This window comes from Oenanthe melanoleuca, chromosome Z (genome assembly GCF_029582105.1).
Source record: "Oenanthe melanoleuca isolate GR-GAL-2019-014 chromosome Z, OMel1.0, whole genome shotgun sequence".
Lineage (NCBI taxonomy): Eukaryota > Metazoa > Chordata > Aves > Passeriformes > Muscicapidae > Oenanthe > Oenanthe melanoleuca.
Window position 1 is genome coordinate 18427164 of NC_079362.1, and position 56511 is coordinate 18483674.

At 46.5% G+C, this 56511-nt stretch overlaps 1 protein-coding gene across 1 annotated transcript; it reads left to right on the top strand.

The window, feature by feature from the left end:
* The first annotated feature begins 5233 nt into the window (after positions 1–5233).
* Positions 5234–42108, top strand: LOC130265600 (uncharacterized). The gene is made up of 26 exons (XM_056514781.1): positions 5234–5423; positions 6351–6388; positions 6827–6949; positions 8714–8836; positions 10589–10711; positions 12469–12591; positions 14352–14474; positions 16237–16359; positions 19527–19649; positions 21162–21284; positions 23021–23143; positions 24878–25000; positions 26728–26844; positions 28588–28710; positions 32457–32591; positions 32866–33192; positions 33618–33734; positions 34163–34259; positions 34545–34608; positions 35303–35351; positions 36118–36230; positions 36918–37035; positions 37871–37970; positions 38421–38617; positions 40456–40593; positions 41912–42108. Exons 1-26 carry the CDS (start codon positions 5348–5350, stop codon positions 41993–41995), a joined length of 3123 nt encoding a protein of 1040 aa, XP_056370756.1. The 5' UTR covers positions 5234–5347; the 3' UTR covers positions 41996–42108.
* The last annotated feature ends 14403 nt before the right edge of the window (positions 42109–56511 follow it).

Genomic DNA, 56511 nt, shown 5'->3' on the forward strand with positions numbered 1-56511 from the left:
AAGAGGTCCAAAACAGGATGGAGGGGATGAAGGAGGAGATGAGGGAGGAGATGAGGGAGGAGATGAGGGAGGAGATAAGAGAGGAGATAAGAAAGATCAGTGCAGCACCAGTGCGAGTCATAGGCCCCAAATCTAGAACCCAACGCCCCCCAGCTAGGGAGAGAGGGTACACCCCACGAGCTGACCTGTGGTTTTTCCTGCGAGACCATGGAGAAGACATGGAAAAATGGGATGGGAAGCCCACTTCTGTCCTGGCAGCATGGGTGCGTCAGCTCAGGGAGGGAAATGCTAACCGAGGGAACCGTGCTAAGATGAAGGTAGCCTCAACCTCCCATGGTAAAGGTGCAGGGTATCACAGAAGGGAGGATGATCTGTCAGATCCCCTGGAAGGAACCTCCACTATGTATGCCCAGGAAAGAAATAATAACCAGGGCTAGAGGGGCCCTGCCTCTAGCCAGGGAGAGGCATGGGATGACAGGATCTATTGGACAGTGTGGGTGCGATGGCCTGGCACATCAAAGCCACAGGAACATAGAGTACTAGTTGATACTGGTTCACAGTGCACCCTGATACCATCAGAACACGTGGGGAAGGTACCTGTTTCTATTGTTGGGGTGACGGGGGGATCACAGGAATACACTTTGCTGGAAGCTGAGATTAGCCTGACAGGGAAGGGATGGCAGAAACATCCTATTGTAACTGGCCCAGGGGCTCCACGTATTCTAGGCATAGACTTCCTCAGGAATGGCTACTACAAAGACCCAAAGGGGTTCAGGTGGGCTTTTGGAATAGCTGCTGTAGCAACAGAGAGCATTAAGCAGTTGAACACTTTGCCTGGACTATCAGAAAACCCATCTGCAGTGGGGCTCCTGAAAGTGACAGAGCAACAGGTACCAATTGCCACCATGACAGTGCACCGCCGGCAGTACCGGACAAATCGAGATGCTGTGATCCCCATCCACAAGATGATCCGTGAGCTGGAGAGCCAAGGGGTGGTGAGCAAAGCCCACTCACCCTTCAACAGCCCCATCTGGCCTGTGCGAAAATCTAATGGAGAATGGAGACTGACTGTGGACTATCGTGCCTTGAATGAAGTGACTCCACCGCTGAGCGCTGCCGTGCCAGACATGCTGGAGCTGCAGTACGAGCCATTTCCAAGGAACCGGTTAGAGCAATTATCTCTGCCTTTTGTGCAGAGGTGCCTACTGATAAAGGTCTTGATTTTATTACTTCTTTGCAGATGGTAATTGCATACTTGGCATGTTGCTTTTTACTGATGACGGAACTGCTCCTATCAGTAAACTAGGTTTTTGCATTATTAAGGGGATGTTCTTTAGGTCTGGATGGCTGGAATAGGTGGCTTCGATGGTTTTTAGGCAGTTAGGGTGTGCCGGTTCCCCTTGGTTTGGTGCCTCAGCCCCGGACACCATCTTGTGTGTGGTGCCTCAGCCCCGGACACCATCTTGTGTGTGGTGCCTCAGCCCTGGCCACCATCTTGTGTGTGGTGCCTCAGCCCCGGACACCATCTTGTGCCTCCATCAAGTCCAACTCTGAAGGAAATGAGTTGCTGTTTTGCTGGCAGGCAGGGCCAGCACCCAGACACCATTTAAGGAGTAAGTGTCATTTCCAGTTGTGCAAAGCAGCGAAGAAATACAAAAGGATAAGATAAGCAATGCACTGGATTATTACTGCAAAAGTTTGCCTGTAGGGATTAAGAAAGATACGTCACCAGTTACTGTAATATTTGACCATCATCCTGACACACACGTCCCCTGGGGTGTTCCTGGCACTGCAAAGGATTGGAGAGGTACTCCCAGTTACAGAGAATTATTATGTGGTTTGCTCACCTGCAGGAGAGTCCACCAGTGTTGCTGTGGGAATGCCCAGATTTTATACTGTTGAATAAACAAGCTACCGCAACTTCTGGTTTCATCCTACACTTGGCAAGGGCTCAGGGAGGAGCCAAGGGAATTTACTTTGACCATATAACTTCCAGCAAAATCAAATAGAGATATCTGATTTTGTGGCCTTGTCTGGCTTCTAAGTGTGAAAAGGTAAACACCTGTTTCTCTAACAAGATTCATATTTTGTTAATGGGTAAATATAAATATAATGCTTAGTTGGAAGATTTCTCTGGAAGTCAGCTTTGGCTTAGGGCTTGTTGTTGAGGCCTTAGTACTTCTCTGGAATTGTCCTTATGCAGGCAGTGATCCTGTCCCCTCAGCTGCAATGGAATCCTCAGCTCTTCCCACAGGGATTGCTCAAGCTCTGCTTGTGCTGAGCTCCTTGTGAGTGGAGTCATCAGTCTCTTGGATGTGCAGATATCACAGATGTCACAGTGTCCATAATTTTTGCGGGATCCACCAAGGTAAGTGGGAAGTTCTCTGCAGCTCTGACATGGAAATTGTCCAGCTGGGTGTCCTTCGCTGTGAGTCTGAAGCACAGCAGCTCTCTGGCCACATGGTGCTGCTGGCAGAGCTGGCTGTTGCTACTCAAGGCTCAGGAGGCACCTGAGCTGCCTTGCTGCACTGCAAAAACCATCTCAGTGCTCAGTGGCACCTCCCGACCCTCGTCTCAGTGAGAGTCCTGCTGGCAGGGTCAGAGCAGCGGCTCATCGGGATCTGCTGCCCGTGCTCTCCACTCGCCCTGGCCCCGGCAGTCCTGGCCCCGCAGCCATGCACACACAGGGAATGGGAACTGCTGCTGATGTTTCTGGAGCTGCGCTGCTGCTGCTGCTGGAGACACCTTGATGAATGAACTAGTGGGATTATGGGCCATATTGGCCTGTGAGAGCAAGGGCATGAAGGTGCAGATGGTCCTGTCAGTCCTATTTCTCCATATCTCTGGAAACCAAGGAATCTTTCTTGATCCTGTGAGGCACTGAGTTTGCAAAGTAATGGTTCCTTTGTTGTTCTTGTTTCCCTTTGGGCAGCATCCAGACTTGAAGCCAGCTGAGCCTCTCTCCATACTGGCGTCTCTGTTGCAGTGAATCAATAGAGGGAGTTCAGGAGCTGGGGACAACCATTTCAGGATGGTTCAAGTTCTCCAGTTCAAGTCCTGAGTGGGACTCAGAATAAAAACTGTACCAAACTACAACTCTATTGGGAGTTCTTTCTTTGTCATCCTGTGAATAAGCTCTACATTAACTTTCTGAATTGTCCAATTTTTTTTGTTTTGTTTTGTTTTGTTTTGTTTTGTTTTGTTTTGTTTTGTTTTTAAGATGGAAGGTCCCGTTTCTGGTGGTTTTAGTATGGTTTAAGAATTGGGGAAGGGTCTCCTTCTGAGACAAGATTTTTTTGCTTTTTTACTTCCTTCATATATATTCATAGAAGCGTAGACTATTGTTGTATGGTTACATAGCTCCTAGGTAACTTCCATACTTTTCCTACCCTGATAGGCAAAAAAGACAAAACACATTCCAAAGGCTCCTATCCTGTCTTAGCTCCTCTGGGAACCAATGTTAAAACATGTTCTCAAGAACACTTTCTCATAAAGTAGTTCTAGCATGTACATATAGTACAACTAGTAGCAAGAAAGTGGGGCTCCAGAAGAGCTGGAATCAAAGGGGGGAAATTTCCTAATTATTGCGCTTCTAATTGGGAATTCTTATGGAAAATTATGCAAATTTTCCAAATTTGTAAAACCACATTCACCCTTTGTGGGGCAGTCATTTTTCCATATCTGCCCCTGGAGTTCTCCAGTTAGGGACCAGAACTGATATCACCTCCTACACTAATATTGTCTCAAAAGTATTTTGTTTTGTTTCTCAATCATTTTGGGCATCACTTCCTCCACACTGCAGTACCTTTGGGATACGGCCCATTGCCCAATTTTTGCACAGCTGTGGTACTTGTACATGAGGCAGAAAGTGGAATTTCATTTCCAGATGCTAAATTCCGATGAGGAGTGGGGCAGCCAGAGCATCCTGTGCAGATACAGGCCTGCAGCTGTGACTCGAGAGCATTTTGGTTCCTGCCCAGTGCAGCAGGGGCATCTCCTGTGTGCCTGCTGCTCCTTCCCTGTGCCCATGGATAGTAGGTACAGGGTTCTGCAAGGGGAATGGGACGGAGGCTGGCAATGGAGTGCAGTGGAAAATGTTGGAAAAATGTTTGACTGTAACAAATTGTGAATTCCTTAAGCTTTACCAGACAGTGCTTAGTCCTGTATTCCGCCATTGCAGTGATTATTGTGTGATTTTCTTGATTGTTGATTATTGTGTGATTGTCTTGAGAATAAAGAGATTGGTTGTGTTAAGAAGGTAGCTGGAATGCATTCAAGGGGATGAAAGTAGTTTTAGGAGGCTCTTGACCACCAAAGGAGTATTTGAGGAATGGGATGTTCCCCAAACCACTGTGTCAGGGACCAGAGTCGTGTCTGCGGCCCTGCCATATTTGATCCATGTTTGAGCAGGTCGACAAGGCAATGAAGAAAATTGTATTGTTTAACAGGTGGGAACATGACCCTTGAAAGGGAAACAATGTATTGGTGAATCAGTGGGCATTTCACTTTTGGGAAAGGAACAATGCCTGATGGAGCCGTTGCTGGCATGGAGTCAGTATCATGAGCCATCGTGGCCTCATCTCACGCAATGGCCATGTGTGAGCTGAGCTGTGACTGGGAAAATTCCAGACCTCAGCAGGAGATAGAAAGCCTTGTTCAGGGGTGGAGGGGTGAGAAGGACATGATGCACACCAGTTTGATCCAGGAGATGTCCTGAAAGTTCACTGCATACCCAGCAGGTCCTGCCAGTTTGACTGCTCCCAAAGTGGAATAATGGCAGAGATGAACATACACAGGAGCCCTGGGCATGTCCAATAATTGTGCAAATATGTGGAGACATTTGTTAGGAAATATTTCAGCTGTTATGCCAACAGTGCCTTCTCTCCTAGTTCTGTGCAATGCTTTGGGCCATTTTCTTGCTCTGGTTTCCTTTGCTTTGGTCCTATCTGAGTGCTCAGTTCAGGTACAGGCTGTAGGTGCTTGGGGCACTCTTGGAGTTACTCTTGGATCTCTTGAACCAGAGGGTTTGGCCCGCCCAGGGAATTTGTGCTGCTTTGGGACAGGAAATCTTCCCATGCTATTTTGTGTTTGCTGTAGGGATGGTTGGGCTGCTTTGCATTAATTCAGGGAGCAATGCAGAACGTTTGCTTTGTGATGTCAGGGCAGGGTTGCCACGTTGTTGTGGTGACATCAGAAGCTGCCTTGGTGCACAAAGGGCCTCAGTGCCAGAGCCACCCTTGGGTGTGCTCAGCGCAGGAACATCCCACGGTTTGTCAGTGGGCAACAGCACAATGACAAGAGCCTTGTTTTCTTTTGTGTTCCAAACTTGCAAAACAGTGCAACAATAATGGAGGATATCGTTGCTGCAATTTGTGCAGTTTATGGCATTGGTTATTCCAGCTATTACCTGACTAACCTGGGACGTAAGTAGAGATTTTCCTTGGGTGTAACCTAACCTGGCTTTTGTATGTCTTCCTGCTCTGTCTTAGTGACTGGCTTGATTTGAAAACAAAGAGCATTAGGATGCCACTGGTTTGGTAAAACCCTATCAACACATTCCACTCAAAATGGGGTGTCTGTTGCCAGGGGAATGTGGGCAGCATTTGCAAGGGAACCTGTAGGGGTTGCATTCCCTCCATGGGAGAGTCTTTGGCAGCAGAGTCTGACATTTCCTCCGTTTGCTGGGCCAAGTAGGGCAATTTTGAAAACGCAGACTGGGAGACCTTCTCAGAAGGCCTTCTAAAATTTCTGCAATTCTTACAAGAATTCAGAGAAAGCTTCTTTTTCCTAAATTTTATCATGAAAAGATTTGACTGTCTAACTTGACCCTTTACTAAGTTCTAAGTGGAAACACTAAAATAGTGTTTCCCTTTACAATGAAAAACTGCAAAGCAGTGAGTTTTTGATCCTGAACCCTGGAGCTGCTGCTGTGCTATATCACTGCCAAAAGAACTTCCACAGCTCAGAGGGATTTTGGGGAAGATTTTTCTGGGCAACTCTTTTCAGCAAGTTAATGAGAATTAGTGCATGCAACTAATTGAAAAAAGAAGTACCAGAAGGGTGGATAAAAAAGCTGCTTTATGTGTAGGGCAGAAAAGAAGCATTGATTAAAGAACTATTTGCAATATATTGATTAAATTTGTATTAATTTGCTGGCAAAACACTCCAAAGCATAGAAACAGCTGAGAATATTGACCTGTTCTCTTGCTGCCAGTGTGAAAGAGCTGTGTCTCCTGGATGCCTGTTGTGAAACAGAAAATGCTCTCTGTTTGGGTTGACTTGTTTTGTGGGATTCATCAGTCCAGGCAGTTGTCTCAAAGAATCTGCTTCATTTTCTTTGCCCAATACAGGTCACCTGAAACATGTGCTCAGAACTGCCATAAAAGAGGTGAGTGAGAAAGGAATATTTAATGTTCCAGAAGTTTAAGAAATGAGGTAAAGGTAGTGAGCTTGGCCTGTGGCAGGAGAGTGTGGAGGATTGGCTGGGTAGGATAAAAGAAAATCAATTTCCATGTCTCAAGCATCAGTGGAAAAGCCATGGTTGGCTATGACCTAATTTTTTATTTCAGAGCTTTAAAGAACACAATGCTCAGATTTCAGAGAGAATGTTGCTTGCAGATTATACAAAATAGGGTGGAATATTGCATTCAGAGCCATATCCAGATCTGTCAAATTAAGCCATTATAATTTAGATGGAGATCCTTATAATTCCATTCCTATGACAGATCATGATTTCGCTGTAGGAGAGCAGGCTATAAAACTCAATAGAAATAAGGCTATAAATGATAGGTAATAACCTGACCTTCACGCTTCCCTCTGACCACAGAGTCAAGAAGCAGCAGAAGACTCTCCTCTGGCTCTCACAGCTACTAGAGAAGAGGCCAAATATAAGAAAAATGACCGCAGAACACCAGCTCTGGTCACACCACAGTCTGAATATTCCGAGGGGGTAAGTGCCAGTCCTTGCCAGCTCAGACTTTAGTACAAGACAGAGCTGCAAGTTCTTGAGCAGCCAACACTTGCTATTGGTGGCTGAGGATACTGAGTGCTGGAGTCCTGTCAGGATGTACCAATTCCCACCAGCCTGTGAGAGCTTGATAATGGGTTTTGATCTGGCATGATCTGGACCCAGCTTGCACGGCTTCTTATAGAGGCCAGCATGAAGATGAAGGATACTAACCCCGAGGAGGGATCATGTCAAAGACCTAGAGCTCATCCTTGTAGGATACATAGGGGACACTGTGGTCAGGAGAAGCCTTTCCCCCTCCACAAACTGGCCAAGGAGCTACAATCACAAAACGGTTGATCAGATCATGCAGGCTCTTTGGGATGCTTTGCCCTCATGAGCTTCTTGGGCGTGTTTGCCTTGGAGTATTTCAGACACACATTGTGAAGTTGCAGCTTGAAGTGAGAGATTTGGTGTCTTTCTTGACAGGTTGTTTTTTTTCCTCTTCAGGCAGAGCAGTCAGTAGGCGAGTGCAGTCTGAGTACACCCGTGTTTTGATAAGCTGCAAAGAGATGATTGTGCTGTCCATGAATCCCTGTGGGCCTAGGGATGTCCTGTGTGTCAAATGACAAAAACTGTGTAGTTCTGGACCCATTTCTGAGGCAAAACACAGAGACTACATGTGTCTCTTGACATTTTCTATTGTGTGGTGTGCCTTGATAACTCCGCTTGAAAATGCCATTAGGGCCTGCAGAGGGGGAAAAGCTGAAAGACTTGGACTGCTGTTTTGTGTTGCTAAGAAGAGGAAAGACATCGTGAAATTCTCAAAGTTTTATTATAAGTCACATGTGCAACATTGTGCCTGCTGTGCTGCCTGGGAGAAAAGGAGCCAGGGGTGCCAGACAAGAGCAACTGAACATTATGCAGTGTGTGCCCAGGTGGCCAAGAAGGCCAAGGGCATCCTGGCGTGTGTCAGCAATAGTGGGGCAGCAGGGGCAGGACAGTGAGCTGTGCCCTGTGCTGGGCACCGCTGCGGCCGCTGCTCGAGTGCTGTGTCCAGTTCTGGCCCCTCTGGAGCAGAAAAACATTGAGTGGTTGGAGCGTGTCTAGAAAAAGGCAAGGGAGCTGGGAATGGGTGGGAGCACAAGTCCAGCGAAAAATGTGCTAAGGGATCTTTTGTCTGGAGGAAAGGGAAGCTAATGATGGACATTCCAAGCACAATACCATAAATGCCTACATGACAGTCCGAAACATAAGGGCTCTTCCATGTGAAGCTTCCAGTCACTGCATCCAGATGCGTTCGACACTAGAGTAGGTGACGATTTGATTTTTTGTTTTTTTGGTATGCTGGTCTGCTAGGAGGAGAAACCCTGCTCATTTTGTCTTTATGCAGCAAGCAATGGTGCTTTTCCTCAAGATTTGCTTTTCCCGCACATTATGCGATACTGATAGTGTTTTAGTTTTCCAGGACTGCAGCAGCCACAGCTGATTATTCCCTGATTTTCCATTTCAAAGCTTTAAAAAACCCAGAGCTCAGTTTTCAGAGGGAACCTTGCTTGCTGGTAGTAGCCAGGGTGGAATATTGATTTCAGAGCCACATGACATTCTGTTGAATCAGCCTATTTTGTTTTAGTTGGACTGACTTAGAATCCCAGTGCTGTGACAGTTTATAATTTTGCCTTAGTAGATCAGGTTGTAGAGTTGAATAGAAATAAAGGTATAAATGATAGGTAATGGCCTGACCCTCATGGTTTTCTCCGTCCACAGGGCCCTGAACCAACAGAAGACTATCCACTGACGCCCTCAGCTCCTGGAGAAGATGACAAGGAAGAAGAAATTGGCCAGAAGTCTTCAACTGTGGTCACACCACAGTCTGAATATTCTGAGCAGGTAAGCACCAGTTCTGGCTGGCAATGCCCTTAGTACAAGACAGAGCTGCAAGTTCTTGAGCAGTCAGCACTTGATATTGGTGGCTGAGGATGCTGAGTGCTGGAGTTCGGTCAGGACCTAGCAATTCCCACCAGCCTGTGAGAGCTTGATAATGGGTTTTGATCTGGCATGATCTGGCCCCAGCTTGCACGGCTTCTTATAGAGGCCAGCATGAAGATGAAGGATACTAACCCCCGGGAGGGATCATGTCAGAGACCTGGAGCTCATCCTTGTAGGATACATAGGGGACACTGTGGTCAGGAGAAGCCTTTCCCCCTCCACAAACTGGCCAAGGAGCTACAATCACAAAACGGTTGATCAGATCATGCAGGCTCTTTGGGATGCTTTGCCCTCATGAGCTTCTTGGGCGTGTTTGCCTTGGAGTATTTCAGACACACATTGTGAAGTTGCAGCTTGAAGTGAGAGATTTGGTGTCTTTCTTGACAGGTTGTTTTTTTTCCTCTTCAGGCAGAGCAGTCAGTAGGCGAGTGCAGTCTGAGTACACCCGTGTTTTGATAAGCTGCAAAGAGATGATTGTGCTGTCCATGAATCCCTGTGGGCCTAGGGATGTCCTGTGTGTCAAATGACAAAAACTGTGTAGTTCTGGACCCATTTCTGAGGCAAAACACAGAGACTACATGTGTCTCTTGACATTTTCTATTGTGTGGTGTGCCTTGATAACTCCGCTTGAAAATGCCATTAGGGCCTGCAGAGGGGGAAAAGCTGAAAGACTTGGACTGCTGTTTTGTGTTGCTAAGAAGAGGAAAGACATCGTGAAATTCTCAAAGTTTTATTATAAGCCACATGTGCTACATTGTGCCTGCTGTGCTGCCTGGGAGAAAAGGAGCCAGGGGTGCCAGACAAGAGCAACTGAACATTATGCAGTGTGTGCCCAGGTGGCCAAGAAGGCCAAGGGCATCCTGGCGTGTGTCAGCAATAGTGGGGCAGCAGGGGCAGGACAGTGAGCTGTGCCCTGTGCTGGGCATCACTGCAGCCGCTGGTCGAGTGCTGTGTCCAGTTCTGGCCCCTCTGGAGCAGAAAAACATGCAGAGACTGGAGCTTTTCAAGAGAATGTCAAGGGAGCTGGGAATGGGTGGGAGCACAAGCCCAATGAGGATGAGTTGAGGGAACTTTAGTCTGGGGAAAGGAAATCTCATGGAGGAGTTTCTAGGCACACATCCATGAATGCCTATGTGAGAGTTGTCCCCACAAGTTCTGTTCCATTCCAAGCGTCCCCTCATTGCAACCAGGTGCTTTAGACACTCTACTAGGTGACACTTTGATCCTTTGGTTTCTTGGGTTGTTGGTTTGCCAGGAGGAGAAGCTGTGCTCATTTTGTCTTTGTATAGCAAGCAAAGGTGCTTTGGCTCAAGATTTCCTTTTCTGGCATAATATGAGATTCTGATAGTGTTTTAGTTATTCACACCTACAGATGGCTATTCCCTAATTTTCCATTTCAAGGCTTTAAGGCACTCAGAGCTCAGTTTTTTGAGAGAAGGTTGCTTGCTGATAGTTGCCAGGGTGGAATGTTGAATTCGAATCCACATGTAGTTCTGTTGAATCAGCCCTCATAATTTTGTCAGAGTGACATAGAATACTGTTGCTGTGACTGTTTATGAATTTTCTATAGTAGAGCAGGTTGTAGAGCAGAATATAAAAAAGGGTATACATGATAAGTAATGACCTCTTTGTCATGCTTCTCTCTGTCCACAGATTTCAGAACCAACAGAAATCTATCCACTGAGTCCCTCAGCTCCTGGAGAAGAGGCCAAAGAGGAGGAAACTGAGGGCAAGTCTTCAGCTGTGGAGACACCACAGACTGAATATTCTGAGGCGGTAAGTGCCAGTCCTTGCTGGTGCTGACTGTAGTACAAGACAGAGCTGCAAGTTCCCGAGCAGCCAGCACTTGCTGTTGGTGGCTGAGGATGCAGAGTGCTGGAGTCCTTCAGGAGCTCACAATTCCCGCCACTCTATGGGAGCTTGATAATGGGCTTTGATCTGTCATGGTTTGGTCCCAGCTTGCAGGGATTCAGATAGAGGACACCATGAAGCATGAATCATACCAAGCCCCCAGGAGGAATCATGTCAAAGACCTGGAGCTCCTCCTTGTTGGATGCACAGGGGACACTGAGGTCTGGAGGGACTTGTCCCACACCACAGACTGGTCAAGGAGCTACAGGCACAAAAATAATGATCTGATCACAGAGGCTCTTTGGGATGCTTTGTCCTCACGAACTTCTTGTGTATGTTTACCTTGGAGTATTTCAGAGACACATAGTGGATTTGTAGCTTGAAGTGAGATATTTGGTGCCTTTCTTGCCAGGTGGTTCTTTTGCCTCTTCAGGCAGAGCGGTCAGTAGCAGAGTGCAGTCTGAGTGCACCTGTGTTTTCATAAGCTGTAAAGAGATGATTGTGTTGTCCATGAATCTCTGTGAGCCTAGAGATTTCCCTTGTGGCAAAAGTCAAAATTTGCCATAGTTCTGGACCCATTTCTGAGGCAAAACCCAGAGGCTACATGTATCTCTTGACATTTTCTATTGTGTGGTCTGCCTTGATAACTCCGCTTGAAAATGACATTTGAACCTGGAGAGGGGGAATAGCTCAAAGACTTGGACTATTGTTTTGTGTAGCTAAGAAGAGGAAAGATATCATAAATATCTTGATGCTTTATTTCAAGTCAGATGTGCAAGTTCGTGCCTGGTGTGCTGCCTGGGAGAAAAGGAGCCAGGGTAGGCTGTTAAAAACAGCTGAACATAACAGCTGAACATGAGGCAGTGTGTGCCCAGGGGGCCAACAAGGCCAAGGGCATCCTGGCCTGTGTCAGCAATAGTGGGGCAGCAGGAGCAGGGCAGTGAGCTGTGCCCTGTGCTGGGCATCACTGCAGCCGCTGGTCAAGTGCTGTGTCCAGTTGTGAGTTTTTCTGAAGTAGAAAGTCATTGAGGGACTGGATTATGTCTAAAGAAGTGCAAGGGAGCGGGGAAGAGGTGGGAACACAAGCCCAATAAGGATGAGTTGAGGGAAGATTCACCAGGGAAAAAAAGTCTCTTGATGGACCATCCAGGCACACTTCCATAAATGCCTACATGACAGTCCTCCACATAAAGGGCCTTCCATGCCACATATTCCCTCATTACATCCAGATGCTTTAGACACTGGAGTACGTGACACTTTCACACTTTGTTTTTTTGGGTTGCTGGTTTACCAGAAGGAGAAGCCATGCTCATTTTCTCCTTATGCAGCATGCAGTGCTGCTTTCACTTAAAATTTCCATTTCCAGCATATTGTGAGATTCCGATAGTGTATTAGTTTTCCACATCTGCAGCAGCCACAGCTGGTTATTCCCTAATTTTCCATTTCAGAGCTTTAAAACACTCAGAGCTCAGTTTTCAGAGAGAAGGTTTCTTGCTGATAGTAGCCAGAGTGGAGTGTCGAAGCCACATGCAGTTCTGTTGAATCAGCCCATATAATTTATTTGGAGTGACTTAGAATCCCATTGCTGTGATAGTTTATTATATTTCCTTAGTAAATCAGGTTAGAAATGAGGTATACATGATAAGTAAGGGCCTCTTTGTCATGCTTCTCTCTGTCCACAGAGTCCAGAACCAACAGAACACTATCCACTGACTCCCTCAGCTCTTGGACAAGAGGCCAAAGAGGAGGAAAATGAGAGCAAGGCTTCAGCAGTGATGACACCACAGTCTGAATATTCTGAGGCGGTAAGTGCCAGTCCTTGCTGGCACTGTCTTTAGTACAAGACAGAGCTGAAAGTTCCCGAGCAGCCAGCACTTGCTTTTGGTGGCTGAGGGTGCTGAGTGCTGGAGTCCTGTCAGGATGTACCAATTCCCACCAGCCTGTGAGAGCTTGATAATTGCTTTGATCTGGCATGATTTGGTCCCAGCTTACAGGGATTCAGATAGAGGACACCATGAAGCATGACATATACCCAGCCCCAGGAGGGATCATGTCAAAGACCTGGAGCTCAGCCTTGTTGGATACGTAGAGGACACTGTGGTCTGGAGAGACCTGTCCCACTCCACACATTGACCAAGGAGCTACAGGCACAAAACATTTGATCAGATCACAGAGGCTCTTTGGGATGCTTTGTTCTCACAAGCTCCTTGGGTGAGTTTACCTGGGAGTATTTAAGAAGTACATTGTGGATTTGCAACCTGAAGAGAGGGATTTTGTGCCTTTATTGCCAGGTTGTTCTTTTTCCTCTTTATGCAGAACGGTCAGTAGCAGAGTGCAGACTGAATGCACCTGTGTTTTGTTAAGCTGCAAAGAGATGATTGTTTTGTCCATGAATCGATGTGGGCCTTGTGATGTCCTATGTTGTAAAAGCCAAAATTTGCTTATTTTTGGTCCCATTTCTGAGGCAAAACCCAGAGGCTACGCATATCTCTTTACACTATCTCTTGTGTGGTCTGACTTGATAACTCCATTGAAGAATGTCATTAGAGTCTGGAAAAGGGAAATTCTGAAAGACTTGGACTGCTATTTTGTGTATCTAAGAAGAGGAGAGACATCATGGATTCTCAATGATTTATTCTAAGTAAATGTTCAAGTTTGTGCCTGCGGTGCTACCTAGGAGAAAAGGAGCAAGCGTTGCTGGTCAACTGAAGCTGAACATGAGGCAGCATGTGCCCAAGTGTCCAAGAAGGCCAAGGGCATCCTGGCGTGTGTCAGCAATAGTGGGGCAGCAGGAGCAGGGCAGTGAGCTGTGCCCTGTGCTGGGCACCGCTGCAGCCACTGCTCGAGTGCTGTGTCCAGTTCTGGGCCCCTTCTAGAGCACAAAAACATGGAGAAGCTGGAGTGTGTCTAGAGAAAGTCAAGGGAGCTGGGAATGGGTGGGAGCACAAGCCCAATGAGGATGAGTTGAGGGAACTTTAGTCTGGGGAAAGGAAATCTCATGGAGGAGTTTCTAGGCACACATCCATGAATGCCTATGTGAGAGTTGTCCCCACAAGTGCTGTTCCATTCCAAGCGTCCCCTCATTGCAACCAGGTGCTTTAGACACTCTACTAGGTGACACTTTGATCCTTTGGTTTCTTGGGTTGTTGGTTTGCCAGGAGGAGAAGCTGTGCTCATTTTGTCTTTGTATAGCAAGCAAAGGTGCTTTGGCTCAAGATTTCCTTTTCTGGCATATTATGAGATTCTGATAGTGTATTAGTTTTCCACACCTGTAGCAGCCACAGATAGCTATTCCCTGATTTTCCATTTCAGAGCTTTAAGGCACTCAGAGCTCAGTTTTTTGAGAGAAGGTTGCTTGCTGATGGTAGCCGGGGTGGAATGTTGAATTCGAATCCACATGTAGTTCTGTTGAATCAGCCCTCATAATTTTGTCAGAGTGACTTAGAATCCCATTGCTGTGACCGTTTATGATATTACCTTATTAGAGCTGGTTGTAGAGCAGAATAAAAATAAGGGTCTAAATGATAGGCAATGGCCTTTTTGTCATGCTTCTCTCTGTCCACAGAGTCCAGAACCAAGAGAAGACTATCCACTGAGTCCCTCAGCTCCTGGAGAAGAGGCCAAAGAGGAGGAAATTGAGCGCATATCTTCAGCTGTGGAGACACTACAGTCTGCATATTCTGAGGCGGTAAGTGCCAGTCCTTGCTGGTGCTGTCTGTAGTACAAGACAGAGCTGCAAGATCTTGAGCAGCCAACACTTGCTATTGGTGGCTGAGGATACTGAGTGCTAGATTCCTGTCAGGACCTAGCAATTCTGACCAGCCCGTGAGAGCTTGATAATGGCCTTTGATCTGGCATGATTTGGCCCCAGCTTGCAGGGCTTCTTATAGAGGCCGGCATGAAGCATGAAGGATACCAAGCCCCCAGGAGGGATCATGTCAAAGACCTGGAGCTCAGCCTTGTTGGATATGTAGGGGACACTGTGGTCTGGAGGGACCTGTCCCACTCCACAGACTGGCCTAGGAGCTACAGGCACAAAAAAGGTTGATCTGACCACACAGGCTCTTTGGGGTGCTTTGTCCTCATGAGCTTCATGGGTGTGTTTACCTAGGAGTGTTTCAGAGACCTATTGTGGAGTTTCAGCTTGAAGTGAGATATTTGGTGCCTTTCTTGCCAGGTTGTTCTTTTGCCTCTTCAGGCACAGTGGTTAGTAACAGAGTGCAGTCTGAGTGCACCTCGTATTGATAAGCTGCAAAGGGTTAATTGTGTTGTCCATCAATCCCCATGGGCCTAGGGATGTCCTGTGTGCCAAATGACAAAATTGGCATAGTTCTGGACCCGTTTCTGAGGCAAAACCCAGAGGCTACATGTATCTCTTGACACTGTCTATTTTGGAGTTGCCTTGATAACTCTGTTTGATAATTCCATTTGCATGTGAGGTGGGGGGAAAGCTGAAAGACTTGGACTATTGTTTTGTGTATCTAAGAAGAGGAAAGACATCGTGGAATTCTCAAAGTTTTTTATAAGTCAGATGTGCAATTTTGTGCCTGGGTGCTTCCTGGGAGAAAAGGAGCCAGGGGTTGCTGGTCAACATCAGATGAACATGAGGCAGCGTGTGTCCAGGTGGCCAAGAAGGCCAAGGCCATCCTGGCCTGTTTCAGCAATAGTGGGGCAGCAGGAGCAGGGCAGTGAGCTGTGCCCTGTGCTGGGCACCGCTGCAGTCACACCTTGAGTGCTGTGTCCAGTTCTGGGACCCTCTGGAGCAGAAAAACATGGAGGTGTTGGAGCATGTCCAGAGAAGTGCAAGGGAGCTGGGAAGGGCTTTGTGCAAAAGCCCAAATTGTATGTGCTGAGGGAGCTGCAGTAATGGGGAAATAGAGGCTCATGATGGACCATCCAGGTACAATTCCATAAATGCCTACATGACAGTCCTCCCCACAAGAGCCGTTGAATGCCAAGCATCTCCTTACTGCATCCAGATGCTTTAGACACTGGAGTGGGTAACACTTTGATCCTTTCGTTTCTTGGGTTGTTGATTTGCCAGGAAGAGAAGCCATGCTCATTTTGTCTTTATGCAGGAAGCAAAGCTTTTTGGCTTAAGATTTTCTTTTCCAGCATATTATGAGATTCTGATAGTGTTTTAGCTTTCCACATCTGCAGCAGCTACAGCTGACTTTTCCCTGATTTTCCATTTCAGAGCTTTAAAGAACTCAGAGCTCAGTTTTTTGAGAGAAGATTGCTTGCTGATATTAGCCAGGTTGGAATGTTGAATTCGAAGCCACATGCAGTTCTGTTGAATCATCCCATATAATTTTGTCAGAGTGACTTAGAATCCCATTGCTGTGACTGTTTATGAATTTTCCGTAGTAGAGCAGGTTGTAGAGCAGAATATAAAAAAGGGTATACATGATAAGTGATGACCTCTTTGTCATGCTTCTCTCTGTCCACAGAGTCCAGAACCAAGAGAACACTATCCACTGACTCCCTCAGCTCCTGGAGAAGAGGCCAAAGAGGAAGAAATTGAGCGCATGTCTTCAGCTGTGGAGACACCACAGTCTGAATATTCTGAGGCGGTAAGTGCCAGTCCTTGCTGGTGCTGTCTGTAGTACAAGACAGAGCTGCAAGATCTTGAGCAGTCAGCACTTGCTATTGGTGGCTGAGGATGCAGAGTGCTGGAGTTCTGTCAGGACCCAGCAATTCTGATCAGCCTGTGAGAGCTTGATAATGGGCTTTGTTCTGGCATGATTTGGTCCCAGGTTGCTGGGGTTCTGATAAAGGGCAGCCCTAAGCCTGAAGCCTCCCAAGCCCCAGGAGGGATCTTGTCAAAAACCTGGAGCTCAGCCTTTTTGGATGCATAGGTGACTCTGTAGCCTGGAAAGACCTGCCCCACTTCACAGATTGGCCAAGGAGCTATAGGCACAAAACGGTTGATTTGAGCACACAGGCTCTTTGGGGTTCTTTGTCCTTAGGAGCTTCTTGGGTGTGTTTACCTTGGAGTATTTGAGAGACAGTATTGTGGAGTTGCACGTTGAAGTCAAAGATTTGTTGCTTTTAATGCTAGGTCATTCTTTTGCCTCTTCAGGCAGCGAGGTCAGTAGCAGAGTGCATTCTGAGTCTGCCTTTCTTTTGATAAGCTGCAAAGAGATGGTGTCTATGGTGTCCATGTGGTGTCCATGAATCCCTGTGGGCCTAGGGATGTCCTGTGTGCCAAATGGCGAAAACTGCATAGTTGTGGACTCATTTCTGAGGCAAAACCCCGAGGCTTCGTATGTCTCTTAACACTTTCTATTGTGTGATCCTCCTTGATAACTCCATTTGAAAATATTATTGGAGCCTGGAGAGGCGGAAAAGCTGAAAGACTTGGACTGCTGTTTTGTGTAGCTAAGCACAGGAAAGACATTGTGGAATTTCAAATGTTTTATTCTTAGTCAAATGTGCAACTTTGTGCCTGAGGTGCTGCCTGGGAGAAAAGGAGCCAGGGGTGCTGGTCAAAAGCAGCTGAATATGAGGCAGCGTGTGCCCAGGAGGCCAAGAAGGCCAAGGGCATCCAGGCGTGTGTCAGCAATAGTGGGGCAGCAGGAGCAGGGCAGTGAGCTGTGCCCTGTGCTGGGCACCGCTGCGGCCGCTGCTCGAGTGTCCAGTTGTGGGTCCCTCTCTAGCAGAAAAACATGAATGCATGGAGCATGTGTGGAGAAGGGCAAGGGAGCTGGGAAGGCTTGTTTGCTGGTTTTGCATTTAGGGATGTTGACTGAGAGGGGTCTGAGAGGAGGAGCACGGGCACAGAAACAGAGGAGGTCTTCTTTTCCCTGTAGGGGTTCCTCTGTAACCTGTAGGGACAGATCAGAGGGCTGGTTTAGTAGTTGACAGCCTGGGTAGTTAATTGAAGAGTTATTTCGCTTTCATAAATTGCACCTGTGTAGTTAATTGGCCTCTTTGCACTTCCATCAAAGAATGATGTAACAGCTGGGTCAGGCCGGCCTGGCCCTGGCTGAGCCCGGTCCCCCCTCGGCCTGGCTGGGCGGGGTGTGGGGGAGCCACCGAGGCCTCTCTCTCCCTGTTTTCAGCTGGGGAGCCCTGGTGGCTGGGGGGGGACGCCTTTTCTGAATTCCTGGTCCCCACCTCCCCGTGCGGCCATGGCTCAGACGGGGCTTCTGCTGCAGTTTTAGAAGCCACCAGGAGAGAGACAGAGGCCCGAGCTGACCGCGCCATGTGGAGAGGTGCAGCTGGGCTTTGCAGTTTTGTCCGGCCTCTTCCACATGGCCCGTGCGGCCCGAGAAGCTCTAGCACGTTTCCCACATGGCATGGCCCAGCTCTCTTCACCTTTTAGGTGCAATTTTAACTCTTAATGCCTGGATAACACTACAGATTTTCTGAGCTCCCCTGAATGAGAGGAATCCAGTGAGTCAGTAAAATGAACCCTAAGTTCCAGATGGGAAGAGATTGAAAAAATGCCATTGATAAGTGGCTGAAAAACCTTTTTTGTGGGCTGTGAGGGGACTGGATTACACTAAATTCGTTTAAACTGTGAGAACCTACTTGGGGGAGGTTAAAGTGCTTGAGGAAAAAATATTTTTTGCTCTGAGGGAGTGGGGCACTCTGTTTTGGGGCTGGAAATATGGACAGAGACATTCAATAGAAAAAGAGATGAAGAGAATTTTTTCTTTGAGCAGCTTGTCTTTAAAAGTGATACCCCCATGTGTGTAGCATAATCCATAACACAGCTCTGGAAAGACCGTGAAGATGGGAGGAAGTCCCACAGTTTGCAATTTTCTCCACCGGCAGACACAAAATGTGAAAGTGAAGATATCCCCTAGGTCTAAACCAAAAAACGAACTTTTCTCTCCAGAGTGAACTGAAATGATTATTTAAGTGGATAACTGACTAAAGCGTTCCCTGTATGTTGTTGTTGAGAAATGTGGAACGTGAGGAAGAAGGGAAGACTGATCTGGAAATAATGTTCTGAAATTATTTTTTTTTCCCCTGTGTTATTAACAAATTTCTTCTTATGCCATTTTAAGTTTTTGACTTGCCTTGTTTTTGCTCCCAAATCCTATCTCTAAAAGTAATTGAATATATTAGAACTGGCAAACCCAAATCAAGTCTTGACAGGGTGGGAGCACAAGTCCAGTAGGGATGTGCTGAGGGACCTCTAGCCTGGGGAAAGGGAGGCTCATGACGAACCATCCAGGCACACTTCCATAAGTGCTAACATGACAGTCCTCCCCACGAGGGTTGTTTCTATTCCAGGCATCTCCTCACTGCATCCAGATGCTTTAGACACTGGAGTAGGTAACATTTTGATCCTTTGGTTTCTTGGATTGTTGGTTTGCCAGGAGGAGAAGCCATGCTCATTTTGTCTTTATACAGCAAGCAAAGGTGCTTTGGCTCAAGATTTCCTCTTCCAGCATATTATGAGATTCTGATAGTGTGTTAGTTCTTCACATCTGCAACAGCCACATCTAGTAACTCCCTGATTTTCCATTTCAGAGCTTTAAAGAAATCAGGGCTCAGTTTTCAGACAGAAGGTTGCTTGCTGATAGTAGCCAGGTTGGAATGTTGAATTCGAAGCCACATGCAGTTCTGTTGAATCAGCCCTCATAATTTTGTCAGAGCAACTTAGAATCCCATTGCTGTGACCGTTTATGAATTTTCCATAGTAGAGCTGGTTGTAGAGCAGAATATAAAAAAGGGTATACATGATAAGTAATGGCCACTTTATCATGCTTCTCTCTATCCACAGAGTCCAGAACCAACAGAAGACTATCCACTGACTCCCTCAGCTCCTGGAGAAGAGGCCAAAGAGGAAGAAATTGAGCGCATGTCTTCAGCTATGGAGACACCACAGACTGAATATTCTGAGGCGGTAAGTGCCAGTCCTTGCTGGTGCTGTCTGTAGTACAAGACAGAGCTGCAAGTTCCTGAGCAGTCAGCACTTGCTGTTTGTGGCTGAGGATGCAGAGTGCTGGAGTTCTGTCAGGACCTAGTGATTGCCCCCAGCCTGTAAGAGCTTGATAATTGCTCTGATCTGGCATGATTTGGTCCCAGGTTGCTGGGCTTCTTATAGAGGCCAGCATAAAGCATGAAGGATACCAAGCCCCCAGGAGGGATCATGTCAAAGACCTGGAGCTCAGCCTTATTGGATGCATAGGTGAAACTGTTGTTTGGAAAGACCTGTCCCACTCCGCAGACTGGCCAAGGAGCGACAGGCACAAAAAAGTTTGATCTGATCACAGAGGCACTTTGGGGTGCTTTGTCCTCTCAAGATTCTTGGGTGTGTTTACCTTGGAGTATTTCAGAGACACATAGTTGAGTTAGAGCTTGAACTTAGATATTTGGTGCCTTTATTGCCAGGTCGTTCTTTTGCCTCTTCAGGCAGAGCGGTCAGTAGCAGAGTGCAGTCTGAGTGCACCTGTGTTTTGATAAGATGCAAAGAGATGATTGTGTTGTCCATAAGTACCTGTTGGACTAAGGATGTGCAGTGCCAAATGACAAAAACTGCATAGTTCTGGACCCATTTCTGAGGCAAAACCAAGTGGCTACATGTGTCTCTTGACACTTTCTATTGTGTGGTCTGCCTTGATAACTCAATTTGATAGTGCCATTGGAGCCTGGAGAGGGAGAAAAGCTGCAAGACTTGGCCTGCTGTTTTGTGTTGCTTAGTACAGAATTTCAGATGCTGTATTTTAATCAATTGTGAACTTGGGCAATATCAGCAAGGGTTTCTGGACAACAGCACCTGAACATGAGGCAGTGTGTGCCCAGGTGGCCAAGAAGGCCAAGGGCATCCTGGCCTGTGTCAGCAATAGTGGGGCAGCAGGAGCAGGGCAGTGAGCTGTGCCCTGTGCGGGGCACCGGTGCAGCTGCTGCTCGAGTGCTGTGTCCAGCTCTGGGCCCCTCTGGAGAAGAAAAACATTGAGGGGCTGGGTCATGTCTAGAGAATAGCAAGGGAGCTGGGAAGGGTGGGAGCACAAGTCCAGTTAGGATGAGCTGAGGGATCTTTAGCCTAGGGAAAGGGAGGCTCGTGATGGACCATCCAGGCACACTTCAATAAATCCGTACGTGACAGTCCTCCCCATGAGGATCATTTCCATGCCAAGCATCCCCTCACTGCATCCAGGTGCTTTAGACACTGGAGTAGGCGACACTTTGATCCTTTGGTTTCTTGAGTTGTTGGTTTGCCAGGAAGAAAAGCCCTGCTCATTTTGTCTTTATAAAATGAGCAATCAGCCCATATAATTTTGTCAGAGTGACTTAGAATCCCGTTGCTGTGACAGTTTATGATTTTTTCATAGTAGAGCAGGTTGTAGACCAGAATATAAAAAAGGGTATACATGATTGGTAATGGCCTCTTCGTCATGCTTCTCTCTGTCCACAGAGTCCAGAACCAACAGAACACTATCCACTGACTCCCTCAGCTCCGGGAGAAGAGGCCAAAGAGGAAGAAATTGAGCGCAAGTCTTCAGCTGTGGAGATACCACAGTCTGAATATTCTGAGGCAGTAAGTGCCAATCCTTTCTGGCTCTGTAGTACAAGACAGAGCTGCAAGATCTTGAGCAGTCAGCACTTGCTTTTGGTGGCTGAGGATGCTGAGGACTGGAGTCCTGTCAGGACTCAGAAATTCCCCCCAGCCTGTGAGAGCTTGATAATTGCTCTGATCTGGCATGATTTGGCCCCAGGTTGCTGGGGTTCTGAGAGTGAGCAACATTAATTGTGAAGTCTCCCCAGCCCCAGGAGGGATCATGTTAAAGACCTGGAGCTCAGCCTTGTTGGATACGTAGGGGACACTGTTTTCTAGAGAGACCTATCTAACTTTACAGACTCGCCAAGAAGCTACAATCACAAAACGGTTGATCAGATCATGCAGGCTCTTTGGGATGCTTTGTCCTCATGTGCTTCTTGGGTGTGTTTACCTGGGAGTATTTCAGAGACACATTGTGGAGTTGCAGCTTGAAGTGAGAGATTTGGTGCCTTTAATGCCAGGTGGTTCTTTTGCCTCTTCAGGCAGAGCTGTCAGTAGCAGAGTGCAGTCTGAGTGCACCTGTGTTTTGAAAAGCTGCAAAGAGATGGTTGTGTTGTCCATAAGTAGCTGAGGACCTATGGAAGACATGTGTGCCAAATGACAAAATTGTCATTGTTCTGAAAGCATTTCTGAGGCAAAACCCAGAGGCTACATGTGTCTCTTGACACTTTCTATTGTGTGGTTTGTCTTGATAACTCCATTTGAAAATGCCATTGGAACCTGGAGAGGAGGAAAAGATGATAGATTTGGACTGATTTCTTGTGTTGCTAAGCACAGAAAAGGCATCGTGGAATTCTCAATGCTTTATTTTAAGTGAAATGTAAACTTGGGCAAAAGGAGCCAGGGTTGCTGGTTAACAGCAGATGAACACAGGGCAGCGTGTGCCCAGGTGTCCAAGAAGGCCAAGGCCATCCTGGCGTGTGTCAGCAATACTGGGCAGCAGGAGTAGGGCAATGAGCTGTGCCCTGTGCTGGGCATCGCTGTGGCCGCTGCTCAAGTCTTGTGTCCAGTTGTGGGAACCTCTCTAGCAGAAAAACATGGAGGGGCTGGAGCATGTTTGGAGAAGGGCAAAGGAGCTGGGAATGGCTGGGAGCACACGCCTGATTTGGATGAGCTCAGGGAGCTTTTACCTGTCGAAATGGAGCCCATGATGGACCATCCAGGCACACTTCCAAAAATGCCTACATGACAGTCCTCCACACTAGGGCCGTTTCCATGCCAAGCATCCCCTCACTGCATCAAGATGCTTTAGTCGCTGGATTAGGTGACATTTGATCATTTCGATTTATTGGGTTGTTGGTTTGCCGGGTGGAGAAGTCATGCTCTTTTTTTCTTTATGAAGCAAGCAAAGGTGCTTTGGCTCAAGATTTCATTTTCCAGCATATTATATGACTCTAATAGAGTTTTATTTTTCCACATCTGCAGAAGCCACAACTGGGTATTCCCTGATTTTCCATTTCACAGGTTTAAAGAACTCAGTGCTCAGTTTTCTGAGAGAAGGTTGCTTGCTGATAGTAGCCAGGTTAGAATGTTGAATTCAGAACCGCATGCAGTTCTGTTGAATCAGCCCATATAATTCAGTCGGAGTGACTTATAATCCCATTGCTGTAAGAGTTTATGATTTTTCCTTAGTAGAGCAGGTTGTAGATCTGAATAAAAATAAGGGTATACTTGATTGGTAATGGCCTCTTCGTTATGCTTCTCTCTGTCCACAGAGTCCAGAACCAACAGAACACTATCCACTGACTCCCTCAGCTCCTGGAGAAGAGGCCAAAGAGGAGGAAATTGAGCGCAAGTCTTCAGCTGTGGTCACACCACAGGCTGAATATTCTGAAGCAGTAAGTGCCAGTCCTTGCTGGTGTTGTCTGTAGTATAAGACAGAGCTTCAAGATTTTGAGCAGTCAGCACTTGCTATTGGTGGCTGAGGATGCTGAGTGCTGGAATCCTTCAGGATGTACCAATTCCCTCCACCCTGGGGGAGCTTGATAATGTGTTTCATTTGGCATGATTGGTCCCATATTCTTGGGCTTCTTATAGAGACCAGCATAAAGCATGAAGTACACCAAGCCCCAGGAGGGATCATGTTAAAGACCTGGAGCTCAGCCTTATTTTCTACATAGAGGTCACTGTGATCTGGAAAGACCTGTCCCATTTCACAGACTAGCCAAGGAGCGACAGGCACATAAAATCTTGATCTCACCACCCAGATTTTTTGGGGTGCTCTGTCCTCTCAAGATTCTTGGGTGTGTTTACCTTGGAGTATTTCAGAGACACATTGTGGACTTGCAATTAAGGTCAGGGATTTGGTGTCTTTATTGCTAGGTCATTCTTTTTTCCTCTTGGGACCGAGCGATACATAGCAGAGTGCAGTCTGAGTGCACCTGTGTTTTGATAAGCTGCAAAGAGATGATTGTGCTGTCCATGAATTCCTGTGGGCCTAGGGATGTCCTGTGTGCCAAATGATGAAAACTGCATAGTTCTGGACCCATTTCTGAGGGAAAACCCAGAGGCTACATGTGTCTCTTGACATTTTCTTTTGTGTGGTCTGACTTGATAACTTCGTTTGAAAATGCCATTGTAGTCTGGAGAGGGGAAAAAGCTGCAGGACTTGGAATGATTTCTTGTATTACTAAGAAGACAAAAGACATTGAGGAATTCTCAATGCTGTGTTTTAAGTCAAATGTTAACTTGGGCAAAAGCAGCAAGGTGTCCCTGTCAACAGCAACTGAACCTGAGGCAGTGTGTGCCCAGGGGGCCAAGAAGGCCAAGGGCATCCTGGCGTGTGTCAGCAATAGTGGGGCAGCAGGAGCAGGGCAGTGAGCTGTGCCCTGTGCTGGGCACCGGTGCAGCTGCTGCTTGAGTGCTGTGTCCAGTTGTGGCCCCTCTGGAGCAGAAAGACATTGAGGGGCTGGAGTGTGTCCCGGGAAGGGCAAGGGAGCTGGAAGTGGTTGGAGCACAAGCCCAGATTGTATGTGCTGAGGTAGGTTCAGTAATGGGGAAAGGGAGGCTCATGATGGACCATCCAGGTACACTTCGATAAATGCCTACATGACTGTCCTCCCCATGAGGGCCATTTCCATGCCAAGCATCCCCTCACTGCATCCAGATGCTTTAGACACTGGAATGCGTGACACATTTATCATTTGTTTTCTTGGGTTGTTGGTTTGCCAGGAGGGAACCTTATGATTATTTTTTCTTTATACAGCATGCCATGGTGCTTTGGCTCATTGCTTTTCCAGCATATTATGAGATTCTAATAGAGTTTTATTTTTCCATGTCTGCAGTAGCAACTGCTGGGTATTGCCTGATTTTCATTTCAGAGCTTTAAAGCACTCAGGGCTCAGTTTTCAGAGAGAAGTTTGCTTGCTGATATTAGCCAGGTTGGAATGTTGAATTCAGAGGCACATGCATTTCTGTTGAACCAGCTCATATAAATTTGTCAGAGTGACTTAGAAGCCCATTGCTGTGACCGTTTGAAATTTTGTCTTAATAGAGCAGGTTGTAGAGCTGAATAAAAATAAGGGTGTAAATGATTGGTAATGACATTCCGTCGCTCTTCTCTCTGTCCACAGAGTCCAAAACCAGCAGCAGACTATGCCCTAACTCTCTCAGCTTCTGGAGAGGAGGCCAAAGAAGAGGAAATTGACCTCAAGCCTTCAGGTGTGGTGACACAACTGTCTGAATATTCTGAGGCGGTGAGTGCCAGTTCTGGCTTGGGCTGTCTTTAGTACAAGACACAGCTGAAAGTTCTTGAGGAACCTGCACATGCTATTGGTGGCTGAGGATGCAGAGTGCTGGAGTCCTGTCAGGACCTAGTGATTCCCCCTAGCCTGTGAGAACGTGATAATGGGCTTTGATCTGGCATGATTTGACCTCGGATTGCTGGGATACTGATTGAGGCCAGCCTGAAGCATGAAGGATACCAAGCCCCCGGAGGGATCATGTCAAAGACCTGGAACTCAGCCTTGTTGGATACACAGGGGACACTGTGGTCTGGAGACTCCTGTCCCACTCCACAGACTGGTCAAGGAGCTACAATCACAAAAAAGGTTGATCTAATGAGACAGGCACTTTGGAGTGGTTTGTCCTCACAAGTTTCTTGGATGTTCTTACACTTACAATGTGGAGCTGCAAATTGAAGTGAGATTTTTGGTGCGTTTATTACCAGGTTGTACTTTTGCCTCTTCAGGCAGAGCAGTCAGCATCAGAGTGCAGTCTGAGTTCGCATGTGTTTTAATAAACTACAAAAGATGATTGTGTTTTCCATGAATCCCTGTAGGTCTGGGGACGTCCTGTGTGCCAAATGACAAAAGCTGCATAGTTCTGGACCCATTTCTGAGGCAAAACTCAGAGGATACACGTGTCTCTTGACACTTTCTATTGTGAGGTCTGCCTTGATAACTCCGGTTGAAAATTATATGGGAGCCTGGAGAGGGGGAAGAGATGAAAGATTTGGACTGCTGTATTGTGTTGCTAAGCATAGGAAAGGTATCGTGGAATTCTCGATGCTTTATTTAATGACAAATGTTAACTTGGGCAAAAGGAGCCAGGGTTGCTGGTTAACAGCAGATGAACATGAGGCAATGTGTGCCCAGGGGGCCAAGAAGGCCAAGGGCATCCTGGCCTCTGTCAGCAATAGTGGGGCAGCAGGGGCAGAGCAGTGAGCTGTGCCCTGTGCTGGGCACCGCTGCGGCCGCTGCTCGAGTGCTGTGTCCAGTTCTGGGCCCTTTGGAGCAGAAAAACATGGAGGGGCTGGAGCTTGTCTGGAGAAGGGCAAGGGAGCTGTGGAGATATGGGAGCATAGTCCCGATATGGAGGAGCTCAGAGAGCTTTTACCTGGGGAAAGGGAGGCTCGTGATGGACCATCCAGGAACTCTTCCATAAATGCCTACATGACAGTCCTCCCCACAAGAGCCGTTGAATGCCAAGCATCTCCTTACTGCATCTAGATGACTTAGTCACTGGAATAGGTGACACTTTTATCCTTTGGATTTTTGGGTTGTTTGTTTGCCAGGAGGAGAAGCCATGCTCATTTTGTCTTTATGCAGATAGCAAAGGTGCTTTTCCTCAAGATTTTCTTTTCCGGCCTATTACTCTAATAGAGTTTAATTTTTCAACGTCTGCATCAGCCACAGATGGTTATTCCCTAATTTTCCATTTCAGAGCTTTAAAGAAATCTGAGCTCAGTTTTCAGAGAGAAGGTTGCTTGCTGGTAGTAGCCAGGGTAGAATGTTGAATTCGAAGCCACATGCAGTTCTGTTAAATCAGCCCATATAATTATGTCGGAGTGACTTGATTTATAATCCCATTGCTGTGATAGTTTATGATTTTGTCTTACTAGATCAGGTTGTAGATCCGAATAGTAAAAAAGGGTATACATGATTGGTAATGGCCTCTTCGTCATGCTTCTCTCTGTCCACAGAGTCCAACAGAACACTATCCACTGACTCCCTCAGCTCCCGGAGAAGAGGCCAAAGAGGAGGAAATTGAGCACAAGTCTTCAGCTGTGGAGACACCACAGTCTGAATATTCTGAGGCAGTAAGTGCCAGTCCTTGCTGGTGTTGTCTGTAGTACAAGACAGAGCTACTAGTTCTTGAGCAGCCAGCACTTGCTTTTGGTGGCTGAGGATGCTGAGTGCTGGAGTCCTTCAGGACCTCACAATTCCCACCAGTCTGTGGGAGCTTGATAATGGGCTATGATCTGGTATGATGTGGTCTCAGGTTGCTGGGCTTCTGAGGGGGAGCAACATTAATTGTGAAGGCTCCCCAGCCCCAGGAGGGATCCTGTCAAAGACCTGGAGCTCAGCCTTGTTAGATACATAGGTGACACTGTGGTCTGGAGAAGCCTGTCCCACTCCACAGACTGGCTAAGGAGCTACAGGCACAAAAATCGTTGATCTGGCTACACAGACTCTTTGGGGTGATTTGTCCCCATAGGCTCCTTGGCTGTGCTTACATGTTCGTATTTCAGAGACACATTGTGGATTTGCAGCTTGAAGTGAGATATTTGGTGCCTTTCTTGCCAGGTCGTTCTTTTACCTCTTTAGGCAGAGCAGTCAGTACCATAGTGCAGTCTGAGTGCACCTGTGTTTTCATAAGCTGTAAAGAGATGATTGTGTTGTCCATGAATCCCTGTGGGTCTAGGGATGTCCTGTGTGCCAAATGACAAAATTGGCATAGTTCTGGACCCATTCCTGAGGCAAAACCCAGATGCTACATGTGTCTCTTGAACTTCCTATTCTGTGGTCAGACTAGATAACTCAATTCACAATTGTCATTGTAGGTAGGAGAGGGGAAAAACCGGAAAGACTTGGACTGCTGTTTCATTTTGCTAAGCAATGGAAAGGCATCTTGGGATTCCTGAAAATGTACTCTAAGTCAAATGTTAACTTGGGCAAAAGAAGCATAGTGTCCTGGTCAAGAGCAGCTAAACATGAATCAGTGTGTCTCCAGATAGCCAAGAAGTCAAGGGCATTCAGTCCTGTGTTAGCAATAGTGGGGCAGCAGGAGCAGGGCAGTGAGCTGTGCCCTGTGCTGGCCATTTCTGTGGCCCACTGCTCGAGTGCTGTGTCCAGTTCTTGGCCCCTTCTGGAGCATAAAGACATTGAGGGGCTGGAGCGTGTCTGGAGAAGGGCAACGGAGCTGGGAAGGGGTGGGAGTGCACACCAGTGTAGATGTACTGAGAGAGTCTTAATCTGGGGGAAAGGGAGGCTCATGATGGGCCATCCAGGCACACTTCCATAAATGCCTACACGACAGTCCCCACCACGAGGGCTGTTCCCATGCCAAGAATCACCTCACTGCATCCAGATGCTTTAGACACTGGAGTAGATGACTCTTTTATCCTTTGGATTGTTGGGTTGTTTGTTTGCCAGGATGAGAGGCCATGCTCATTTTGTCTTTATGCAGCTAGCAAAGGTGCTTTTCCTCAAGATTTTCTTTTTCAGCCTATTATGAGACTCTAATAGAGTTTTATTTTTCCACGTCAGCATCAGCCACAGATGGGTATTCCCTGATTTTCCATTTCGAGGCTTTAAAGAAATCAGAGCTCAGTTTTCAGAGAGAAGGTTGCTTGCGGGTAGTAGCCGGGGTGGAATGTTGAATTCGAAGCCACATGCAGTTCTTATGGATCAGCCAATATAATTTTATCGGAGTGACTTAGAATCCCATTGCTGTAACAGTTTATGATATTTCCTTAGGAGAGCAGGTTGTAGAGCAGAATATAAAAAAGGGTATACATGATTGGTAATGGCCTCTTCGTCATGCTTCTCTCTGTCCACAGAGTCCAGAACCAACAGAACATTATCCACTGACTTCCTCAGCTCCGAGAGAAGAGGCCAAAGAGGAGGAAATTGAGCGCAAGTCTTCAGCTGTGGAGACACCACAGTCTGAATATTCTGAGGCAGTAAGTGCCAGTCCTTGCTGGTGTTGTCTATAGTACAAGACAGAGCTGCAAGTTCCTGAGCAGTCAGCACTTGCTATTGCCGGCTGAGGATGCAGAGTGCTGGAGTTCTGTCAGGACATAACTATTCCCCCCAGCCTCTTGAGAGCTTGATAATTGCTTTGATCTGGCATGATTTGGCCCCAGGTTTCTGGGATTCTGGAAGGAGCAACATTAATTGTGAAGGCTCCCCAGCCCCAGGAGGGATCATGTCAAAAACCTGGAGCTCAGCCTTGTTGGATACATAGGGGACACTGTGGTCTGGAGAGACCTGTCCCACTTCACAGATTGGCCAAGGAGCTATAGGCACAAAACGGTTGATCTGATCACACAGGTTCTTTGGGATGCTTTGTCCTTTTGAGCTTCTTGGGTGTGTTTACCTTGGAGTATTTCAGAGACACATTGTGGACTTGCAGCTTGAAGCCAGGGATTTTTTGTTTTTATTGCCAGGTCATTATTTTTGCTCTTCAGGCAGAGCGGTCAGTAGCAGAGTGCAGTCTGAGTGCACCTGTGTTTTGATAAGATGCAAAGAGATGATTGTGTTGTCCATGAATCCATGTAGGCCTAGGAATGTCCTGTGTGCCAAATGACAAAAACTGCATAGTTCTGAACCCATTTCTGAGGCAAAACCCAGAGGATGCATGTGTCTCTAGTCACTTTCTATTGTGTGGTTTGCCTTGATAACTCTGGTTGAAAATGCCATTTGTCCTGGTTTGAAGGACAGTTGTCTGCTGATAAAGACAGAAGTTTGCCTTTGAAATAGAGACTTTAATTGCACTCCCCCCAAGTATTATAATTGTTTGAATCAAGGACTCTGAGGCAGATATAAGGGGGTAGGAATAACAGCTCTTTTATCATATATCTAACTGTACAAGCAGAAACAACAGCAGTTGTTAAAATTACCAACAAAACAGAACAGATAACTTGGTTCCAGTCCTTTCTTTAGCTGCAGGCACACACTCTCTCTGCCCTCGGTCCCGGTGTTGCAGACAGAACAAAACCTGGCAGCTGCAGAGAGCAGGCGGGAGCAGAGGCAGGAGGGGGCGGCAGCGGCCACGCCGGTCTCGGGTGGGAATGGCTGGAGCGGGCAGCTCCTCGCTCACCATTTGTGTCCGGGTGATTGGCTGTGTCCGCAGAGGCAGGAGCTGGAACAGGGCAGATACAGGGCAGCTGATCACAGACTATCTGGCTCTCCTGCATTCAGCTGTGTGGCTGGAGATGGCGGGTTCTCCTCCGAGCTCGCCAGAAACACAAGTCCTCTATGGAAGCCCAGCTCCCACCTACCCCTTTTGTCTGGTGTCCTCAAAGGCCCTGTGGGTAACCCGGCCAGGTCTATTGGCATGATAATGAGAAAAATTCTTTAAATTAACACAGTAATAGAAAACACTCAACCCCCAACACCATTGCAGCCTGGAGAGGGGGAAAAGCTGAAAGACTTGGACTGCTGTTTTGTGTTGCTAAGAAGAGGAAAGACATCGTGGAATTTTCAATGATTTATTCTAAGTCAAATGTGCAACTTTGTGCCTGCGGTGTTACCGGGGAGAAAAGGAGCCAGGGGTGCTGGTCAACAGCAGTTGAACACGAGGCAATGTGTGCCCAGGGGGCCAAGAAGGCCAAGGGCATCCTGGCGTGTGTCAGCAATAGTGGGGCAGCAGGAGCAGGGCAGTGAGCTGTACCCTGTGCTGGGCACCCCTGCGGCCGCTGCTCGAGTGCTGTGTCCAGTTGTGGCCCCTCTGGAGCAGAAAGACATTGAGGGGCTGGAGTGTGTCCAGGGAAGGGCAAGGGAGCTGGGAATGGGTGGGAGCACAAGCCCAGTGAGGATGTGCTTCAGGAGCTTTAGTCGGGGGAAAGGACATCTCATGAGGGACCTTCTAGGCATACTTCCAGAAATGCCTACATGACAGTGATCCCCACCAGGGCCTTTCCCATGCCAAGCATCCCGTCACTGCATCCAGATGCTTTAGAAACTAGAGTAGATAGCACTTTGATCGTTTTGTTTGTTGGGTTGTTTTTCTGCTGGGAACAGATGTCTTGATTATTTTCTTCCTCTAGGAAGCAAAGGTGATTTTGCTCAACATTTTCCTGCATGCGAAGACATTTTTTGGTTCAGGGATATTAGTGCAGAAGGAGCTGTTCTGATGCCAAGCTGTATGACCTTGCACATCACTTTCCCGTTTACAGAGCCCTTACCTTTTGGCAGCCTTGAGGATCAAAAATTGTCCAATATTGCAATCTGAATTGCATTTGCGAGTTGAGCGGGAAACCAACATTCTTGAATTCCAGCTGGTCCTCTCAGATCAGAGGAGCTGAGAGGGGCTGGGCTTCCTTTCTGATTACAGCCACTTTACCACTGTCAGTGCGGTTGTGACCAAGAGAACTCGTCTGAACACAGATGCACAAAGAGTTCAGTTCCCAGAGCAGTGCTCTGGATCTGATCTCATTCCATAAGGACCTACATGCTCCAGATTCCCCAAAAGTGGGGTTTATTGATGCCACAGGAGAGCACATTCAGGATTGCTATTGATAGGGACATTGGCTGCCGAGTGGTGATGTGTGTAGGAACAGAAAGTAGAGTGAGAGAAATTATATAAGTGAACTCTATCTATTTATCTTTCTATGTTTATATGTATCTATGTATCTCTGTGTCATGTATGTATCTATGTATCTATGTATCTATTTATCTATGTGTCATGTATCTATGTGTCATGTATCTATGTGTCATGTATCTATCTATTGATGTAACATTTCCATATTGATTCCTCCCGGCTCTGGTCAGAGAGAGTTGGAGGTGCAAAACTCACCTAAAGGCATCCCTTCTAGAGACGAGGACAGACACGTTCTGTCAACTGATCCTGAGCAGGCAGAGATGTTTTCCCTCCAGAAATGGTTGATTTTCCCCTCATGGGTGTTTTCCTCCTCCAGCCTCTTCTGCCCTAAAGCCCTCAGTTTATTTAAATTTCTCCCTGTCCCAGTAATGTGGAACAATTCCATGTTTTAGCTGGTGATGAGTGACTCTAGTCATACACACAATACATGATATATGATTTTCTTCATTGGCATCCCTAGGGGTTTTTAAGTTCATTTGTTGTTGGGCTGTTATGAGCATCTCTGTTACCACTGGTCTGAATTCTCAGCTGACAAAAGAGGAAGAATAAACACCTTGGTCCTCCTCCATATACTGGGGTGGCTGTAGAGGCTCTCTGACCTCCATCAGAGGATCTTTACATGCATCCTTATCTCCTGAATGGCCAGGATTTCTAACAAGAGTGTAGATGTCAGAAAGGCAGGAACGGTGGTGCAGGTCTGAAGAGAACATGAACTCCAGAAGTGTCTCTCACAAGGAGTGAGCCCATACTGGAAGCCAGCTGCAGAGCCAGGATGGAGCTGTGGGACAGGGCTGGGTGTCAGTCACAATGAAAAGACAAAGAGGACACAGCAGAAGTGGAGGGAGGCCCTCAGCAGAGCCTTGAGAAATGCCACCCCTTCCCAGGGGTCAGCTGCCTGAGAGGCTGTTGGAGCTTCAGTCCCAGATGGACTCCGATTGTACAGCCAGTGTCACTTTGGAATCTGTGCCTCCCCATGGGCAGAGAATGACCCAGGAGAGCAGCAGCACAGTGCTTTGGGAACATGTGAGCCCATCACTCTTAGAGACTTGGCCCACAAATGTCATATGGAAAGTTGAAACCCATCTTCTCTTGCTTTCTGTGCAGGCCCTTCTAGAGAAAGAGCATGAGCAGATGGCTTTAGAAGAGGTGCCATGCCAGCCTCAGGGAGAGCTGTTCCTAGCCCAGGAGCAGGAAGAGCAGCTCAGGCAGCAGGTGGAAGAACAACAAGAGAATGGCCAGGTAAGCCTGGCTCACCAGGTGACAGAGTGAAGGGCAGGAACAGGGGCATAAAACAGAGCTCTTGGGACTGAGGCCACGAGTCCCAGAGGCACTGAAAGCACAGAGCCTTGTAATCTGCAGAGATCAGCTCTGGGACAAGAGGGTCACAATGGAAGCAGAGGTGGGTAGGGAAGCAAAAAGAAGTGGCAGAATGAATTTGATTTTGAGGCTGAAAGAGGAAAAATCTGAACTTGGTGGCAGCTCCCTCTGACTTGCTCTGCATTTGTATGTACAGAACATCAAGGCAGAGCCACAAGCAGAGCTACCCGAAGCTCGGATTCCCATCATGGCAGTGAAGAGAAAGCACAAGGAGGGCATGAGAGGCAATGAGGAGATGCATCTCCATCCACAGAGAGGCGATCAACAAAAGGTGAGTGCAAGAGTGGCAGACACTAGATTTAAGAAACATTTCTCTGGTTTTTTGCAGAACCTCAAGGACCAGCTGGATGCAGAACTGCAGGAAACTGAGGCTAAGATGAAGGAAAAGGAGAAGAGGCTGGAGGAAGAAATAAAAATTATCAGAGAGAAATGTAATCCTCTGCTTCAGGCTGTAGAAAAGCAAGTGAGTGAAACAAGAATAGCCAGTGCAGTCACCAAACTGATGCTTTCTGCCCTTCTTGCCTTTCCACTGTAGAGCAGCAGGGGTTGGGGTGATGCCTCTGAGTGCCATCCTGCTGCAGGATCTATCACAGCCACTCTGAAGGACATTTCCTGGAGTGCTGAATCTCAAATGTCATCCCTGCACAGTGAGGCTGGTCCTTTGACCTTTTCGCCAGCAGTCATTCAAATTGATTCTCGCTGGCCTGTTACTGCTCTCCCTGTTACTTGAGGTATTTTTACAGTGGTACATGGTGACCCAGATGGAGGATAGAAACAAGCTGCCTGTAGCCCTTGTAATCCTGTTCTCTGCCTTTCCTCACAGTCAATGACTCTTGGCCAACAGGGACAAATTGTAGTCTCTGACTGCTTTGTTCTGTTTGACTTGAGGTGGAAGTGTTGACATCTCACCTGCCAGCCTGCAAATACTTTCAGCAAAAGACTGGAAACAAAAAGCCCAGTAGTCGGCGTGAGGCATGGGAGCGATCCCAATTGGACATGCTGCAGGTTGGTCACATCCTGAAGATGGTGCAAGAAAAGAGATCTCCGTGGGTGGAGGTAGAACATTTGAAAAAGTGTGTCTGCCACCCTTGGAGGGAGAAAGAAATCCTTGGGGAGGAAGTGGAATGGTCATTGTGGTGGTCATCCTTCAGAAAATCCATTAAAATGGAACATGAATCTGGCCATGAACTCGAGTAAAACCAACCTTTGGTTTTCATCCATCCAGTCTGAGAAATGGACATCCAAGTAATTCATTTTAAGAGCTCTGCATGTGGCTGACCGCATCTTCCTAAGGGCTTGCATTTGGAAAGAGATCTCAAAGTAATCTCTTCCAGCCATCTTTCTGACACAAAGTTGTTACTCAGATCTACACAGGCTCTGTTACTGAACCTGCTGCAGCAGCAGCATTGTCTAAAGGAGCCTTTTTTCCCCAGCCTGAGAAGAGGACCCTGGGCAGTTTGTTCATCTCCAGCACTGACCTGGCTGCTGCTCAGCAACACGAGACTGAGGAGGAGTACTTGGAGCTACTGAGTAGGTCTTGTGTATCTCTTGTCTGAGGAACAGTGGGTTGTGTGCATGTGTCAGCATAGCTGTACCAAATGTTCCTCCTCCATTTGGAATCACAGAAACATTTAGGACACCCCACAGGAGCTGCTGTAGAAAATCACTCTGTGTGCTGCAGAGCTGTCTGTCTGGTTGTTGTTGTTGTTACTCAGCCAACCATAAAGGGTTTAGAGACCAGAAAGTGGGGCTGCCTTATCTTCTGGAACCTGAAATCTGCTATAAAGTGAGCATCTTGCATTTTGTTTCCTTCAGAGAAAACAGTGAACATGGAAAATCTTGTGACAAAATACATTGAACTGGAAAACATTGGCAGTGGGTGAGTCCAACCACAGTTACTTCTACACAACCATGGGCCAGGGGATTTGCTGGTAGAATGTCTATCAAGTGTGAAGTCAGACAAACTGAAGACATATTCAGACACTGGAGTTAGATTATCCCAGTTCTCACTACTGGTCAGAATTTGTGAGCGTGGCCAGAAGACATTGTCAAAGACATCTCCATGCTTCCAAGGTCTTGCCTGCAGCAAGGAAGAGGACCTGGAAGATCTCCTTGTCTCTCAAGTGTGTGACAGCTCTGTGTTAATTTCCTTAGCATTTTTTAACATCTCCAAATCATAGAGTCACACTAATGAAAGGAGAAGAATATTGCTTGCCTGAAAGAGCAACCTACCTGCTATGATAGCTGTGAGATAACAGTTCTCAGGAACATTTCTTTCCAAGAGTTTGTTGAAGGAAATACTCCATGGTTAGGGTAAGAACTGCACAGTTTAGAGCCTTCAAGCTGAGATCAAAGAATGAGCTCTCTTTTTGAGCTGAGGAAGTAAACCCCAACACTCCAGGAACAGGCCCAGTGTCCATGCACTTGAGAGGAAAATGCATCATCAGCCTTCTGGCAGACCCCTCCTGGAACCTGCATGTTTTAGGCACTTATAGGAGAGATCTCATGTCTGGGCTGGCTTTCACTCCAAATTCTAAATGGCTTCTCCTTTCTTTGCTTTCTTTTGTTTGTAGGGCTTTTGGAGAGGTTTGTAGAGCATTCGACAATGCCGGAAGAAGAGAGGTAAATGTCAACAGGCCCTGAGGACTCTGCAGCTCTTGAGGGCTTTCCCCTCTGGTGTGAGTTGTGGCTGGAGCTTTGGGTAGAGCTCTGCAGTAAAGGCACAAGAAGCAGAGACTGGTGCCATCCTGCAAATTGCACTTGGGACAGTCTTTGTCCTTCTCGGCTGCCAGAAGGAAGGCAAGGAGGGCAGCGGTTCCTTTGAGAGAAGAACGCGCTCACTCGCTCTCATTTGCTGAAACAAAGGCGGTGCCTTGGACATCTCACTGCTCTTTGGGGCTACAGCTTCAGAGCTTTGTTGTCATTTCTGGCTGCCAGCAAATACTTCTGAATGCTCCTGGTAGTTCCTTAGCCACCTGCAGTGCTGCACTTGGGAACTGCACATAGGGAGAGAACTGCAAGGCGTCCCTAAAAGCCCTAAGCCCTGCTTATAGTCCAGGATGTATCCACTGAGTCCCAAGGCATGGATTACTTCTGAATCCCAGACAGAGCAGCAGAGAGTGTGGTCAGAGCTTTGTGGGTTATAGTTGAGACATCTTTGTTACCAAGTGGACAAAGCAAAATGTCAGTGGCCATGTGTCCTGTAACTGGTTCCCAAAGAAGCAGAGGAATGGGCTGTTGGAATGTCAGTTCCTAATTACTCCAATGTCTAATCACAAGGCACTTTGGCTCAGCTCGGCTGTGTCACTGCAAATTCACTCACTCCATGTGCGCGCTGTGGTCTCCTGCCTCAAACTTTTCAAGTTACTGAGTTTCAGTGTCATTTTAGGTGGCCATAAAGAAAATAAACCTCCATGGACTGAGGATGGAGGAACTAAAAGTCAATGAACTCATGGTCATGAGGAAGAACAGGAGTCCCAACCTGGTCAATTGTTTTGACTGGTGAGTTGTTGTGCTTTTGTCCCATGACTCTTTGTTTACACACTGCAAATATGCAAGGTAAAAACCCAATTTGGTCACTGGCAGAAAAAAGAGCTGGTAATTATTAGTAAATTATTATTGTTCTGCTCATTCTCAGTGGATGGGAAGAGAGTGCATCTTGTCTGCATGAGTCTTCCCTGGCACATGTAGTTTGAAAATTTTTCAAAAACCTGGATCAACTGTATCTTAATAAATCTATTAGTTTGGTTCATGGCTGATTCTGCAATCAATGGCCTCTAAGTTCAATGCCACCTCGTTGTTTTGGGGCTTGATTTATTTCAAGTGTCTTCCTACATGTGGATAAACTAGCAAGGATTTCCCTTGGATTGTCTCGTCTTTTCCATTGCTGTGCATGTCAGGGACACTAGGTGCATTTTTTCCAGAAGCACACGGTGTGATAGGTTTTTGATCTGTTACTAAACTGCATTTTTTTCTTGCTGGCCATCTTACACATCTGTTTTTCACAGATGTGTCATTCTCCTTGAGACAGCACACACTGAAAACACTGCACAGCCTAGAGGGAATGTCTATTCCTTTTAATCTGTCCTTGTCAGAAAGGGACCCGGAAACAAGAATCAACCCTTGTCTTTTCCAAACAGCAACGTTGCTGTGCACATTCATATCCACACTTTTGTTTCCTTCTTTCAGCTACCTTGTGGATCAGGAGCTCTGGCTGGTTATGGAGTACATGGATGGAGGCACTCTGAGTGATGTCATCAGCCAGACCTACCTGTCTGAAGATGAGATGGCAGCTGTCTGTCTGCAGGTCAGGGATCCCACCTGTGCTTCCAAGGGCTTGGGCAGGATTGTCTGGGAAATTGAGGCTCAGAACTGGAGAGATTTCATGTGCCAAGCTTTGTTTCTGTGTTACTGGTACGCTGTGGGAAAGTAAAAGCATCTCATGTGAATTGTCTGCCAGTGCCCCAGAATTCACTCTATTCCTGCACTCTGATCTCCTGCTGTTGTATACTCACTCTGTCTCTTGTATTTGCATTTGCTGTTCTCCATCCTGCCTCTCTAAATGTTTACCTGGAGCCTGTCTGCACTGCATTCCTTGCCTGTAAAAGAAAAGGTGCTGGTGGCAGGACTTGAAATGAATAGCAAAGAAAAAAGAGAGACTCGTTTCTCACAGGTCTCAAAAAGGATAATAGTGCACCCAAAATAATGTTTGCTTCTGAAAGGTGACTAATGTGATGCTTCCAAGTCTATGCTGAGGCCAACAGTAAAATCTTTGTCATGTAGCCTCCCACCCCAAAGCAATCCACTTCACAGCAAAGGGAGGAACATTTTCTTTCTTGGCATACCCTTGTTTGTCCTCTGCATGGAGAACACATCCACTGCAGCAGCAGTCATTCTGCCTGGTTTGCAGGGGACAGCCTACAACAGCAGCTGCTGTTGCTCTTTCAGAAGCTGACATACCTTTCCTTAGAAAGATCCTGCTCTGCTGGTGTTGGAGCAGCAAGCTCTTCCTGTCAATGGCTCTGTGTTCTGCCATTCCTCCCCATTCCCTTGGAAAGAGAATCATTTAGAGCTGTTTCCTTTCCTGTGTGATGAACTCACATCACTGATTTTTGCCTTCCTGTTTCTGTTTTCTTTCCCAGTGCCTACAAGGACTGGATTTTCTTCATGTAAATCATGTGATCCATCAAAATGTGAAAAGCAGCAACATCCTCCTCAGAACTGATGGCTCTGTCAAGCTGGGTCAGTATATCCTTGGTCAGGGCAGTGTTCCAGGGATGTGGGGTGTGGGGTTGCTTTGAGTGAGTGCCAGCTGCCCAGAAATGGTGCTGGTGGGAGTGCAGGGGCTCCTGCTGTAGACTGTGGGCACAGTTGCAATGTGCACAGAGGTATGATGAGGAACCACAAGCAGTCAAGAGTGGTGTTGGTCTGTGTGTGTCCCTTCCAGAGGGAGGGAGATACAATCTAAACCTTCAGGGGAATAAAGGCCACTGATGTGAGCTTGTTTAAAAACCTGGGTTTTTCTGGAAGTGGCCTATTCCTTACTTCCTTGGCTAAAGCCCTAAGGAAACTGAGCATGGACAGTTCTCCAGGAGATTCATCAAGAGCACATTCTTCGAGTGAGAGTGGGGAATTCTTTTGCCTGGTTTCCTAATCTGAGCTGGCTTTCATGGTGTGTTGTTTTCTCCACAGCTGATTTTGATCTATTTGCTCAACTCACCCCTGAAGAGAGTAGACAAAGCTCAGTGGCTCTCACTTCTGGGTGGATGGCACCTGAAGTCATGGCAGGTCAACCATATGGCCCCAAAGTGGACATATGGTCTCTTGGAATTGTGGGCATTGAAATGGTGGAACAAGAAGTTCCTTACTGGAATGAAACTTCTGTCTGGGTAAGAAGCAAATACTTAGTGATGCCACTGTCTTTCTCACCTGTGCCATGTTCTGTGTGCCACTGGATAAAATCCCATTGCCATCTGCTGGCACCACTTCCACCAAGGTTCCCTTCCAAAAACATCCCTGCATTTCAGCACATCAGCATCTGCTGTAGTTTTGGCTGCTTCATAAGGGAAGTGGCAGGTAAGCAGTTCAGCAACCTGCCGTTTTGGCTGCAGCCATGCCTGACATTTCTCATGTGCTTTTTGAACACTGTTGGAGCTCTGTTTCTGAAGGAAAGGTATTTTTCAGTGAAATGGTTAGATATGTGATAAATCTCCTTCAAAATGGAGGTTGAATCTTCTGAGGTGCAATTTTATACAAAAAGTAAGAAAAAGGAAAAAGAAAAATAGATAAAAACAATCACCAAAGCAGTGCCCAAGCAGCTCAGCTTGCTTTTTCCTTTTCTAACCACAGCACATCAATTTTCCTGCATATTGCAGCATATTTTCCTGTGTGTCTTTGAAACTTTCAGTCTTTCAAACAATCTGTTCATTGTTCTGTCATATCCTTGGTTTGCCTGGATAAGCTTAAGATGTGTTTTTCTCCGACTGCAGCTAGAATTGCACACCAAACCCTTGGCTGTTTCTTGGTACTTTACCAAGCTGATGAGCTGCAGTCAGGTGCCTGTGGCTGGAATCCAAGGGGTGTGGTTGATGCCAGTGCTGTGTTCCTTTCCTGCAGGAGCTGGGCCATCCCTGGCTTGCACAATGACAGTGAGGATTTCAGCTCCCCACCATGTCCAGTGGCTGAGCTCAGCTGCAGAGGGACAGGATAAAACCCCCTTTGTGACCTCTGGCGGTGTGGGAGAAGGAAAGAAAGCTGCTATAATTATTTTTACTCAAGCAGAGTGTGTTTGCTGTTTTAGGCTTGGAAATTTTCCTCTGGGTTCAAGAGGATAATAACAAAGTGTCTTTGGTCACCATCTATGTCAATGCTACCAGCACTGAGCTGTTACGATTGTGAAGGACATTTTTATGGAGACCAAGCCAGAGCCTGATGTCATGGAGAACCTTCCAAAACCTCCCATTTCTTGCCTGGCAGTTTCTGCAATGGCACACCATTAATGCATTGACTGGAGTATCCAAATGAGCAGAGGGTTGCCATAGGGATAGCACTTCTCCTTCTTCCCATTTGCCCATGAAAAGATTTCTTTTTGCCACATAAAGAGGCTGAAACTTGCAGACTGCTGGGAAACAGAGCTGCAGATGTTTCCTGTTTGTGTTCCCAAACAGGCATTTTCCTTCCAGTGCATTTGTGCAGGCATCTTAATGTGTCTGTGTTGAATATGAGATTCCAAAGGTTTGTTTCCTTATCTGAGGAATACCTGGTGGATTTCCTTTATTTCTTCCAATTCCCATTGTTTACTGCAACAGGACAAAAAGCTTGATGAGTTTTGGTTTATTGCAACTGTGCTTAAGGGATCAACAATCACTGCAGAGATGCCTTTCATGTAATAATTTTTGGAAATAGAGTTAGTTAATATAGCAAAGACCCTCTTCCAAATAGCCTGTTAAGCTGGTGCAAACCCTCAAAGAACCAAACATGTTTTTGCTGATGTAGTTCCCACTAACTAGGCCAGTCAATGAAATCAGCTGACAAGGCAAGATCCCCTGGATGTTGGAAAAGCTGTGGCTGCTTTGGGATTTGGGGGTTGTGTTGGTACAGGAAAGTCATCTCTGCCTCTCTGCCAGGGCAGAAATTGCCAGTGCAGAGAGGAGGTTAAACGGGATCTGGGAGAGCAGTTACAGATGGGAAAGAAGCAGGTGGAGCCTCGTGTTTCCTTTTTCTCCAGGCTCAACTCCTGACAGGCACAGGAGGGACCCCAAAGCTGCGGCAGCCCAACCTCTTCTCACCTTTGCTGCGGGACTTCCTGAGCTGCTGCCTGCAGACAGACGAGGCACAGCGCTGGTCTGCCAAAGAGCTCCTGCAGGTAAAATGCAAAGGGGCTGCAAGTGAAACAGTGTCCCAGAGATGGGCTCCTCCTCCACTGAAGTCCAGATGAGCCCTCCTCCTCCCCACCTCCAATCTTGGTGCTGTTCAAGTGAAAAGGGTAAGGAATCCTAGACTGGATGGGGCTGGCAGGGAGCTGTGAAGATCATCTGGTCCAAACAGCCTGCAATGAGCTGGGAAATCTTTAAATTAGAGATCAGGTTACTCAGAGCCCTGTCCCACCTGATCTGGGAACGTTCCAGGGATGGGGCACCTACCAACTCTTGGGGCAACTTGTGCCAGTGTTGCACCATGCTCCTAGTAAACAAGTTCTTCCTTAGACCTACTCTAACTTGATCCCCTTTTTTGTTTAAAAATATTAGCCCACATCTTCTTGTAACTGGACATGTTAAAAAAGGTGTCACTCCCTCAGAAGCCACACTGAAGTTTTGGAAAGTGGCAGTAATGCCTTCCTGGGGTCTATTTTTCTCCAGGCTGGATAACTCCAGGTTATCCTCAGCCTGTCCTCAGAGGAGAGGTGCTCTGTCCTCTGACTGTTTCTCTTGCCCAGTTTTGTAATTTGGTGGTGTGTTCAGTTTTATCTAATGGCAAAAGGAGTGAAGTAGAGCAGTGCAGAGTCCAGAGGTGTAAAATGGTGGTGGAAGAACCCAAGGAATCCAGTCCCAGCCAAGGGGTCAGAGATTTGGCTGTGGGAAGGAGGGGCTGTGGCGGGCTCACTGTGAGCCTCTGAGGGGTCCTGGTTTGTGCCCCCCACCCCACTCTTAGAGGTTTCTGCCACACAAACAAGAACAGCTGAGAGGGACTTGTCCCAGCCTCATCTGCTGCCTGGCATGGTCAAGCAGACAGGAACTGCCCCAGGGTTACTGACAGGTTGTGTGGCAGAGAGGGAGCTGCAGGACCCAGTGCCACTCAGCTGTCCCTGCTGGGAAGGAAGGAAGGTGCCATCCAGCACAGGAGGGGCAGGGCATAGAAAGGTAGACACTGCTCTGTCTGCCTGTGGAAATTAGAATGATGCCTGTCTTTCAAAGAGAGGCAGCTCTTTGTGAGTCTTTGGAGTTTCCTGAAAGAAAGAAACACCAAGGAGAGAAAGCGCCATTTCCTGGCAAAAATCTCAGCAAGATGAAGACACTAAGGTAAACAGATTAATGGGATTCTGGGTCAGGTTTGCCTGCGATGGCAAGATTCTGCACATGAATGTTGATGGCAGGTGGTTCCATTGGTCCTCTGATTGAGCCTGTGAAGGACTGAGCTTGGAAAGTCATGATTTATTGTTTGTTGGGTTTTTTTCCTGTGAACAGCATCCGTTTGTAACATCAGCCAAGCCAGCGTCAACACTGGCACCACTCATCATTTCAACGAAGAAGAAGAAGACAAGAATGTAACGATTGTGTCAAGATATTAACTCTGCAATCCTCATAGAGTAGGATTGTAGAAAAGGATTGTGGATTACGATTGTAGAGCAGGATTATAAATAAATAAAGTTTCTCAAACCTCAACTCATTTGGAAGCTTCTCCTCCTTCTGACTCGTTCAGAAAACTCAACATTTCCTTCTGGATTGCCAGTTGTTTTTGAATGGTGCTAAGTCACATTTATGTCTTCTTTGGTATGGTTTCTAAGTGGGAAAGGCTCTTCTTCATTTCTCCTCTCCAGACCACACTGCCTTTGGAGTATGGCCCACTGGCCTTTTTTTGCCCAGCCATGGTGCTTGTATTTGAGGCAGAAAGGGCACTGGCATTTCTAGGCAAATCCAAAGGAGGAGGGGGTCACCAAGCCATCCTGTGCAGATGCAGGCCTTCTGTGATGGCTAACAGCTGGCCTGGAGGCTTCATAGTCATAGATATCCTAATTATAATTCCACCAGTTTCTGCCATTAGGAAAAAGCCCGCAAAAGGATTCACCACACACTGACGCCTGCAGGCTTGGTGACCCAAGCTGAAAATTACCAACATGCTGCCTTTAAACCACAAATCAAACTGGAGCCACCACTGCTTTTGCACCACAACAATACTGGCAACGCTGTTATTGCCCTGCCCGAGCTCCGCCGACCCACTGCCGCGCCAGCTCTGCTCCAGGCAGCCACGACCGGCCCGCTGCTGCTGCCCCACTGCGGGGCAAGAGCTGCTGGAGCTGATACCAGCCCCACCTGGAACACAAACCACTGCCACATTCCACGGAAACTTACAAACAAATCCACTTGAGGCTTTTTCACTCTGCGCTCGACGTCTCTCAGCGTCTTACCAGTTTGCCTCTCTTACAGGTACCTGTCTATTATTTTTGAACATACCTTTTTGTCCATATCTCTGGCAGTTCTAGTTCTGCTCCCCGGGGTGCCAGTGAGGAAAAGGAGCCCTCTTCCTAGGAAGATCCCAGGTGGGCTCCCTAGAGGGGTCCTGAACCCTGCTGGCCCCTTGGCCAGAGAGAACAGGGTCCCACCAGAGTCGCCACCTGATTCACCAAAATAAGAGAATTGGTCTAATACCAATACTCAACTGTGATGGACAAAAGACTCTCTAACAGTTTAAAGTTAGAAAGTGTATGTTTATTCAGCACTGGGCAGCAGCGTGAGGTAATCCTCTAATACACACTGCAAAATCACAGGTGATCACAAAGTCTATTTATTAGCAAAGGATTCAAACAAATACATATTCATATTAACAGCCCCTCCCATCACCCACTTTCTATGGTAATTAGCAGAATAGCTATTAAGCATACATGACTGACTCCTTAAATTAAGTCTGGGGTCATTTTTGTGGGGAGGAGACTCAAAAGGAGAAAGAAAGGCGAGTCTTCCTCACCCTAAACTCTCGACCTTTTCTATCAATGACAATACAAATGATTTCTGGGGATAGTCCAATATTTCAAAGAATGGGTTTCTTGTTGCATTGTCTATGTTTCTTTGGGTCTGCTCACAGGTTTTTTCTTTTCCCCTTGTAAGCACAGCTGATCAAACATAAAATGACAGACAATCAATTATTTAAGTTTCAGATAACTACTCCCTTCTAACTTTTAACTTTTAATTATTTCCAGCAAGGTTAGTAAAATCCTAATTTTCTAAGAGTAGTGTTTCACTTTTCCAATTAGATGTCCTAAATATCTCACTTCTAGTTCCACAAATCGTAATTTCTTTTTGGGCACCTTTAGGCCCTTATCGCCTAAGATGTTCAATAATTGGACTGTGGACACCATCTTTTAATTCTCCTGAGACTAATAAATCATCCACATCTTGCAGAACCTGTGTTTCTGCACTTGGTGAAAACTGCTTTACTAGTTCCTCTAGGGCTTGGCTAAATAAATTAGGTGATTCTGTACACTCTTGTGGTAACCTGGTCCATTGGAATGGTTGTTTTCTCCCAGTGTCTTCATCGTGCCATTCAAAGGCAAACCACCCTCTACTTTCCTTTTCCAAAGGGCAGGACCAAAAAGCATCCTTCAAATCAATTCCACCGAAGCATGTTTGCTTTGATGATACTTTGCCCAACAGATTATATGGGTTGGTTATTTCTGGATAACAAGTGATATTTTGCTGATTTACTTCTCTCACATCTTGTACCAGTCTATATGTACCATCTGGTTTGTTTACTGGCAATATTGGGGTGTTATGTGGACACATACAGGCTTCTAAAATTCCATCTTCAATTAAACTTTTAATTACTCTTGTTAACCCTTGTTTTCTCTCTGCAGAAATAGGGTATTGCCTGACCCTTAATGGTGGTATATCAGGTTTCGTTCTAATTTTTATGGGAGTGATATTCAACAATCCATTACCTCCTTCTTCTGCCCACACTCTTGGATCTATACCTTTTTCATCTTCCTCTTTTAACATCGTTATTTTGGCCACCATACACCCTCCTTCTGGCACCACACCTATATTCAATCACAATTGTAAATCTCGGCCTAAAAGATTCGCTGTCTGGCCCAGCATGTACAACAAGCTTGCATATCCTTCTCTAAAGTTCCCTTCTACTTGCACCCTTTCTAGAATAGATGCTTCAAAGGGATTTTTCTCAGCACCTTTTATTCTACACTCACGATCACTCAATTTACATTCTTCTGGTATTTCTTTAACACTCGTTCTAGCTGCTCCAGTCTCCTCTAAAAACTCATAATCTTCACTCTGAGGACCAACACCTAAGTTTACCAGGGGCTCTTTTGGATGTTCAGTTTTATCTCTCATAGCATAGAGCCCCTGACACCCCTAATCTTCCCCTTTTAAGGTCTTCTCCAAAGCATCCTGCTCTTTTTCCATTGCTTCATCCCATTCCCTTTTTCTGCAATAGTAGTAAACCTTTTTGTATGACCTTTTTCATTGCAATAGTAGTAAACCAGATCCATACCTGATGTTTTTCTCCCCCTGTCTAATTTCTTCTCTTCTTCTACTTTCCCTTTTGGTTCACTTCTTCCAGTCTCCCTTGGCTCACTTTTTCTAGCCCCTGTTGGTTCACTTTTTCCAGTTCCCACACTCTCTCTTGCAACTGCCACCATGATTTTCGCCTTTGTCTTAGCCTTTTCTTCCTCTCTCCTTAGATATACCTTTTGTGCCTCTCTTAACAACCCATTCAAACCTTTTTCTTGCCAATCGTCCAGCTTTTCTAATTTCCTCCTGATATCCACCCAGGCTTTAGATACAATTTGAATTTTTATTAACACTTGTCCTTCTGGACTCTCCGGATCCACACTAGAATACAACTGAAAGTCTCTTTTTAATCTTTCAAGCAATACATGTGGTGACTCGTCCTTTTCCTGTTGATTGTCAAATGCTAATTTGGCATTGTTGGCTCTAGGGACTCTCTCTCATATCCCTCTTGTAATTAAAGTTCTGTAGTCCCTCATATTTCTCCTCCCATCCTCTTCATTTGGATCCCAGTTTGGTGGATTTTGTGGTATTTTTTCCTCTCCCCTAGGACCAACTCGATTTTCTCTGTCCCAGATTCTCATTGCTGCAGCCCAGATTAATTGGATTTCCTCTGGAGAAAAGAGTATACCCAAAACTGAATTTAATTCCTCCCATGTATATATACTAGGACCCAAGAACTGGTCTAATTGTTGTGATATTCCTGTTGGATCTTCCAGCGAACTTTTTATCTCTTTTTTAAAACTCCTCACCTCAGAGGCAGTCAATGGAGCATTTACAAAACCTATCCCCCTCTAGCAGCTCCCATGGGTACTTCCCTCAGAGGTAACATCCGTTCGGATTTTCTCTCATCCTGACATCTTCTAGTCTGATATCCGCTATTACAGCTCTGACCTTGTGGGCCACCATCTAGCGTACCTGACATTTCTTCCTCAGTACAAGCTTGAGCACTTTGGAAGGTTTTGGGGGCAGGGATGGGAATAGGAATACCTTGGGATGCTGGACAGGGGTTGGAAGGACAGGGTGGAGTTACAGAGGTAGGGAGAGAGAGTGCTGAGGTTTCTCTGGGAGCCTGAAGAGCTGGAAGGGGTCCTGGGAGAGTGGGAGGTGACACTTGGGAAACAGGGAGTGAAACAGGAGGTATAGGGGAAATAAGAGAGGCGTGTCCCGGAGAGGTTTACGGAGGTGGGGATGATACGGCTGAGAGAGTAGAGGTTGAAATAGGGTAAACAGTCACAGCTGTATGTTGGGCTGGAGGAGGTAGCACTGACAGAGGAGGATGGACTGCAAGTGGACTCGGAGGGGGAGGTGGTGGGAGGCAATCCAAGGGATCCCACCCCTTCCCAAGTGTTGTCTCCTTCTCCATATCTTGCTCCTTAGACACTTTATACACTTTCACTTTCTTATCCCTCTCCACATTCTCTAACCAATAAGCTGCATATTTTATTTCCTCTGTGTCTAGTACCTTTCTTAAATTAACATGCTTATTTAAGGCTACACATAACCGTTTCTCTTTAGACCCATACCAAGGCCAGTAAACAGGTCCTTCTGAAATACTTCTCTTTGGCCAAACTTCCATACAGTGTCCTATCATTTTTATTTTGCCTAAATCGTTTCTATCCCAATCATCTAACATTTCCCCCAAGGGGCTATTGGTAGGAATATTCTTCAATGAGGTCTTTCCCTTCCCTAACCTTCCTAAATTTCCCCTGCATCCTGCCCCATGATCAGAATGGAAACAAAATTCAAACCCCACAAAATCACAGAACAAATACACTATTATTTTCCTTGGGGAACAATAAAACACAAAATGTAAAGATAACAATATATAAACAAAATAGTTTGTCAGTAATAATAAAAATAAAATTGCCTGAGAAACGAAATAAAAACATGTGGCAGTTTAAAGAAATAAAAATAATGTGGGAAATAAAACAAAGACATCAATTTCTTAATTAATGAAGCAGACAGTTTATAAAGAAAATATTGTGGGAGATAAAAATGGAAGATAGCATAAGAATAAAATAAAAATGGTGCTTTAAAGAAATAAAATGGCAGATATATAAACTAATCTATGTGAGAAACGAAACAAAGATGGCGGTTCTCAAACAAAATATTGTGAGAAAAAAAATAGCAGATTCCTAAATAAAATAAGGGATTAAACAGAAATCTCAGTTTACAAAATAAAATGACAATCTTTAAATAAAATAAACTACAATGGAACCAAATGCTCGCTCTCCATCCAACCGATCCAGAGGGCCCTCTTGCAGCCAGTGGCCTTCCTCCCTTGGTCCCCAGGCTGTAAGGTGTAGCCTCACTCCCCCAGGAACCTTCTCAGAAAAGGATCCAGCCCAGGATCCGTGAGACCAGCCGGAACCTCCCCCTCAATCTAGACACTGAGAGGGCCCTCTTATAACCAGAGGCCTTCCCACCAGGGTCACCGAGCTGATCTCACTGCCACAGGGACCTTCTCGTGAAAAATGTTCCCAGCCTGGAGCCGTGAAACAGCCGAAACCTCCCCCCAGGCTCAATATTGAGAGGGCGCTCCTACAGCCGGTGGCCTTCCTAGCAGGGTCACCGAGCTGTGAGGTACCAACCTCACTGCCCCAGGGACCTTCTCGAGAGAAAAGGTTCCAGCCCGGAGCCCGTGGAGCCAGACTTTGTCCCCACCCCCTTTTAGAGGAGGGAAGCCCAGGCGGGTAAGGGTGATGGAAGGGCAGTACTCCCCCTCTCCCACTTACAGGACCTTGCTCTAACCCCACTCACACTGCCTACCTGTGTGGCGTGAGCCCCGCTCCTCGCTGTCTGGGCTGCCGTGCCTCCGATGGTATCAGGCATATCCAGCAGTCCCTTCCACAGTCTCGAAGTAGTCCAAGTCCAGGCAACCAAAAAAATCAGCCGGAGGTGTCTTCCTGATCCCGTCCCACTCCGGGACCGTCTCAGGACATGGATTTTGCTGGATGAGCACTCAAAAACAATTGCAGTAAGGAACAAGGCCCAGACTCTCTGAGAAACTCCACTTTGTTTTATTAATAACACCGAAGGCAGGAACCCAGGATAAGCCCAGGCCCCACTCAACAAGCCAGACAGACAAGTAACTGTGCACTGCACACGGTGCTTCTCCAGCTGCAGAAGGAGGCTCTGACTGTGGCTGTTTCTCTCTCTTCCAGCCCTTCAGGACATGACATATGACGTCAGCCCCGCCATCTCGTGCCTGGCACTTCAAACTCTGTACATCAACATAGCTGTACAGAGCATTCCCTCCTCCTGACTCGAGAGGATGCGAGATTGATTCCGCCGGCTCTGGAAGTCACGGCCTTCCCTGTGTGGTGGTGGCTGGCTATCCTGCTGGAGCGCTGCCTGGAACTGATCTGGGAGGCTGCTTCTGCTGGGGCCACCTGAGCCTGCAGGAAACACCTCTCCTGTGCAAGCACTTTCTTTCATTCCACTCTAGGATTAGTAAATTGCTGTTGTCATGCACAGAGCTCCAGGAGCTTTCTCCAGGAGCCCAGAGTCTTCAGGCCAATGGGGAGGAGGGGAAGAAGGGTGCTTGTGCTTGACAAGTTGGCGAGGCGTGCAGTGTGGAAGGGAAAGTGGCCAAAAGCCCCTTTGCCTTTGGTGATCCTGCTGAAGCCTTAAGGCTTCTGACAGAGCGGGTGGGCCAAGGCTGGAGCTGTGGCAGGGATCCCTAAGAGCCTGGTCCCTGGAGATGGCCAGCACCCCTCTGCCAGCCAGGAACGGCTATCTGTGTCCTGCCTGTGTGCTCCTGGCTGGATTGCTGAGGGCTCTGAGGTGCCTCTTGATCCGGCTCCTCTGGAGCTCCTTGAGCAGCCAGGCAGGCCTGGGGGAGGCCTGGAGGGCACGGGACAGTGGGAGGCTGTGAAGGGATGCGGTGCTGCCAAGGCCTGCCAGGATAAGGCAGTGGGAGGGCGTGAGGGGGGTGCGTGTGGCCGTGGGTGGTGGGAGGCTGTGATGGGACAGGAGGGCTTGTGTGGATGGGTTTGTGGGAAGCCCTGAGGAATTGGGTGGCAGAGGCCATAAGCAGCTCCCAGAGAGCCACCTTCTTCCTGCCACCCGGCTGCTCTGGCGCTTCCCTGACGTATCTCTGGTGCCTGCAGCAGAAGGCCTTGAGGCCTGGCCTCAGCAGGACGGTGGGTACACTCCTGAGCTGCCCAGGGTGGTTTAGCGAGGGACAAGGAGGGACAAGGAGGCCAAGCAGGCCCTGCGGAAGCACGGCCACTGGCTGCTGCTGGCAGGCGCAGTGGGCAGAGGCAGGGCTGGTGGTCAGCCCGGCTCCCCAGAGCTGCCCAGCCCACGGTGCTGTGTGGCTGAGACCCCCCTGACACTGAGCTGGGGGCCCACAGAGCTGCTGCCACCATGGCAAGGACGATGTCTCCTGGAGCTGGCCTGCGGAGTCGCTGCTGTCAACATGGCTCTGCACACCAGAGAAAAATCACCAGAGTGTGCACAGGAGCAGCAGCACCCAGAAGGCCTGTACCTCCTCAGGAAGGCATTCACACCAGCCAGGATGCCAAAAAGGGGATGCTATGGGCACAAGGTTATGTGGCTTGGCAAAGGGTGTCAGGAAAAGTGGTCACCATGATTTTCTCTTGACTTGCCAGCCTCACAGCAACACTTTGCAGCTTCATCTGCAGCCTGTCCCCCTGACTGACTACAGTGGCCGTGCTTGAGGGCAGACTCGCCTTCCAGAGCCGGCTGCCCCAAGGCAGCAGCGTTGGTGCCATCGTTAGAGACTTTGATGGGAAGCGAGCCCTGGGCTGCAGCTGCTGACACTATCCTCCATTCAGGCACCTCAAAAAAGGCAGCGTGAGCTTCTAAACTGAAAATGGAGAACTTCCTCAGAGAGAAGGAAGAAGCAGCAGATGCTGAAGAAAAGCAGGACTCGTGCGGCTGAGGTTCAGGGAGGGAGGGAAGGAAGCACTTTGGTGTCTGCTGAACTGATGGCCCAGGTCACAAGCTCAGGCTCTGCTGAGAGATGGTTCTGCTTGGTCTTGTTGGAGGCCATTCCCTACCAATGCATGACCCTCCCTTGTTCCTGAATTGAGTCTCCTGGAGCTGTGGGAACAAGTGTGTTCTGTGTCCATGGAAGAGCAGAAAGTGGCAGGATATGTTTGCTTCCAGTGCTTGTCTTGGCTGTTCCTTCATGGTGCTGGCAGCATCACCAGAGACACAGAACAGGTTATCTCAGCCCAGAGTAATCCTATCTTCTGCACTTGCCCAGGTTCCTTGCAGGTTCACCAGGGAAAATCACTGTAAGTGCCTGTCCATTCCCTTGCCCAGCAGGCACCCAGTTGTGTTTGGATGTGAGCTGCTGGCCACAGCCCGACATGCAGAAACATGGAGCATTGTGCATCAGACGCTGGGCTGAGGATTTTTTTTCCAGAAAGCAAGAAACACGGTCAAAAGAACAGAAGGAAGCTTGACTTGATCTGTGTAAGAATCTTCTCGTGCTGTGAAAGTCAACAGTGCATGCGGTTTTTGTGCTGCAGATAATCACTTCCAAGCAAAAGTCTTTGCAGGAAGGAGCACCAGCTTCTGCCTTCTGACAGAGACCAAGTGTTGTCACCAATTGCTCCAGGTGCTCCTGCCAACAGCCACCTGCAGAAAGGAGCACAGACACCAATGCACGTGTGCTTTGGCTGTCCTCTGTCAGAGAAGTCCCCCGGGGGCACAGGTCTCTGTGGCAGGAGCAGGCATCAGCACTGGCAGGGCTTGGGGGTGGCAATTCTCCTTTGGCAGGGACTCTGCCACACCTCTTGATTTCAGTGCTCTCTGGTCATTCAATATAATTTTCTTTTTTCTCATGTCTCAACACCTCTCTCTCTGAGAAACTTTTGGAGAGCACACAGGAGGCAGTAAATTCTGATGCAACGATACCACCTTTGTAATTACACACCCTCAATCATGTCCCACCCAGGGTCCCCTCCTGCCTTTACCTGGCCTCTGCCAGCTGCTCAGAAAGGCCTCGTAGCTCCCGCTCTGTGGCTGCCAGTCGGGCTTGCAGGGCAGCGTTCTCTTGTGCCAGCACCGCCTTGTCCCTGCACACCTGGGACAGTGTGTGCCCCTGGCGAGAGAAGTCCTGGAGAAGCCTCTCCAGAGCCCTGGGGGCTGGCTGCTGTGGGCGGCAAACCTGGAAAAGCAGGGGGGCACCATTTTTGTAGAGGAACAGCAGCAACACACTCTTGGTCTTAGCTTGGTGACAGAAGCAGCATTCAGGGTGGTCTTGCTAGGACAACTCCCTCTCCCACTGGTGCTGCTGAGGAATAAGGTGAGCACACCTTGGCTGCCAGAGGAACCTCTTCCTTAAGCTGTTCCCTCTGAGGCTGCGATTCCTCTGCTGGTTCTTCTGCCACTTCAGGATATGTCCAGAGCTAATGCCTTGGAAGATCTGAAAGAGGAAGATACATTAAAAGCATCATGTAATTATAGACTAGAAATAGCCCTATGCTGTCAGGAGAACAGGGTGGTCAGAGGCATCATCTGAGGTAATGTTTACATTTCACCTTGATGCTGATTGGATAATTTTTTTATTAGCTTTCATGTGAAGTGCTCCTTTGGGAAGCACATCCTATCATCACAGGATCATAGAATGATTTGTTTGGAAAGGTGCCTTCAAGACCATCTAGATCCAACCCCACCTTTCACTACACCACGTTGCTCAGAGCCTCATCCAGCTTGCCCTTGAACACTCCCACACCCACAACTTCTCTGGGCAACCTGTTGCAGTGTCTCACCATTCTCACCATAAAGAATTTCTTCTGGAAAACTGCACAAGTTGAACAAGTGTATTTACTTGATAAAGTTTACTTGCATAAAGTCAGCTTTCATGAAGGTAACACAGAATGATTGTTGGCATACAAACTGTGATAGTGCTATACCAAGAACTGAAAAATAAACATTCATGAAATAATTTCCAAGGATGGCTTCCAGTGTGATGGATGGCAATTGAATCTTTGCATTACAATGTTTACACCACAAATAGTGATGTGCAAGTATGTGTTCAAGTGGCATTTCTTAAACAAATAAATATATTTCTGTATCAAGGAAAGTTTGACAGCTATCATGAGACATCCACTCTTAAGTCAAAATCCTCAGTAGTCATGTCAGCATGAGTGAGCAATAGAAGTAAAAAATAAAAGGCATAACATAAAAGTTCTGTTCCTTTCTTCATCGGGGTCTGATCAAGGTGTGTGTTCACAAACTACTTGGATGTGCCCCACTACTTCAGCTGTACTTCTCATTGAAACTTGGAGACCTAATGAATATTTGGGAAACCCTGAGGAAATTTGAATTTTATTTAGGAACCTAGAATTTCTATTTGGAAAAACAATTCTGTAATTACAATATTTGCTGAAACTCACAACCTGGGAAAGGTCTTTGTTTGACTCAGCCTGATTTAATTTTTCTAATTTTCCTGCTTTCTGATTCAACAAGCTCCATCATTACACAAAAGTTTATGAAAAATATAGAAAAACATATCACACTTCCCTGTACTCCCTGAATACTAGCAAAACTACCTACCACTGAAAAACATTAATTCTTGTTGCACTCTTGTTGCACTTCTTGATATCTCTCTGTTGCAGATGGTCATATGGTGTCGTCTTATGGGAAATTGTTAGTTTAGGTAAATGTCTGAATTTTCTACTGCACAAATACACAGTCTGCACCAAGGCAGCCCTATTCACTCAGTCTTTTAAAAAATACTGCTTCACAATAGTTTTCAATTTCCTTTCTGTTTTATTGTACCACATTTTATTTAGGTTCAGTAGGCTTGGGAATGCAATTTTCAAATTTTCAATTCAGGTACCATTTTAAGTGAGAAACATCCATAATGACCATATTTTCATGGCAGTATAAAATCCAGGCCATACCTAAATAAAAATTCCAGGATATCATATGATATATAGCCTTAATACAGCATGTTTTGAGTTTGGTGGGTGGCTTTTCCTCAGCTTTCCTGCATTTTGAATCAAGACTTCTATTTTAATGATATTGCAGGATGGGGGACTAATCACCTCATACTCCAAATATTCATGAAGAAAATCTTTGAATATTAACCTTGAAATCAAATTTAGAGTTCATTTCTGCAGACACCTCTAGCCATCATGACTGTGATACAGCCTTGCACCACCCACAATCATTGTGCTTTGCCCTGGAGCTGTGCCCATGCTCTGCTGGCCAGGAGATGCTGCTGACTGAGGAGTGCATTGCCAACCACACTCTGGATTTGTGAATTGTTCCTGCCTTTCCTTACTAAATGGGTTTGCACTAGATATGGATGCAGTGTGGAAAATCAAGAGTCCAAGTAAGCAAACAGCTGCAGAAAGGGGCAAAACCAGCTGACAGCAAGAGCTCCATGAGTCCACACCAGATCTTCTTATGATGATGCTAATGAAGGAATGACTTGCCCAGTGACATCAAGGCTACTGAAAAAACACTTTGAAGACCATCAGATCCTGGCCCTCAGACTTGCAGAGAAAATTAGACCAGCCACACACATGAGAAAATTGACGCTTACTTTTATTATTCTCCTCCATATTGTGCACCAAGCAGTAAGGAAGCATTAGCAATAAAAATAGAGGTGCAAAATATCCCCTAATTTTGGATTAATTTAGCTGTCACCATGTCAATCATACCTTTCCAATCCTACTATGAATTTAAACCTTCTTTTACTAAAGCCTGCTTCTGTTCATGACAATGGGTAAACTTTAGGTGGAACACCATCTTGTGGAACAACATGTGCAGAATTATATGGAGAACTCCCTCAAGGGTACCAAGTGGAAAAGCCTCTCAACTGTGACAATGAAGTGTGAGCATTACCTCAGAAAAAAACCAAAAAGAAACAGAATAACACACCTCAGGTATAGAAAGCAGATGATTTCTACAAGAAACTAACAATTTTTTTTTACTGGAAATTATAAAAACTACATTAAAATTTTAAAAGTGCACAAGTCCTTTTGAGCACAGCATACACTGTTAATTTTCCTTGAATACTTTCCCAGGCTCTCTGTTTCAGCCAGTTATCCTGTTCTTTACAGAACATACCAGGGTTTTAGCTCTAAGAGAGCTTTTTTCATTATTCCAGAGTAAAAGAAGTTATTTTCAGTAACCAACTATGGAAAATGTAACTTCAGCTATGTAGAAATCCATTTCCCTCGGAAAAGTGGAATGTGCACAATCTTTAAATTATCAAAAATTTGTAACTTTATCCTATGTAGCTAAACTATCAAATGCTGGGGTTGGATTTTAAAGGTATGACCTAATGAGACAGTGCTGGAAAGAGAAACCATATGAAAGACCATCATTTGCTCAGATACTGGTGTCATTGAACAGGATGTTAGAAGACACAAAGGTAAGAGTAAAACTCTGGTTTTAATATATATATATATATATATATATATATATATACATATTTACAATGATACAATTAGGCTGTGCATATTTTCAACATTATTTAGGGTTCTTGAGGTAATGCACCTTTCATCACACCTGCTCTGTTTATTTCCTTTCCAGACCTATGTGAATACTAGCCTACATGAAAAATTTACTTATGCAGGCATTGATTGCTCTGCTGAAGAAGCTGCTTAAGATGGGACAGATCTTCATTTATCAATGGTTGATTACAGAAAACCAAACTTCAGTCTGCTGGAGCCGAAAATGTGATGTGCTGTATAGACTGTGTATAGCTCTAACTATATATAATACAGCAATACTGTTTTACTATAGTTATGTGTGTGTATCACACAGTAACCTGTGCCTTCACAGGCTGTAGAAGTGTATATACTGTCCAAAGCAGCTATAGACTGAAGTCATGAAATCTGTTGTTTCATATGCAGGGTTTTCCTTTTTTCCTAGTCATGTAGATATAATGTCTACATGCCTATTGTAATGCATGAGGTATTGCCATCTTAGAGTTTTTGTTTTATATTTTCCAAGAGCTACTCATAGCCAAGTGGTAACTTATTGCAGTATTCCATATACATTTCATTGTGTTTGAAACAAAAATACAGGGCAGTTGCAGTGCAAGAACAGCAGTTGCAAACCAGTGTGCTCAACAAGGATAATTAGGACAGACTCCTGTTTGAAAGCAAAGTCAGCTAGTAAAAGTAATCTAGTCAAAATTCTGTTGACACTCTTAAGATATAAGGCATGCTATTGCTCTTTCATTGCCTAGTGAGTGTCAGGTTTTGCCCATATGCAAAATACACATTTATTTTGAAGTGTTTAATACTATCAGAGGCAGCCATACACTAATATTCATGAAGCAGAATAGAGAGTAACATGAACAACATACACCAGACTAACTCAACCAGAAGCACCAAGAGCTCTATTAAAAGGGAAGAAGCCAACAAACAAGGGTGCTGAGATGACTTGTGTGGCCTTGAGATAGAAAGAAATTGCACTGTAAACCAGGTGCTAGATGTAAACTAGGAGTTTATTGTTGGGGATTAAAATACACTTACTTATAGAATATTAGAAATTATCTGTGTAGGTTTAATTGTAACTTGCTTTCACCTTAGCAGGAGAGGGCCTTGTTCAAACATTAGCATAGGTGAACTTTAAATGAACTCTGTGTCATAATGGCTAAGCAGGGGAGAAAAGAAAAAAAAAAATTATTTTCTTCAGACAAGGGCTGAGACCCTGGAGGGCCCCAAGACTTCCCCAAGCAGTAAGATAAGAGCAGTTAATGACACGCGAACATGGAGAATCCAGTGAGGTGTTGGAAGACCCCAGACCATAAATCACCATAAGACTAAGAGGCTCATGCAGGGCATCTGATGAGTGTGTGAAGGACGGGTGCACAGATTGCAGGGTAACAAAGGTCCAGGGATTTTTTTGGTCAGGGTCCCTCTCTGGTGGTATCCAACCCAAACTGAAATAAACCGACTCTGCCTTAGAACCCAGGGTCTGATCTCTCCTTTCACATTCACAAAGAGCACATTGATTCACTGGAGCACTGGAGCAAAGGACAGCTCAAGGAAAAAAAAAACCAAACCAAAAAAAAAAAAAAAAAAAAAAAAAAAAGAGAGAAAAAGAGAAACAAGTCCCACCATATTTTTCAAAAGAGACTACTCAGCCAGTGGTTTTTGAAGCATGGGCATTGCAGTTGAACCACATTCTTAACAGTCAGTGAGGTGAATAAAAATGTACCTCCAAAAGTGTTTTCTAGTCTTCCAGACAAAGCTGGCTAACAACATTTTCTGGAATTCCTCCAGTTTTTGTACAGCAGTTTTCAGAGGCATCCAGAGGTTCTTGTCTCATACTCTCATATATTTCAAACAAGCCAACACAAATGCCCATTCTGCTACTTGATGTGAAATTCTCCTTCTGTGGCAAATTGTTACCTGGACCATTATGTCACACAAGTCCAATATCTCTTATCAATACCTGCATTTAAATGCCAAAGGCCCACTGTAAATTTACCTGAACAACAATTAGGTCTCTGTATAAATATTGATTCCCTTGTGAGTCAGGCAGGAATGGGGTGGGGCTTCCCGCCTCGTCAACTGGCTGCTCATAAGAGGCCT

Bases quoted from the DNA above. Each gene is read 5' to 3' on its own strand.
- LOC130265600 (XM_056514781.1), top strand. From the start codon at position 5,348: ATGGAGGATATCGTTGCTGCAATTTGTGCAGTTTATGGCATTGGTTAT. The intron at 36,231-36,917 runs GTGAGTTGTTGT...TCCTTCTTTCAG, and splicing joins CTGGTCAATTGTTTTGACTG to CTACCTTGTGGATCAGGAGC. The intron at 38,618-40,455 runs GTAAGAAGCAAA...CTTTTTCTCCAG, and splicing joins GGAATGAAACTTCTGTCTGG to GCTCAACTCCTGACAGGCAC.